The 72,089-nt window shown below is 37.5% G+C and overlaps 1 pseudogene; it reads right to left on the reverse strand.

Moving 5' to 3' along the window:
- Window positions 1-25,028: 25,028 nt before the first annotated feature.
- LOC149158228 (E3 ubiquitin ligase PQT3-like) lies at window positions 25,029-47,348 on the reverse strand (annotated as a pseudogene).
- Between the last annotated feature and the right edge of the window lie 24,741 nt (window positions 47,349-72,089).

The raw sequence follows: 72,089 nt of genomic DNA on the forward strand, positions 1-72,089 counted from the left end.
GATGATTTGGGAAGCACACTACAGTCGGGCTGCTGGGCATTTCGGGGTCGAGAAAATAGTGGCAGTACTGCAAAATTATTTCTATTGGCCGAATCTTCGACAGGATGTTGGGAAGTACATCAGATCATGTACTGCCTGTGCCATTGCCAAACCGACCATTAAGAAGCACGACCTCTATACCCCGTTGCCTACCCCTAGTCGACCTTGGGAATCCATCTCCATGGATTACATGTCAGGCCTTCCTTCCACTAAGCATGGAAATGACTGTGTTTTTGTGGTCGTCGACAGGTTCTCGAAGATGGCCATTATGGTGGCCTGCAAGAAGAATATCACAGCAGAAGCCACTGCTAAACTCTTCTTTGAACGAGTGTGGGTGCACTTTAGGATCCCACAGTCTATCATCTCAGATCGGGACAGTCGGTTTCTCAGCACATTTTGGTCTAGTCTTTGGTCAATGCTGGACACCAAACTCACGAAGTCCACAGCCTTCCATCCTCAAACTAATGGCCAAACAGAGGTTGTCAATAGGATGATTGTGCACATTCTGCGCATGTATAACTCAAAGCATCCACGCACATGGGACGAGAGCCTCCCCTATGTTCAGCACAGCTACAACCGAGCTCCTCACAGCTCCACTGGCCATAGCCCTTTTCAGGTGGGTTTGGGATTCCAGCCACTATGCCCCATTGATGTGGCCATGCCACTTGCAGCTACTCACATGAATTCAGCTCATGTCCAGTCCGAAACAGATAAGGCCACCAGCTTCATTGAGCGCATCCAACATATTCGCCAGCAGGTCCATGACATTCTTGAGAAATCAAATGCCAAGTACAAGCAGCGACATGATCAACATCGGGTGCCACACAAGTTTCAGGTGGGCGACAAAGTCTGGTTGCATTTGCAAAAGGAACGCCTTACTAGAGCCTATCGGAAATTGAGACCACTCCGATATGGTCCTTACACCATTACTAAGGCTATAGGAGACAATGCATTTGAGCTCAGCATTCCCCCATTCCTTGGCCTGCACCCAGTGTTCAATGTGGACCGCCTTCGGCCATACTTTCCACCATTGCTAGACACATCCGACATTGCAGAATAGCTCAAACCCACAGAATTAAATCCAGATTGCATGGAACAAGCTGCAACTGATCGGATCATGGACACACAGATCAAGAACACTCGCCAACAGAATATCCAACTGTATCGAGTTGTCAAAGCAGGCCAACTCCTTTAGCAGGGCAAGTGGCTCACCAGGGAACAAGTTCAGCAAAAGTTTCCTCATCTCATGGAGGAGCTCAACGCAATGGGGACCATTGCTTCCTGAGGGGGGAGGAATGATCCAGGTGGATATTGGTGGCCACTTGCCAAGTCCACCTGGACCCCCACCATTGTCTTTCTTAGCATTTTCAGTTTCCTTAATTGTAGCACAACTTACTATTTTTAGCAGTTTTTCGGGTCCCGAACTTCCGGAGCCGTTTTGAGGCCTTAAACGACGTTTTTTGGGGAATCCGGGGGCAACATGGGTCCATGGACCGATGTTGCCCGTTCCAACAGTGGTAGTACTCGGATAGATCTTTCTAACGAGCTATTGTATGCGTCAAACGGAGATCATATGCCAAAGTTATGACCCTGGGAAGTTGATGTACCAATTTACCCCAAACGGGGCCCACAGTTTGGCGTTTCATCTCCTAGGGTTAGGTTTTGGAATGTTAAGGGTTTTCCATTGTTTCTCAACAATAAATAGGCCTTCGAGCCTCATTGTAACACAGTTCAAAGGCATGTAGCCATCACATCTCTTCTCAGAGATAAGCTACCATCGCCCTAGCTGGTTTATTTCCATTTCTGGTTGTAAGCATATTTCAGTATTTTCCATTAATGAAATGAAGTATTATTTCCGCTGCATCTTTGTGTATATGGTTATCTCTGTAATTTGTTGCGTTCCTGTTTAAATCCGGATCACACTTGATCTAAAAATCACTCGCATGTGACCTCAGTTAAATAATTATTATATGAAGGTATTACAGACTCATGTGTTGGTGTGTGTCTATGTCATTTTAGGCAACGGATTGATCAGATTGCAAAATACATAGACACTGAAAAATGGAAAACAGTAAGGAAAACATAGTAAGAAAATGCAAGAATGCAACAATTAATAAGGAGTTCACCCTATTCTCCAAGGCTACATCTCCGGTCCAGCTTTCAGTGGTAGCCTTCGTTTATTATGTCTTTAAAGCAGAGAATTACAATGAGGAGCTCAATTTGAGTCTCTTGAAGCAAAGATTGTTTCGTAGGGTGGTTGTTGGATCCCCCAAGCCACTAGAGTGCACAAACTCTTTTCCTTGCCAAATCTTGACCTCTTTTGTCTTTAATGGGAGGAGCCCAATGTGGTACTCAATTCCCGATAGATCCTCACAGGGATTACATGTCTGCTCGATGCTGCCTTACACTGCAGGTCAGCTTGGCTCTCTGTTTTTCTGCTTCTTGCTTTACTATTCTTTTGCCTCCTCTCTCTGTCCTCATTCTCTTCTTTTTTTCTCCTTTTCTCTTTGCTCTCTGGTTGTTCATGGCTAAAATCCAATCTGTCTCATGACTGCTCGCTTCCTCTTCCACCCCTTCAATCCGCCTGTTGTTGTTCTCTTGGAATTCCCTGCCTCTGCATCTTCACTAACATCTCACAGGGAGTGGCAACTTTTCCTCTCACCAACTGTGCCAGCTCCTCCTCAACGGTTTGGTTCTTTAGCTACACTATGGAATGACTCATCTGCCAACTTAGCAGTCAAATCAAACTTCAAGCATCTCTACGTCGTAGCTTAATCCCCTGTCAAATCCAGTTCCTTCATCGGGCGAATCTCCACCGTCAGATCTGGAGCCCCCAGATCCTACGACATTTTCTCATTTCACGCAGTTGACTTTCTCGACAGTTAGCGTGCGATGAGCGGTGGTTTTCTCTCTCCTCCACCAGACACGGGTTGGGCGCTGAATGGAATCGCTCATTTTTCTCCAAATCTGCTTACCGCCCAAGGATTCCCCCGATATATTTCCAATTTTTGAGCATGGGTCCTGCCTTTCGCCTTAGTGCTTCCCCACGGTTTCCCAGTTTCCATGCGATCGAGTGCTTTGGGGCTTTTTCCTTCTCGAGGGGTTTTTCCCACAAAAATACCCTCCATTTCTTGATACGGGCCTCCCAAGTGCTAGTTTTTCCTCCTACGCAGTCTCCATCTACCTCGATAAGTGTTCTTTGACTGAGATCCTCGTCGTTCCTTGCTGGTTGCAAACTGCCACCGTCTAGAGGTTTTTCCTGATTGCTCTTTATCCATAAATTCGAAGTCTGTCCTGACTTGATATAGTCATGGAACTTTGATTATTTTTCATGGATCCAATTCGGATCATCAACCTGCCTATTTTCCATGGCTGTATAGATACAAGGAATACTCTCACCTACATCTCCAACAATATGTGCCACTTTTGCACTATATATCTGAGGTCTACCACTCTGATGCTATGGACAATCTCTCCTAAGGTAGTATTTGCCACAAGTCCAACAATGTACAGGCTCCTTACTTGGATCTTGAGGCTGATGTCCCTATCCTCTATCTAATGCATTGAACTTCTTAGGCAGTGCAACATTCTCCTTGTTATATGTATTTTGTGGCCTTGCTCACTTTTTATCCCATTTGGCTTTGTTCTTTACATCACCTCTAAGTTTTTTGTTTCAATTTTTCATAGCAATGTCTTAGCTTTCAAATGGTCTCCTCCAATGATCTAGGCCCATCGAACTCGATCCTATCTTTGAATGGAACCAGTAGTCCACTAATGAACCTCTAAATCTTGGCCTTTTCCACAGTAAGATAAGGCACATACCTCAACAACTCCAACAGTCTACTAGTGTACTCATCATTGGTTATGAAACCCGTCTTTAGTTCATAAAATTCTCTTCCCCTGTCATCAAAATACCTTTTTTACAAGTACTTATTGTTAAATAGCTACTCAAACTCACTCCAAGACAAATATTACTCATTAGTACACCTAACATGCTTCACATCTTCCCACCAAATGTCCACTTTACCTTTGAGACTAAAGGTAGCTACTCTAGCTTTCATGTTCTCTAACTATTCATGCAACCTGAAGAACTTCCTCATGCCAAGAAACCATGACCTTTCATCCTGTGGTTTCTTCATTTCACCATCAAAAGTAGGTTCCTTTGCTTTCTTAAATTCATCCCACAAATATCCCCTATCACTCCTCCTATGAGGATGATATCGATGACAATCATAATGGCTATTTGAATCAAAACTAGAACCATACGTATATCTATCCCTTCTCCTCTCTGCGGTGTCTAACAATCTACTATCTCATATGGTGTCAGATATATCTAACCGATGTCTACTACGAGACCTACTTCCATATGCCCCATTAGTTTTATCTTCCTGCTCATGATAGATCTGTAGTGGTCCTTGTCACTGCAAGTCCAAAAAGCTCTAAAGTATGACTAGATTTACCTCTACTATATTTTCTTGTGACTGTATGATTCTGTCAGTATCTACCTTACAGCTCCTTATCTCTTCCTTTAGGCTTCTCAATGTCACTTCCAAGTCAGAAGAGTTCCCAACACCATACTGCTCTTCGGATTCATATGGAGAATTTATGTAGTCAACCATCGTGCTAGCCATTTTATATTTCTTCTTAAAAGGGATAGTATGTTAGATAAACCAATCACAATAAATCATGTACCTTAGCATAAGTTGGTGTTGTTGGGAAAAGTATCCAATTCGGAATGCCCCTATCCCACTCTAAGAGGTGATAGTGCCTTAGCAACAAACAGGTAAACTTATTTGAGTGTTCTTCTTTATGAAATGTAAGTGAGGAAGAAGGATCTAACTAACCTGTATCTTCCACTAGTTTGTCGATCCAAATCACTCCTCTCTTCAGTAGCTCCCAACTTCTTGCTCCTTCACCGGCCCAGCTTCACCGAATTCCTGCAAGATCACAAGAGAGAGAAACTACACAAAGATACAGATATACATTCATAAAAAGCTCTAGATCAGATTAAGCTAAACATGTAAGCATAACAAAACATCATTGGTACACAGCATGTACGAGAAACTCAAATAGTTTATTGATGAAATAAGAAAGTCCAAGAGGAGATAAAACCAAGTGAGTTACGATCCAGCATCTACCTCCCAGCAAAGGAATCCCTTCCTCTCCTCCAACAAAGCATAAATCACCCAATGTGCTAATCTGAATCTCAAACCAACAGCAATTCTTTGCAAAGTACAAAATTCCAGCCTCCTGAACCTCTGGGTGAGAGATCCATATATAGATGTAAGCAGAGAGGATGAGTTAGCTTATGTTTTGACTTGTGGCTTCTCTCTGTCAGTTCTTGCTTCCACTTGGAGGTTGAGAACCTCTTACTCATCACTAGTCGAATTCATTGAGGCAAGTGTCATTGGAGAAGATTCTGGAAGCTTCCAGGGTCTTTCCACCTTGTTGAATGAACTTTCCATTTGTCATTTCCTGCTCAGCGCACCCTGGTAGTGCTTCTACCTGTGTTGCAGTGCACCTAGCCAGTGTAATCTCTGCATTTCAGCGCAGACAGCTAGTGGAGCCTCTGAATTGATCCTAAATTGACTGTTTCTGAGTGGTTTTTGGTGGAGAACTTCTGGGAGAAGCTATCTTTGGTTGACCTTGTTCCTTTAGGAGTTGTAACAACATCATTAGGGACTTTGGATCCCTTGAATTATGGACATTTCATGCTTATAGTTGTAAGGCACAAAAATGCCTATAACAGTTGCCCCCTAAAGTATGAGGCCATTTATCGGGTGAAATGCTTTATTAGGAGGATCCGAAGTTCTTCCAATGCTGGGAGGAGACCTGTAATAAGATACAATACAATACATTATTTTTTATACTGCTTTCATGATCTAGCTGAGGCGGGCATTCCCATGCTCAGCTTTATAAATTCATTTCTCTGTACATAGAACAGACAATCATCTGATGGTAGACTGATAATTTTGATGAAATTATCATCCTTTGGTAGGATGATTATATGCTGCAATGATGTTCATGTCAATGTCTTTATCCTTCCTGAATATATATCGCAGCCCAGATGGATGAAACTAGATCCGGGGTCTTCAATCTCGTTCGATCTTCACTCTAGGTACAAGTCGATCCATGTGAGAGATGTTCTGAAGTCGACCATGGAAAGACATCGCTTGATTACTGGTCAATGAGGTAAACTGTTAACAAGCGCGAGAGGAATCACCAATAATGATAATGACCCTCAAGGTACTGCAGTAAAATTCACGTGGTGTGAATAAAGGACTTGGCGTCGAACACCACGCAAAATCTTTCGGTCAAAGGTCATTGATGTATACCTGTCGCCGGAAGTGAGAAACTTGCCATTGAGGCATGCAAGCTTCAAAGTACTGAAGGGGTTGTTCCTAGATCAACTTCTTGGATAATGAGCTGATGTCGACAAGAAGCGATCCGTCAAAGGAGGGCCTTAATGTATCCCACATCAGTGACACGGAACGGAGCAAATGATTTTGATGGAGGTGAAAACGATCTGATGACATATGGTTCAGGGTGGCGGTCATGAAAGGATGAAGGATAATGTATGGTAGTGGATGGGACACGGTTGACTTCTCTGGATGACTTCTCTTGAACATATCGGCGACACTTGTGTGATGGATTGGTAGCATTTACCCCAAAGATGGATGGTATGGGGAGACCATGGTGATGTGACCGGTGATGAAACAACCCAACCTGACTCAGGCACGGAGTGGAAGTGTCATGTTTAAGAGCGACTTACTACCAATAAAAGTTCTTTGAGTTTCTTCCCAATTTTCCCCAGTCATTTCTGACCAGTACCTCTTTATTTTTGTCAAGCTTGAGGAGGATAACATATGCTTGTTCTATAATTTTCCCTTCGGGCAAACCCATCGCTATGTCTTAACGAGCCTAGCGATAGTGAAATTCGTTCTCGTCTAAAGACAAGTTTCTCGCTATTAATGCTTTTTAACGAGTTTAACGACAAAGATAACTCGGTCCCTTTTCATTTTTAGAGAGTCTAAAAAGGTACGTAAAGATAACTCTAAAGGTCCTTTTTCGTCATCTAATCCCTTAAGTCCGAAAAAGTATAAAACAATACAGAAGGGATGAGTTTTCGATAGTTTTAACGAGCCGAACAAAACAAGAACTCGATCTTTTTGTGCAATAATCCCTCAGGTCCAAAAAGATTAAAATCTAGAGGAGGGATAGCACTTCTGGTCGCTTTAACGAGCTGGAAGGCCAAAACTCGGCAATATTTTCATATTTTACGAGTCAGATGAAAAGAGCTTAAAGAAGACTCATCTTTTGAGGAACGAGTGATAAAACGGGTTAGCAGCTGATTCTAGGTAAGGGTTGGAATTTTCCAATCACGACAGTGTCACAAGGATGGCTAGTGAAATCACTCTTCGCAGCTGTTCCTCAAAATGGGTAAACAATCAAATGGAGGTGAATGATCGGCCAATGGAAAAGTGGAGGTGATGGTGCAAACACGACCAAGGCTTTAATGGCTGATAAAATTTACATTCGCAGTGGTTATTTACCGGGTAGTTCATTTTTTAATGAGCTTAAACGTGGATTGAAACATTTGCTCGATCTTATGTTTATTTTTTAACGAGCATGAACTATGCGCTAAAACTACTCGATAACATGGTCTAATTTTGATTTTTTACCATAACTAGCTTTGCCCTTTTCAAAGATAGTACTGTACCCTAAATCGCTGCATCAAACTAGTTAGAAATGAATAACATTTGCTTGAAAATGAGATTAAAACCCTGATATTTTGCTTTGAACTATGTAAAAATCAATTAGAAAGTGTTTTTACCTCTCATTTTACCATTTCATTTGAACTTGGTTTGTTGGAGCTTTGGAGGTGCCTCTTCCCCCTTGATTTTCATCAGCTGATTCCGGGAGATTCTGTGGACGATTCTCGGCGCCGTCTGGACCAGGTAGGAGCTAAACTTGAGCTCTTTCATTTCATGGTTTCCTTTCTGCATTCTGTGCTTGATTTCTTGTTTTCCTGAGCCCCTGGGGTTTGATGGGGTCACTCTGCCATCAGCGCACCCAGTTCACTCGAAACCTGCGCTAAATGTCAAGCTGTATGAAGGCAGTTTGACCTTCAACGCAGGTGGAACACTGGGTAGGTGCACTGGGCGCAGAAAAAGAGTTTTGTTGCACAGTTTTTGATGAAAATTTTGCTAGTTTCTCATCAAATCCAGGATCTAACTCCTCTCATGTTTGTTCTTCAGATATATTGGAGCAAAATGACCCTTACATGGCGAGAACGAGAACATGAAGAAGAGGACATGATTGCCCTACACGATCTTGTCACGATGAACGCGCTGCCGAACTGTGGCCTGCTGAAGTTCTTTCGTATCTCTAGCATGAGACAGCAGATCTCCCTACTGCAGTATTTGCTCGACGCTTGGGATCCTATCAACCAAGTATTCCAGATTAGGGGTAAATCTATCCCCTTGACCGCAGTAGACATTTACTTCGTGACTGGCTTGTCGAGGCGGGGTGCCCCCATTTCTTTGTCAGGTTCGGCCCGAGGGAGCGACTCTATGAGAGATTATGTCCGCCAGTATTGCAAGGAAGGATCTCAGCTGAGTAAGGACGGCAAGATCGTTATCTGTGAGGTTGCTGACAGGTCCCTCAGGTCCATTCTGTATACTATTGGTAAGATGGCCGGTAGTGCGTCTCTTCATGTAGCCAACAGATCCTATGTGCAACATGCCTTGGAGTGCCTCCAACCGAAAATATTCAACTGGTGTGATGCAGTACTTCTTCAGATGAAAAGTCAGTTGACCAAGGTAAAGGACGGGAAGTTGAAGAACTTTGGGTTTGGTTCTATTTTGACCGCCTTCGCTTTGGAGAAGATACCACTGATGCAGCCACAGTACATTGCACTCAACTTGCCTTCTCCTACTGAACCACGCATGCAGAGATGGGTTGATCACATGTCTAGGCATGCCGGTCAATCTCAGATTTCTTTCTCTGATACCTTCTTCAGGTGGTTCGAGCGTCAGGAGATGGTTTATTCCGAGTATTCATATGTTGGCATGGACTTCCGGGGTGATCCGGATTTGGTACTGCCGGATGGCGAGCAGTGGGGCGCTATTGGTAAAATCTTCGACCATATCACTGTTTACTGTTTTTATTCATAATGTTCTTGTGATTTATTCTATCAAGACTTTAATCAAACTCATGTGTGTATGAAGATGTTGGTCCTGTTCATCCAGCAGTTCGCCCGAGAGCGCCAGCCGCTGCCCCAGCAGGAGAGGCTGCCAGGAGGGTTATTCTTCGTGACCCTTATGTAGCCGAGACCCTTACAGCTGTACAGGAGCAGGTTGAGAGTCTTACTCTTGGCATTCCAGACGTGAGGATCGACGAGTTACCTTTACAGTTGCAGCGGCATACTACTGGTGTGCCTAGACGATGGACTCGTCTCTTACGCATGATCGCACAGGCCGTGACATGCTATCATGAGCATCACTAGACTAGGGTGCCCCCTAGCATTTTGAGTTTTTGGGTCATGTGACCGATTTTGCCTTGGTTACAGAACATTATATGTAAACCATAAACAGCTTATATATATATATATATATATTTTGATTTTCGGGGTTTTATTCTGGTTGAGTTATATTATCCATAACATTGATGATGTGTTTCTTTTTATAAATGTCGCAAATGTCTATCTAAAACATAGTTTGCTAATGAGTCAGTTAATGTGTTTAAGTTTCTGGGAATATGCTGGTATTGAATTAAATCAAACTATCTTTCCAAAACCTTAACCCTTAGAAACATGCGATAAATAGTTGGGTTACGGACGGAATATATACCATTGAGTTGTAGTATTACGAGTTGTGAGTCTAGCCTGACGATTAGTCAGCGTATACCATGGGTGATGGCATCAGAGAGCAGTTCTATCAACGCGCTATACTCAGCGATGTTATTCGTTGATTGCCCAATACATACACCTCTGAAACTTACTAACTCGCCGCTTGGATCAAAAATGGCCCAGGCTGCGGAGGACAGGTTCCGCGAACTACGACTCGCTCCGTCGGCATATCCAACACATGTCTCCAAAAGGTTTGACATCTGCAATAAATGTAAAAAGGTGGATTACTCGACCAAAACAAACACTTCAGCGAAAACAAAATACAACAAAAGCATGTTGGTTACTATTTAAGCATAGTAACGCTTGAGGTACAACCCATTACGGGGTTGCGCCAGTGGAATTCCATCATAATCCATTAACTCGTAGGCTCCTTTTGCTAACACTCGTTTAACAATATAGGGGCCCATCCATAAAGAATTAAATTTACCTGCTCCCAATTTATCGGATTCTTGGTCGTAAAGCAAGACCAAGTCACCTTCTGAGAAGACACGGGGTTTGACATTTTTGTCGAACTGCGCCTTGACTCATTTCTTATGGGATTCGTTAGCCAAAGTGGCATCACGACGGGTTTCATCCAATTGGATTAATTCCAAGAAACGGGCCTCTTCTTCTGAAGTTCCGGGAGGAGATCAATTGCGAGTTTAAGAGACGAGATTTCACACTGGACTGGTAAGACTGCTTCCAGGCCATATTCCAGTTGGAAAGGCGTGAACCTGGTCGCATTCCTTACCAATGTTCGGTAAGCCCACAAGGTTGAGTACAGGATTAGGTGCCACCTTTTTTTGTGAACTCCGATCATCCTTTGCAACATACGCTTCAGGACCTTGTTGATTGCTTCAACTTGTCCGTTGGCTTGCGGATAATACAGGGTAGAGCTGTCGTGATATAGCCCTAGCTTGGTAGCTAATTCAACCATCATGTGATTGCGAAAATGCGATCCATGATCAGTAACCATAGCCTATGGTACGCCGAATCTGGTGACTACATGATTGAAAAAGAAAAGGGCAGTTGTTTCACCAGTGTTATCTAATGTAGGCATTGCCTCGGTCAATTTGGTAAAATAGTCAATGGCGACTATAATATACCCATGCCCCCCGGTTGAGGTGGGGTTACATGTCATGAAATCGATGCCCCATTTGGCAAAAGACCCAACAACAACTATTGGCTGTAAAGGTGCGGGTGGTCTTCTGGTTTTGCTATCAAAAATTTGACAAGCATGGCAACTTCTGACTGCGGTTATGCAATCTTTGAACATGGTTGGCCAGAAGTATCCTGCTCGTAAGATTTTTTGTGCTGTAGCATATCCAGATTGATGCCCCCCACACGCGCCTGAATGACACTCATTCAGGGCTTTTTCGGCCTCCTCATGGGTGAGGCACCTTCTCAGAATTGTATCGATACCACGACGGTAAAGCGTATCACCGACGATCATGTAGTCTTTTGCTTGGTATCGTATACGTTTCTGTTCTGAGTGACAGGTGTCAGGCATAAACCTTTGGGTTTGGAGATAAATTATTATATCTCCATACCACTCATTGCTTGTAGATATCAGAAACAAATTCTCGTCCACGATTGATTCTTCGGATGTTTCATCGTTGGACGACGATGGGAGATCGCACAGTAATTCTGCGAAAACTAGAGCTTTCTTGGATTTGGATTTTACAAATTCCAGATCAAACTCTTGAAGAATTGCTATCCATTTTGAATATTTTCCCCCCAGCAACTGTTGCGACAATATATAAGTCATGGGGTTGCAATCAGACAAAATGGTAGTTTTCCGAAAGAGGACATAGTGTCGAAACCTTTGTATTGCTTGAACAGCTGCAAGCGCTAGTTTTTCAACATAAGAATATTTACTTTCTGTATCATTTAAGTTTCTACTTAAATAATATATAGGGTGTTCAATTCCATCGACTTCTTGAACTAAAACCATTGCGATGGTCGTATCAGCTGCAGCCAGATACAGGTTAAAGTCTCTTTGATAATCGGTGTGTACATTAATGATGCTTTTATTAAGGAATCCTTTAAAGCATCAAAGGAAGCTTGCGCAACCTGATCCCAAAGGAAGGGTACCTCCTTTTTCAAAAGACGTGTATAACCTTTAGCAAGTTCTGCGTAATTCGGAATGAACCTCGTCAGAAAGTTTGATTTCCCTTGGAGTTTCTGAATCTGAAGCAAATTAGAAGGTGGAGGCAAATTGATGATTTCCTGGACCTTGCAAGGGTCGAGACGAATCCCATTCTTTGAGACTACAAAGCCAAGTAAATGACCAGAACTGACGCAAAATACACATTTGTGTGGATTGAGCCGTATCTTGTAGTGTCGGCAACGTAGAAATATCGCTCTTAAATGCTGCGGATGATCAGTCCGCTTTCGCGAATGAGCCGGAAGGTCGTTGAGGTATGGTTGAACGATGTTCTTGATGTCATGGAAGGCATAATTCATTGCCCTCTGAAACGTCGCCCCTGCGTTCTTTAAACCAAAGGGTAATTTTCGATATGCGAATGTGCCCCACGGACAAATGAATGCAGTCTTTGACTGGTCCTGTGGGTGGATATTTATTTGATTATACCCGGAAAATCCATCCATGAATGAAAAGATTTCACATCCGGCGCATTCATCAATTATCTGGTCGATGAAGGGTGTAGGGTAGTTGTCTTTTGGACAAGCTTGGTTTACATCCCTATAATCGACACACACTCTAATTGTCCCTTGTTTCTTCATAACAGGGACAATATTTGATACCCAATCAGTTAGAGGAACCGGGTAGATAAAACCAACATGGAGAAGTTTTTCAACTTTTGCCTTAATGGCAGCGGCTTTCTTGGGGTGCACCTGCCTGAGCCGTTGTCTTACCGGTTTGACATCTGGATACATCTTAATTTCATGTTCAACGATACTCGAGTCGATGCCTGGCATTTCATCATATGACCAAGCAAAGACATCTCTAAACTCGCGAAAAAGAGCGTTATATATTTCCAGTTCTGAAGGAGAACAACCTTTGCCGACATAAATATTCTCTACAAAATTTGTTTTAGTCGAGATATTTATGGCTATTGTCTCTTCAATATTGGATAAGTTTCGCTCGGAATCCACCGTATTTACAGTATTTGATAGAAATTCAAAAACTGAAGGGTGATAAAGGTCATCTTGAGTATCTTCTTCATAGTCAGGAACAAGGGAACGATGGTGGCAATCATTCCATGGTGCCCCCTCAATCAACATTGATTGTAGAATTCCTTCGTCAGTTCCATGCACTCGCGACCAAGGATCTAAAGGGGTACCATATTCTCTAGACCTATCTACCCAAACGCTTGATGAGCGTTGACTTGGGTTCGCCTCCCATGCCAGAAACATTGATTGCTACAATATTTCTATTGGGCTTGGGGGAAAAACCATTGCATGATCCATGTCGACATCGTCTTCTGAGATCTTCGTAGAAGATATCATATTGCCGGTACCTATCGATGCTACTTCCGCCAAGTCGATCGGAGGTGGAAGAGCGAAAGTTCCCATTAGTATAGGATCTTTTAGTAGGCCTACTCCGATATTCTGAAGCGAATGGGGGCATCCACGGATCATGGGAATGCTTCCTGTAACTTGTGAACCATTAGGGAGGAAGTTTTGTTGGTCGACGATCGTAATCCCCCCTTGAAAAGGGAATGCAATCTTTCTAAAATAGGTCGACACAACAGCTGCCATGGCATAGATCCATGGTCTTCCTAGTAGGATGTTGTAATCAAGATTCCCATCGATGACTTCAACATCTATTTCTACTAATTTTTCCCCATAGTTCAACCTTCAAGTTATTTAGGATACCATACGGGGTATATGTCCTTCCATCGAATGCTTTTAATGTTGTCGAGGATCGCGACAAGGTTGGAGATCCTAAAGTTTTCCAGAAACTCATCGACATAATACATGTAGATGCTGCCTCATCAATAATTGTTCGGTGAACAGTTTTGTTGAGGGCTTTCACTTGGATAAGGAAAGCTAGTTGAGCTGGTAACTGAGGGTCGTATCCTTTGTGGTCAAAGGATACAAGATTGGAATCCTTAGGATCAACCCCACCAATGGCTGATAACAAAGCCTGCCATTGGGATGGGCAATTTTGTAGTACTTCAAGAGTCGACATAGCGGATGGCGATCGGGCCAAATCTTCCACTATGTTATAATGCTGCGCTGCTCTGGCGCGAGGATTAAATGTCGACTTGTGTACTACCCCCTTTGGCGGTTTTATTGTTAATTCAGGAATGATGGGTGGTACAACTTCTGTCGAAGTTGTTGTCGAACTGCTTGGTTGATCTTTTTCCTTGCCGTTCGACAGCTGCAGATTCCCGTAATCTTTGTTCCTTGTTGAAATCAAAGCATCATTTTGCTGCTTTGAAATCGACAACATTAGCACTTGTGATGGGGAAGCGTTTACACTATCAACCAGATTTTGTCCTGGATTTGGGAACGGATCAGTTAACACGGCTGAGGTTTTCGAACTCTTAAAGAATCTTTTAAGTTCAGCCCTGTACGAACATTCTGCAGTCCAATGATCCTCATCGCATATATAACATGGATTTTTTGGTTTCCTATTTCCAGGAGGGTTCGAAGAAGTTTTTTCAGGAGATGATTCATCCTGTTTCTTCTTCTTCCCTTTGCTTTGCTTTTTCTTGCTTCCTAGTTGTTTGGTTTCTTTGCCCTTATCTGCTGATACGGCATTTACTTCCGAAGCAAGAATTTCGTCTTTTTCATTTTGATCCGAAATCTTACGGGCCTTCACGCCATCACGCCATCACGCCATCACCAGCATGAGAGTCATTGTTTGATTTAGGAGGAGGAGGAATTGAGAATTCCGGTATAGGGGCGTCAGGTATTTTGTTGTAGAGCGTGCCAGACTGAGTATAGACCAAGTCTAGATATTGCGCACGAGCGATCACTTGCTCTTCCATTACGACTCCTCCCTTTGCCACATCTTCCGTTATAGCAGGAAGTAACGACTTGATAAACCATTCAGCTAATAGCTAATCGGGAACGTACGTTTTTACCATTCTACGACGACGTCGCCACTCATGTATATGATCAGATATGTGAGTGGCCGTTGTCTGTTTGAAGTTGGTTAAGATTTCAGTTCCCGTTTCATACCTTATCGGTAATTGAAAATGGGTTAAGAAGGTCGTGGCTAAGGTGCTGAAATTGTCGAACGAAGCTCTAGGCAATTCAATATACCATTTTGCCGCTGGACGCGTTAACGTCCTCTGAAAAAGGCGAAGCCTTATCGAATCATCGTTTAGGGTGTTTGATGAACACCATAGATGAAATGTCATCACGTGATTCGATGGGTCCTCACCTGGATTTCCATTAAATTTAGGAATATCTGAAGGAAGTTTGTGAGGAATCGCTGGCCACCAAGGGGCGTAAGCAATTGGATCGTTTGTTAACCGGTGTAAATCGGGTAACTCTAAAGTTGCCACGAATGGTAACTGTTGATTCAGGTTAGGTGAAGCATACTCAGGATACGATGGAATTGCCTGAGCAGTCGGCCTTTGCATATTAGCATAATGTAATTGATGCTGGTATGACCGATACGGTTGGTGGACATGACCACCGTAAAGTGGTTGATTTTGACCGTTTTTAATGTATGGTTGTCCACTGTTCGCAAAGATCTGCTGCTCAGAACCTTGGTATACTTGGTGGAATTGTGGTTGTTGATATTGCACCAGCCACGGTTGTGAAGCCATGTTCTGTTGCGCCATACTAACCATTGGACCAAGGTGAGGGGTAATTGTACCCGTTTGGACCTGTGTCGCCCCACCAGTTGGCGATTATGGTTGAGTCACAAGGTCAAGGGGCTGTTGCATTACAACCTGAGAAATCTGAGGTTGACATACAACAGGCAACATTTGAACTTGCGACACTGTCACAATAGCCGGTGTAGTCGGGATGTTCGACATAGGTACACATTGTTGCATAGAATACACAACCCTTGGTTGTTGGGGTAGTATAGGTACCCAACCACTTGATGTAACTCCAGTATAACCTGAATACTGTTGTGAACTCCCATATGGATATCCTCCCGTAGGGGATAATGAAAGGGCATATTGCCCCCCATACGGTGGCAATCCGGAACTCAAAGGGATTGTGTGCCCTTGGGGACTGGATTGCCCAAATTGACCTCCAAATGGATCAATTTGGCGAGTCTCAACATAAGAGTTGCCGGATATTATTCCGGAGGAACAAACAGGAACGGACCACACTGTCGAAATAGTCCCTGGGTGGACTCTTTCTAGCGGTTGTGAGCTAGTCGGGACAGATGGTATGCCAGCAAACATTGTCGGAGTGACGGCAGGGAGTTCTGCTGTCGCTGTGTCATTCGACACAGTCCTAGATGTTGATGGTTGTTCAGACATTTTTGAGTCTATCCAAAATATTACCTAGCGATTCTACAGGAACTTCCACTGGTGGTAGACTAACTTCTGATGTTGAAGGAAATAGAGTGACCCCGACTCCAAAATGTGTTGGAGTACTTGCTTGCGGATCTTCTACAATTTCCTTTATCGCAATCAAACCAGGTGGAAGGGGAAGACCGTCAAGTCCGTAAAATATTTCTGGTGCCGAAGAAGGGGTTGAATCAACAGCAATAGATGTTTGAGGAACAAGACTCTCTGAACCGGTTACCAATGGAACTGGTTCAGTAACACAAGTGTTTGTTCTCAGACTAGGATCAATATCACTGTCCCTCTGTGGCTGTCGAACTTCTTCTGTAGAGGTAGGGTTTCCAGAAATGTTTGGAGTAACCGAAATCTCGGATGTTGTTGGAACACTTGTTCTAACTTTGATAGGAGATTTCGAACCGGTTAAACGAGTTTGCTTTGTCCGTACTGTTTTCGATTCCGGAGACAAAGACGGTTGACTCGTAAGCCTCCGCGAACGACGGGGTTTCAATTGACTTTCTTCCACAATTGCGGATTACTCGATCAACCAAAATACAAAAGGGGAAAGTGCGTTTCCGAATTAAATGAATTTTTAGACAATTTAGACACAACTTGCTTTTTCACTTTTAAAGAGTCGAGAAAAAGCTAAAGATGACTCTAGTCTCCTTCGATGTTTTAACGAGCGCGAAGTGACAAATGCTCGGATGGACTTTTTCCGTTATAGAGTCTGAAAAAGGCCAAAAGGAACTGTTCTGGAGTTCTAGGTAGAGGGTGTGCCAAACTTTTCGCAAAACCGCAAAATACTTTTTAGGGTACGGGCGGTCAATCTTCCTGAATGCTGTGTTCAGTGCATTGCGATCAGTAGGGTGGCCGACACGGCTTCCTAAGGATAAAGGCTTTATTCCTATAGGGGTCTCCCAATATTTACTTGACGGTACGTGGGAGCACAATCCGTACTGGCGCTATCGTCTCTCAGGAGGAATCACCCAACCATCAGCGAGATCGACAATCACCAGGTTTTACGACGCCGGAACACGTCTCTAGCCTAGACCTCTATGTTGTGCGTTAAGTTACAAAGTGTTGTTAAGTTCATTCAATTTATTTTAGGTTGATATTTCTTAGAAGTTTGCCTTTTTGAATCACCACGAGATGTATAATACAATTCCTAAATGCAGTCTAAAGATGATAAGCAAGCTTTTATATCTTTTCAACAATGAAAATCCTAGCTACGAGGGGAAAAGGAAGATACAACTTTTGTCGAAGAGCATAGAGCACACTGTAATGCACTTTTCCCTAAATCAAAGCATGCAAACTATCAAAATGCAAATGCACAAATGCATGTATTTGTTTTCGCTTTCTTAATATTGATGCCTAAAGAGAAAGCTGTTGTACAAATTTGAATTCGATTTCAAGTGAAAACATAAACAAGTTCCTTTTTAAAAATTAAAAAGACGATTACGACACTTTATGATTTTACTTGTTTCGACACTAGAAATGCATAAATTCAAACCAAACGACAAAATTAAAAGCTCAATCAAATGTGAACAACAAACAAACTCACTCCTAAGATCAAAACGACACTTGTGACAGGTCTAGATCTAAGGGCGCCAGTATGACTAGTTTACTTTTGTAATGGGAAACTGAAAATGATGTAACAAATACACAAAGAACAAATACAGTTTCTTTATACAACTGAGGTGAAATTGAGGCAAAGAAAAGGGGTTTCAGATAGGTACACTGACTGATAATAGGCTGCAAAAAATAGAGATAAAACTGAGCAAAAGGAAGCAGGGAACCACAGTTGCACAAGGCAAAGACTGATCAGCGCACTCCCAACACAGAGGATTTGACATTCAGCGCAGGTAGCCTTCACAGGACCTGCGTTGAAATGCAGAACCTCTTCATAGAGTCTGTGCTGAAGCAGAAACGAGTGTTGTTTTTGGGTTCTGGGTTACGGTTTGCAGTTTGATCTACAGTTTTTGGCCGGATAAAAGCTATCAATTAGGTACAATTAGGAGGATGATTTATAAGAGGACTAAGATCTATCACAAAGGGCTATTAGAGCACTTGTGGATCAGTTTGTTCACATCATAAAAACAGGCCCAGTGAGTGGACTAAAGTGGCAGATCTCTAGTTTGCATTTGAAAATGGCAAATGCATTTCGATTCAACACTCCTGAGTTTATGAGAAGAACAACACCAGAAACACAAATAAACTAACAAGGTACTGTCCCCAGCAGAGTCACCAATTTTTTGTTGGGGAAAGTATCCAATTCGGAATGCCCCTATCCCACTCTAAGAGGTGATAGTGCCTTAGCAACAAACAGGTAAACTTATTTGAGTGTTCTTCTTTATGAAATGTAAGTGAGGAAGAAGGATGTAACTAACCTGTATCTTCCGCTAGTTTGTCGATCCAAATCACTCCTCTCTTCAGTAGCTCCCAGCTTCTTTCTCCTTCACCGGCCCAGCTTCACGGAATTCCTGCAAGATCACAAGAGAGAGAAACTACACAAAGATACAGATATACATTCATAAAAAGCTCAAGATCAGATTAAGCTAAACATGTAAGCATAACAAAACATCATTGGTACACAACATGTACGAGAAACTCAAATAGTTTATTGATGAAATAAGAAAGTCCAAGAGGAGATACAACCAAGTGAGTTCTGATCCAGCATCTACCTCCCAGCAAAGGAATCCCTTCCTCTCCTCCAACAAAGCATAAATCACCCAATGTGCTAATCTCAATCTCAAACCAACAGCAATTCTTTGCAAAGTACAAAATTCCAGCCTCCTGAACCTCTGGGTGAGAGATCCATATATAGATGTAAGCAGAGAGGATGAGTCAGCTTATGTTTTGACTTGTGGCTTCTCTCTGTCAGTTCTTGCTTCCACTTGGAGGTTGAAAACCTCTTACTCATCACTAGTCGAATTCATTGAGGCAAGTGTCATTGGAGAAGATTCTGGAAGCTTCCAGGGTCTTTCCACCTCGTTGAATGAACTTGCCATTTGTCATTTCCTGCTCAGCGCACCCTCATAGTGCTTCTACCTGGGTTTCAGTGCACCTAGCCAGTGTAATCTCTGCATTTCAGCGCAGACAACTAGTGGAGCCTCTGAATTGATCCTGAATTGACTGTTTCTGAGTGGTTTTTGGTGGAGAACTTCTGGGAGAAGCTGTCTTTGGTTGACCTTGTTCCTTTAGGAGTTGTAACAACATCATTAGGGACTTTGGATCCCTTGAATTATGGACATTTCATGCTTATAGTTGTAAGGCACAAAAATGTCTATAACAGTTGGGGAGGATACCTTTTCAGCAATATTACCAAATCAATGTGATACATGTATAACATAATCATAACAACATATGGACATACACAAGTAAATGTATCAACTCATCAGCATTACTCTAACTAGGGTCTAGTAATCAATGCAAGGACATATCAATAATGCATTCTATGACCTCATGCACGATGACAAACATTATTCCAATGTACACATTGCCACATGCAACCAATAGTATGCATAAGTAATTCCAAACCAACTACAAATATGCATAACCACATGTGTCGAACATAATCGATTAGTTCTTGTAACCAACCTACAAGACTGATGCATGTAATACAAATATTCAAAAAATGTAGCCTAACATACAAGGATGTAAGTAGGTACCATGAAATCAACATGTAAGTGACATACAATCTATACACATTTAGTCACATACTCATTTCAAATACATTTCATGAAAACAATAACCAATTCTCCATGATAACCATACTACAACCCTATTCTGACATTAAGGAATTGCAATAAGTATATAAGTGTAAGATACACACATGCAATTGACAAGCATTCATGACCAACACATAGCCCATCTAGTCTGAGGGGTGAACCATGCTCTAATACCACTTTGTAACACCCCACATCTACCCAAGCAATTGGCTATTCGGGGTAAACGTCTGAGGAGAGGCCACTATGATATGATTTGGCCTCCTAAGTCACCTTAAGGAAGTGGAACTAATGGTAACACACCTTACAGACATCCAAGATTATCAACAGAACCCACATAGGACAAGTCAGCCACTCAGACAACCTGTCCCTGGGTCCCACTGTTGTTTTAGGTCTCTTGGGCCATAGTCACTCTCATGCTATGGGCATGGGAGCAACCAACAACCTAAAGTTGCTCTCACACGCCTGCATGCTAGTGACTGTGGACCAAAATTGTCAGTGTTGTGCCAGTGACCCTAGGATCTAAGCCACTTTCTCATGCTCAGAGCCGAGGACACTATGCCAAAATTTATCCATCTCTTCAAATCAATAAAGTAAAATGGAAATGAAATTAGTAAAGCAAATAGGTATTTAAGACCTTGACTGGATCCCTGCTAGCCATGATAGACATTTTGTCAAACATATCATCGACATGTAATATATAGGTGTAAATAATAAAGTGTAGGGATCTCATACTTATTTGAGAATCGTTATGAGCCATTATTCCCTTGTGCCATTTGTTGCATTATCTTCTATTAAGTCATAGACACATTATCAATTCACATACAAGTAAAAACATGTTGAGAGACATACATAACTGATGTTATAAATGTGAATATAATTAACATAATAGGAACATAATTACAATAAGCATATCACCCATCAAATCCATAAAATACATCAGTACCTTTATTCATGAAAATAAAGGGAATGGATTTCTCTGAACCAACTGGAGATGGGACTACCACATTCTGCCCAACCGTAGAATGGCTAAGCCAATTCTCTCTTCAGCCATTCATCCCCGTGCCATATTCTAACCGTGAATGTGGGATATCATATAACACATAAATCAAAACTCATCGAGGGCTTCCAAAGGCCATCCACGTCAACCCATAAAACAATGATTCAACCTCAAGATCGGACATCACAAAGCCATCATCAGTTCACTCTATATCCAAGCCTTCCATGGTTCCAGAGCGTTTGTTCCAACCAAGGCTCCAAGAATAGTAGCTCAAACCACACCCCTGTCGGCAGGCTCCAGAGCATTTGTACAACCAAGGCTCTAGTACTAGTAGTTGAACCCACTAAAGGCTCGAGAGCGTTTGTCCAACCAAGGCTCCAAGACTAGTAACTTAACCCGATCTGTTACAGGGCTCTAAATTGTTTGTCTAACCAAGGTTCCAAGAACTAAGAAATCAACCTAAGTTAAGGAAACATGAGAAGAAACCAAAACAAAATAATGAAAATAAACCCAAAATCACCATGGATATCTAGGAAATGGTAAGGCTAGGCAATCGACTATCAATCCAGGAAAACCTCCATGCCAATGATAGATCGTGACCAAGAATCTTCATGCATATGCCATGCATGTCCAAACTAGTGAAGAAATCATACATGAAGCTCAGTACATGCAAGAAAATCTAATGTAGCTATTGATGTCGATGCCTTAGTGCACTTTTTTTCTCTTCCTTTGCCTTCTCTCTCCAAGAATCCAATTATGCAACACCCTCCAAGAGTGCTCCAAGAATACTATAAGTATCCAAGAGTATGAGAGAGAGAATAATGAGAGAGATATCCAACACTGAATTGACAAAGGTTACCAAGGGATCCTCAAAATCGTTTTTATGAATGAGGCCTCTATTTTCTTTATTTTCCAGTATTTTCCTTCATTTTCCTCCTCATATGCAATCTGTGACCTTTCACGTCTTTTTTCTCCTAATTTCCATTATTTTCATAAATAAATGTGCCAAAATGCCTTTTAATGCCTTATCCATGTCCTTTGCCAAATTCCTTAACCATAAACAAACAAATGAACACCCCACAGGATGTCTTTCCCAACATTCAGCTTGGAATAAGTGTCCCAGTTATTTGTGGTTATTGTTTTTAACATTTATTACATGGAATTTTCACTAGGGATGTTGAGGAAGTTGGTATTGTTGATGGTCACATTGGGCAGAGAAGTGTTCATATGGATCATGACATGGAAGATTTCAAATGTGGTCCTTGGTGACAATTTTTCATGGTCCCGAATTCAGTCCATGTAAAATGGATATCAATTTGTTTTTTGTATTGTACCCTTAAAGATGATAACACACTACAAGAAAAAAAATTCATAGGTGACAGTCAAAATTTTTTACCATAAGCTCATTGGTGATGCTCAACAGAGCCTCCATCACCAAAAAATAAATGTCACCAAAGGTGGCATAACCAAAAATATAGGTGTTCTGGTGACATTCAAATTCCGTTACCGCTAATGATTTATAATGATGGATAGTGTCTGTCACCAATTCATATGACTAATGGTGACAGACTTTAGCCTCTATCACCAAAAAACTGAACATCACCAAACGTGACATCACGAAAAGTATAGGTGTTCTAGTGACATTTAATGTCTATCAAGGATAATGATTATAATGATGGATAGTTACCGTCACCATTTCATATGAACAACAACCATTTATTGTGATGGACCTTTCATGCTCGTCACTGTTGATGCATATATATGATGACATTCGTTGACCATCACCATTTCATATGAATAATGACAATTTATGGTGATGGACCTTTCATGGCTGTCACTATTTATTCATATATATGGTGGCGTTCATTGAGCATCACCATTTCATATTTTGGTGAGGATCGAAAAATGTCACCATAAGCTTATTGATGCTAGTCAAAAGAGCCTTTGTCACCAAAAACTAATCATCGCCTTTCCATATGAATATCATGACATGATCGAATTGAACCACAAACCTCCTACTTATAATGCAGGTGCTCTTCCATTGAGCTATCATCCTTCAAAGAATTATACTTTCAAATATTAAACCTTGGAACTTTAGAAATTGTAAATTCTACAACTTTCAAAAAGTTATAAAACTTTGTAAAGTCTTGGAAAATATTTTACTAAATAAGAAAAGTAACATCGAAGTTGCAGGTCCCTACCTAATGGTTATGGGGGTTATGAAAAGTGGGTGAATGGAAAAATAGTTATGTATAAGATACTCAGTATGTTCAGTTGAATACTCAATTAGAAGTGAAAATTTAAGACATTTATAACCTATAAATGACTTATAATTATCAAACCTAAAATCTGCAATTACACCAATGATTGATTTCTCACCTTTTGAATCATGTAAATCCGTTGTGACAACATAATAATATCTCTAAAAGACTAATTTGCATGCCAAAATGTAAACAAAAGTGAGTATATAAGAGCAATTATGAATAATGTGCTACACCCTTGAATCCTACTAGTTACGAGGTCTAGAAAACTAATTGGGAGTGCTTATCATTATTAATTGATTTAAGATATCAAAATACAACAATCAATTACAATGATCGTGAAATGTAACCACTAAATAGTTATTAATAATGTAAGCACAAATATTGGCTAATATTTGTTACACAAAAAAGGTAATTCAAACAATTCCAAATCCACAACAAGCACGGGTATCCAAATATGCAATTGCATGAATACAGGGAAAAAACTCTCTACCTCTAAATAATAACTATCTCCGCCTACAAGTACTTCAAATCGAAAAAGGGTGTGAAGACACGAACCTCAAAGAAAAAAGAGCTACACAATACAGCTAGCATTTACCCCAAAAGGTGCAAGGGCATGCTAATAGAGGTGTAGATGGAGAGGTAGCATGGCAGGAAACGAGGATGTCATGAATGTGGAGATGCAAACCTCTAAGTAATTTTTCATATTATATAATATCTTCATTCCTAAAAGACCTGCAAGATTGAACCTAAACTTCACTTCATTTCAGCACGTACACAAAATTAAATTGAACATTAATGAAGAGAAAGAGTTATGTTATTCATAATACAAACTTCACAGAAGAGTAAAACACAATCAAGGAAAACCAGCTGTAAAGGAACGTTCACATGATAAAACACCTACAATTTTCATTCCCTAACAAAATTGATAGAGTTGACGTTCATAGCATATTCCTTAGTGCAAGTGATAACATACAAGCACTCCATCATGGAAGGGAATTACATTCTAACATAATCAGAAGTGGATTTTTGTTACATATCATGGTGGAAAATGTGTTTATAAAAGAAATTTTTTCCATAATATGCAGGGTTTGTTAACTCTCATGTTGAAGAACTTGAACAATAGGAAAAATTTCATCGGTGGCAGGAAAAAGTTCTAGTAATTAAATAAATAGAAAACATTCATTGCCTAGAACCTGCCACAATATGAAATGTAATTTCATTCTCCTCAACAGCAAACAAAAATGTTGTTTGTTTGAGGTCTTTGAAATTCTGACAATGGTTTAATTTTATATTACCATATGCATCATTTGGCTTTTATACCCTTGGGAAGATAGGATTTTAAATCAATCTTCGAACACATTTAAGAAAAAGGTTGCAGAAGGTGCCTTCAATACTTTTCATTGCATCTTTGAAGGAAAGCTCTCTATGTACATGAAATAAGTTAAAGAAAGGTTCTAGAATCTGTAAGGTTAAGGTTGAGGAGATAAATTCATATCCAATCTGCACAATTATGCTGCTTGGATGGAAAAGTTTGGGAACAAAATTCTCAACCACTATCAACCCTAAAACTATTTCCTTTAATCTGATAAAGGAAAAATATGAAATGCATAACTTAGGTTCCTCAAAAGACCTAAAATATGCATTTATTTTCTAAAAGTTAAAGGTTTCTTACTTGCTACTGTTCCATTGTTCATATTCTAGTTTTTTTCTCCTCTACTCTGCTTGCATAGCTTCAAACTCCTCTCGACTCAAAATTGGAGAAGAGTTGTAATTACCCATACCATAATCCATATATTCTCTGAAATTTGCAAATTTTCTCAGTTAGTACAAAATTGAAATGACTCCACAAAGTTAAGAGTAATACTTTGACTCAGAATCATAGATATTCAACAAACAAACTAAGTGTAAAATTTGGCTTCAAAAATCAATTTAGGAATGTGCTTTTTATTCTTGGTTTGGGCATGTATAGGTTTTTATTTTATAGGTCAAACTTGACTAAATATTGCACAACTCAAAGTATGGCCAAGTCTTCCAAGACTGCCTAATACTAGTAAAACTCGTTGATTTAAGATGAGAGTGACTAATTCGACAATGTCTTCAAACTGACCAAGTTATAGTGAGTTTGACTAGGTCTCCTGATCATTACACTTGACTCAACCAGTCAAACTCAGGGATACTCAGAAGACTCGACCAAGTCTCTTAATTATGATCCTACATTGAAAAATCTCATTTGATACATGGTTAAATATATCAATAAACAAAACACCTTACCTTTGAATAGGAGGGACAAAACCTGGCATATATCCCTGTGTTCCCTACATATCCATTGGCATAATTTGTCCATTAAATGGCATGTCAAAAGGACTTGGTCCATAACCCATGTATGGGATACCACCATTACAAGCCATGTAAGCATCTGATCCCCACTGTGCACTAGGCCAACAAGCATTATATGCAGTAGGTGCAACATACAACATCACACTTTAGCTCCAAAATCCTGTGATGCTCTCCACTGCATCTCATTGGTTGTAACAATGATAAAGCACCCAACATGCATCATTTCCAAATATATTCATTTTCTTGTAATTAAGAAAGGAAATTATAGTGAGAATGGAGAATACAAAGGTAAGAAAAATCCAATTACACTTTCCAAAACATCAGTTTCCCAAGCGAAAAGTAATATAAAGATGACTTACTAGTAGAAACTTGTCGAGCTCACTTCTTATACTTCTTTCTTGATGAAAAAAAGCAAAGATTGAAGTGCATGAGCAACACTACTATAGATAAATACCTACTTATTGTGGGTACAATAAATCTAGAAAGAAACAACTCTAAAAGAACCACCCCAATAAACCTAATAAGTAATGATTAGCTAGCTCACCAACAAGAAACTTCTGTTGAACTTCTTCCTCAACCATTGGGGTAGTCTCTTGTGACAGAGGCCCTTTTGTGCTCATAGATTCATGTGTCACCTCAGGTGGAGAAGTTGTCTTTGTAGAGAGGTTTTTCTCTGATGATTGTTGTGGCTGGTTAACAGGTGGCTTCATTTCAGTGATAATTTCCTTCACATTTGGCATGTCAGATCTTGGAGCTGTGTGTGCCTCCTTTGCACATCCTGAAAGAGAAGGAGATGGGACTTTGGACCTGGGACACCTGGCTGACTCCATATATGCAACAAAAAACACTTGGCCCATCAGATACCCATAAGTAGATAACTAATATCAACTTGTTCTCATGCATACTTTTTTGGCTAATTAATATACCTTGAACTTGTAGCAAGTTGCCAGCATTTTTTGCACTGCTGGTGTTGGTCTCCAAAATTCGATTTATGGTATCACGAAGAGTCTTATTTGGCAAGAGATCATCTGCAAGAATGTTTGTTTCTCCACATACACATCTGGACTTTGATATGATATGGTCCCTAATGCCTAAAAAAATGGAAAGGATTTCAGAAGTTTAAACACTCATCTATCAACATGTTCTAAGAAAAAACATAATGCCATTAATCACACAAGCTAGACAAGGAAGTAAGATCTCAATGTATCTGTAATTTATTCTCTGGTCTATCTTACATTTGTCACAGTAGCTATTGAAACAGCATTTGTTGGTCAATACAACATCTTTCATTACTTCCTTGCATAAAGGGAAATGCAATTCAGGTGGCAGTTCACCAACGAAACAGTTAGATGGGAACCCCTCAACTTCCTTGTCAAAAGTAGCTCTACATGAGAAATAATTTTTATCAGCAGCTAATAACTAAGAAACAATGCATAGCCAATTGCACCTGGCACTTTACATTTTCCTTTATGGAGTTTCCAATTAATAGAGGTTTGGTTTAAAGGACTTACTCGTTAGGCCTCAAAATTGCAACTGCCCCGCTTGGCAATGCATAAGAGCCATCAAGAGTAGAAACATGCATTGATTTGGGAATGCTAGTTGGTGGCTTCACCCTTTTGAGGTCAAAATTGGGATCCTTGTTTGTTGGAAAATGTTGGATGAAGTGTCCTAGAGAAAATAAAGAACACAGTGAGAATCCATGTCAAACCAATTAGCCATGCTCTCAATGAACAGTTTGATTGCTAAGCTACGAGACATAAGCAAGATGAACATACATAAACATTACATCTATGACATACATGCCTTGTCATTTTGTTTTCCCCATTCCATGCAATGTATTAGGGTCCTATAACCTATAGGATCATAAGTTGATTACCTGTGAATTTTCATGTATATGATTATTGTAAACAATCTTCCTTTCTACAAGTTATTTCCAAAACAAAATAAAAAGAAAAAATAGAATAAAAGAAACGAAAGGGGACACAAAAAAAGAAATATATATATATATATATATATATATATATATATATATATATATATATATATATATATATATATATATATATATATATATATATATATATATATATATCTGTATGTGAAGAAATGCAAAAAATAAAAAATATGAGAAAATCGAAAAAGAATCAAAATACCCTAAAAATAAGCGAGCAAGTCTAAATGCCACTAAAAAAATGAAAAAATGCATCAGTAATACCTTAAAGTGTTTCAATAATGTGTTTCCAATTAAAATTCCACATTGAAGTTAGATAAATAGGGTTAGTTAGCTTAATCACACCATTTAAGTGTGATTAGGCTTGATTAAGTATAATTAGTTTAGATAAGTGAATGTTTTAACAACACAGTGTAACCATGCTCAAATTACAATAGTTAGAATAAAATTGGTTAACCACACCGTTTAATTGTGGTTTAACTTAGAGTTGATTAGATTAGTTAAAGTTGATTAATTAAACTACACCATTTAATCGTGGTTTAATTGACAATGAAATAAAGTTAATGTAATAAGCCCTCTTTACATGGTTGAAGCACAAATGTATATGGTTTTGAATAAAGTTTAACTTGACGTGACATTTTGTCATTTTGTAAATAAATTTTGCGCAACATTGGATGCTCAAGATCTCACCTGCCCGGATCAATGGCGGGGGATGAGCTTCAGTCCCCCCCACCCCTGTCCCTCCGATGGTTAACTAGGGAGGGGGGTTCAAAAATAGGTTCACTCCTATATTTTCCTCACGACATGTCTGCTCCACATCCATTTCACACCCCCCCCCACCACACCGCCTAATACCATAAACTACCTCTTCTCCCCTCTGAAATCCATCATTACACTCCTACTATTATGACCATTGACTCCACTCTGCTTCCACTCCGTTCACCATCCTCTAGGTAGACATCTCGTCCCCACCTCTGACCTATACCACGTCGCTACGTGTTATCCCCCATATTCAACCATTACGCTTCCGCAAAATCAACCTCCTATCCTCACTTCTCCCCAATACAATGCTGCCACCTAGAACTTCTACCACCTCATTATGAAAATTGTTGAGAAATTAATATCTATCTATTCTCGCGACAATGGACCCGCTCATTCAACAACTAAATTGCAACGATACACAATTTTCCTATATTATTAAATAAACTCGTTTTATCCACCCTCCTTTTATTGTTGTAAGGTAATCATTGTATTATAGTTGTTACCTGCCCAACCTGCAAACCAGAGCTTGTTGCATCACCCTGTTTGTAGAACTTGTCAGTGCAACAGTGATCCAGACCACCACTGTAAGTCGTGCATCCGACCAATTACCAGTCTGCACCTCAGATACCAATTTTCGACCAATTTTCCTAGGTAATTCGAACATCTTGTTTATTTCTCTTCTATCATGGCTCATAAAGGAAAATCTAAATTCACAGAGGACAACCCCCTGCTACCCCCTGTTTTATATTTAGACCACCAACCCCTGGTAGACCAAGAATACAAAATTGTTGAAACCATATGTGAGTTTGACCTGGATGAACTCCACAACTGGTTAAAACATAAATTCATTGACCTAAGTGATGAATTGGGATTGTGGGAATCCTCCCTACCCCAATTAATCTTTCCCCAGAATTACATTCCTTAGTTTGTGTCACGGTGTCAATTCTGATATATTCCCAGTCAGAGGGTAATTGTGGCTCAAAATAACAATATCCTTTTCACCATTACAACTGAATCCATCTATGAAATGCTCCAATTGAAAAATTATGACCCTCTGAAACCATTTTCAGTAGATTTCCTCATGGAATTCTACAAAAACCTAACCTTCCCATAGAGAGCTAAGAAATTTGATACTTTTCTCCTTAAGGATTCCCAATTACCAAAGAAAAAATCCCCTTATTCATCCTCTATGTTCCCTGAGATAACTAAAAAAATTGTTTCTATTGTTTCATGTTTACTGGGCTACCAATTTGACGAGTGGGTTGACGAGGTCACTATTGTTTTTTAATCAGTCTTCCGAGTAGGTGAAAAACCCTCCATCATCAATTACCTTCAATTTATATCAAATGCAATCCATGAAAAATTCATAAAATTCTCCACAAACGAAACCTTCAAATATGCTTCAGTACTTGTTTATTTGTTTCTTTACCATCAGACAGATATGTTTTAGTTTCCTCTAAAAAAATTGGATGAGTAGGGTAAATCCGCAATCATTAATTCACTGGACTTCATTGGTAAGGAAGCACTCCAATGAATTTACTTTCACAAAGTATGTTGATAATTTTTTATACATAGTCTCCTATTTGTCAAACAATGATATTGAACCAAGAATAGGTCCATAAATTAGAAGATTTCTTCATCTAAGTGAACAGACTAAAATAGGAGACTAGTACTTGTACCATAACTACATAGAGATCAAGGTTTATGGCTGTGAATTTCCACCTTACAGATTTCCAAAGTCCATCCCAATGAGTATTTTCTCATTTGAGTACATAACATAAATGATTAATATGGATGAGCTACATTTTGTGCCAGCAAAAAATAAATCATGGTTTAAAAGAAAAACACAGGTGGGCTCATTCATTTACAACAGTATAGCAACAGCCAAATATTCAACAGATGTCCTCTTGAAACAATTGAATTTCATGCTTAGTTTCACCCGATCCTATGATCCCATGGGAATTATTTCAAGGTTAAGAGTATAACAGAAGACTACTCCATACTCATACACCCCGAGGCCGAAGATCGAGAAGTATGTGAACCAAGATCAATGACAGTAAAACACTTTGCAGGAGGCAGAAGAATAGGTACTCTCCACTAGAAAAACATAGACTCCTGCACTACATGAGAAGCATGAAAAGAGACCAAGGGAAGAGGCTTCCCCTACAGCCATAAAAATTCTTGAAAATGAGTTTCAAATCTACAAGAAATGGAAAAATACTACTCCAACAACAAAAGGATACTTTGAAGAGGAAAATGTATAGACAATAGTTTTGACAGGTCTTCATGCTACAAGGATTACTAAGGATATTTTTATGGTATCTCCATCCTCTTCCGGCTCCCAAGATCTAGTAGACACTTCTCAGATAGGAGAATTGGTTCATGACCAAGCTGAATCAAACATATTTGATAAATATAAAGAAATCAAGGATAAAAATTAGCAACTAAAAGCTACAACATATACACATTTTTGGAACCAGACAACCTCCTCACAACATAGGTTACTATCTGCCTTTGACACAAAAAAAGGGGGAAATGAAGATATAATTTCTATAGGCTAAAGTTCCTTTCCCAAAGACCCCTCAAGACTATAATAAAACTAATTTTTCCTTCAACACTGATCAAACTCATCCAATTTATCAAATAGACCTACACAAGCAAACATGAGATATGTTGTACTCTACAATAACTGCATTAGCAATCACAACTTCTAAGCTACAAGCCTCTTTGAATAATATCAAATCTTATCTTAAGTTAGAAAAATTCTCCTCTCTGGCCAAAGATACAAAGGTCAAATCATTAGACAACCTAGTAATCAAACTGGGATATGATCCCAGTGATGTGAAAGTAATAGAAGTGATTGTCAAAAGGAGGAATGTTGATATTGTAGCACTTAAGAAGCAGCTCAAGCTTCCATGCACATAAGAACCACAGACTATGGAAGTTGGGGATATTGAAAAGGAAAAGGAAGATATGTTCATGATCCTAATTGAACAGAGTGGATAGAACAAGGAAATGGAGGTTGAAATGGACAAGTTGCTAAAAGAGAGAAAAAAAACAATAGAATTAGCAACAATTCCATTGAAAATAGTGCCTATTGCATCTACATCAGCAGTAGGGGTATCCACTTTAGCAATGATTACAATTGATGGGTAGTCAATAGATTCTTCAGAGGAAGCTATCAAGGCAATGGATGACCTATCAATTAGGGGACAAGAAATTAAGAAGCTGAAAACTCAGTTGAAGAACCTTCAGGAGTAGAAACTAAAGGTTGACAATGTATACTTGACAAAATTACAGAAAACACACAATTTAACACAACATATTGAGAAATTTCAAAGTGAATCACCAATGGCACAAACATTGACAAAGGCTAAAGAGAGAATATGGGTAGAAGTAAATGAGGTCGTGATAGAAATATGGCCCTCAATTTAGATTATCTTTGAGCAACGAGAGTTAATACAGAGCTCCAAAGAGGTAATTGAAGAGTTGAAAATAGATTTAGGGAAGAATCCTAGTGAAGCCACTACTCTCATTTGGCTTCTGAATTATAAAACAAGGGAAGAATTAGAATAATTAGAAATTATAGATAGGATAGCTACAATTTTGGAAGTGAGGAAGGTCCTTACAAAAAGGAACCTTAGGCTGAAATTGGAGAATAAATGTCACAATATGGAGTCCAGCATTCAAAGATTTCACAAGAAATTTAATGTTATTAATTAGAAGGGACTTCCTGGATTAATAGGAATTGGAGACAAGCTAATCAGTTTAAAAGAGTATCACCAAGAATTGCATCGCAATAAGGGATAAATCAAATTTTTTTAGCATCAAAGGAAGCATCACAGGAAAATATTTCATGGAAGCTTTGGATTTTGATCTGTCTATCAAACATAAGATCAAACACTTATTTTTCATCAAGACTACTTTTAAAAAGTATATTAATGTGGATAAAACTTTCAAAATGTTAGTAAAATTCTCCACTCAAAGTGAAAAAAGATGGGAATAATTGTGTGAATTTCTTGAGTAAGACAATTTTTACCCCAACAATGATGCATCACATTTTCAAGCCGAATCATCAACAAAAACCCCTGAAGATAGTGCCAGAGCATCATAACTACTTCATTTATCTATATTTTTGTTCTATTTTTACAAAAGATTTAGGATATTTTGTAAAGATCTTGAAGTTTTCGCTCAAGATATTTTTTGATATTTTTGTAGAAGTACTTCATAAATCGAAGTACAAATGTTGAAACTTGGATGAAGAAAACACGATATTGATGTAAATTTGTTGACTGAGCTGAAAGTGATCATTTCTTTAATACATAAATCTGGTCCAGGATTCTTGTGTCAGGCGAACCGGTTCTGTTTTTGTTTTTGTAAACTTGTTGTATCTCTGTTTTCCAAATGTTACTCTGATCTATATTGTTTAAAGAAAATGAAAGGCTGGGTTTGTTTAATTACACTCTGCGTTGGATTATAAGCAATATCTATGTTTTCAAACTGAAATTAAATATAGATTTTTTAACTGCTCTATGTTTAATCGAACCTTAAGTTTTTCATCTCTATCACTCCATCAAGCTATGAAGATCCAATAGCCCACCTACCTTGCCCTGTTACATCTGTTTTGATATTTTTGCATATGATCACTCTATGGCCTTTGACTCCATTTGCCCAATGGCCTTTGTTTGCAATTTCAACCAGAAAAATCAAAAAACCAAACTTTGAACCTTACATCTACCCTAAAATCCTAAAGAAACAGAGATAAATATGACAAATATATCCCTCTCTGAGTTTAGAAGGGCTAGCTTCTAAACTTAAAGGTGGTTTTGTGGTTACCTCTGTGATTCTTTTACAATATGGGAAATTACAGAGTGATAACACCCTGCATTATCAATCCATCATAAAATTCCTTTAGACATAAACTATCCATCCAAATCTGAGCTAGCTCCACCAACTTAAAATTAACATTTCTATCTTCATCATCTCTACCAATTATAATACAAAATGAAAACTGGCTGAAGAGTCATCATTCATGGGTTTCTATAGTGTTGGTCAACTATGACCATAACTACAATGAAACAAGTTTTGGCCATCTTTCTATTTGAAAATTTTGATGAAATTTAGATGTGGACAAACCATTTATTTGGATTGGATTCTCTAATTTCTCTATTATTATAAGAATTAACCAGACATAACATGCACTTCAAAGTTCAAACCTTTCAAGTTTCTACCAATATTATGAACTTGTACTTGTACTTTCAACTCGCGAGTAGTTGAAATTACTCTACAAGATTCCAGAATTGGCTTCTTAAAATGTTCAAGCCTTGTACAGATAACACACCCATGCTTCAGAAGTTCACACTGCTTCCCCTTGGTAAGTTGCGAAGGACTGAAACTGAGCAGCTTTAGTGACAAGTGTACAAATTAAAAACGAAATAAATGATGGAAAAGAGATCCAATCACCTATGATATTTTACCATTTTTCCTTGGATATTGACGATATGGTGAAGCATGAGAAATATTAGTGACAACTCGTGGGCATCCATTCTTTGAAGATAATTTCCCATTTAGATATGCACCATTTTTCAACTGTTCATTTCCATTTGCCAATTGTTGTTGATGACTTGAATGTTATACTTGCAATTCTTGATAGTGAAAGGATGAGCTTTCCATGTCTTTCAAATTCAACAAAGGTCTGAGTGCCTCAACAACCTCACTCATCAAAGGCCTAGCTTTTGGATCTCGATTGAGGCAATGGCAAGCCAATTCGGTAGCCTTTTGTGCTCCTTTAATGGAAAATTTACCCTCCAAACAATGTCTATAAGATCATATAACCTTCTTTTCTCACCAAGGTAAGGGCTAGCCCACTCCACCAGATTGTGCTCCCCACCAGGCCTGTTTTTGTCCATGGACCTTCGACTAGTTAACATTTCAAGTAGAACAACACCAAAGCTATAGACATCACTCCTCAATGTCAAATGTCCTAAAAAAAGAGGAATATCAATGGTTTTACATATTTGGATTTCTATAATCAAAGTAATATTTATACTAATTAGCTATTTTATAGGCATAGTTGACTATCTTCAATCTATGCATTGCTTGGAAAGATTCACTACTATGAGAGAATCTCAAACATAAAAAATTAATCAATGTGAAAAAAAAGGACTCCAACATATGCTTCCAGTTTCATGCATTTGGTGAACTGAAGCTTACCATGAGAAAAAGAAAAACCCTTAACAGGGGCATATTAAAAGCAGTCAACGTAAATGAAAATGAATTTTGGCAAGATTATTTAATATTAACCATCCTCTAAACTAATCTTTGCATGGATGCCTACAGAGGTCTTGGATAAAGAGATAATTGAATTTCAGAACCATATGATATGAAAACATGCATTCTTCTCATATAGCACAGTCCAGTAAGAATCATTTATTTTAACTGCCTTTATTCTTAGCTTGTAACTATATGTAATCTACAACATACATTTAACATACAAAATTATACATACTTTTACATGTTCTAATTGAAAATTAACATTCAACAAATTCTCAAATCTAGACTTCATATTTCCTCTTGCAAGTTGCACCTGTCATCCATACTATTTCAAGGTCAACAATCACAATTAGACAAAAAAAAAAACCTTCAGGTTTCCACTGGAAGACAATATTTTATAAACTATTGGGAATGCTCAGAAAAGGGTTATAATTGCTTAAGGTTTTCTTCACACAAAACCTAGTTAAGTTATTTTCCTCCCATGCTAAAAATTTTATTGAGAACCACAACTCTCAAGGCATGGTATATTACAACATATGATGGATGATGGCCTTATAGGGAAGAATCAGTGCTAAAATCACTAACTCTAAAAGACTGCAGATCATCTAATGAACATCTAAGAGTTTAGTTCCACAATGACAACTAAGAGTTGAGTTCCTCAATGACAGCAGATCAATTGACAATAAGACCACAATGTAATTTTTCACTTCTTCTTTTGGGCAAATCATAACAAAAGCAATCCTAGCTTAAGGACCATGTCTATTTCACGAAACTGATAGTTTTTCCTTAGGGGTATCCTTTTTTTACATGATGCTACATACAACCATTTTCTCATATGGGGAAACTTCCTGCCCCATACATGCATATTTCTCTGAAAATATTATTTGCAATAAGAAAAACTTACTCTTTGTTCCTAGTCTCTAAAAGTGCATTTCTTCAATAGTTATATATTTTGAAGTTTCTAAAAAGGAAGATAGAAATAGTGAGTTGGACTCTTGACAATTTGACCACTAGAAAACTCTCAAGTACCATTCAGACACCCATATCTCTATAAAGTACACCAATTTATTAAGAACTAAACCACTTGCTTCCTCCTTTTGAACATAAAACTGTAAACATCACATAGAATATTCTCAGACTATTCTCCAAAATTTTCCCCTTCCTAGACAAGCTATAGGCAAAGGATATAAATCAGTTTAGAAGACTTTTTGGGTGGTGAACGTGGTCCACACTTGAGAAAGGGAGGGTTACCTTGTTTCCTATGTTGGGAGGCCATGGTTTGTACCTTGATAAATGTCATCAACCTCTGCCAAGGAATCTTGAGAATTACCACTAATAAAACAAGGACTAGATTTAGGTTTGTGGATTTTTTTCCTACCTTTTTAATTGACCACACCAAAACATCTAAAAAGGGTTGGTTTTTACCAAAAATCAATGTGTATTGACTAGAATTGAAATTTTATTAAAAGGTTCAAGATTTTCTAGAAAATTTAGCTTAAGTCTTTGCAGTAAAAAATTCATATGTTTTTCACTATTCTCAATCTTTTTCTAGGCAACATGTCTATAGAGTTTTTAATCCAAAGTGCATTTGGACTATTGACTCCTCAACACTCTAATTATCTTATATAATTGTGCTTATTATGGCAATGAAGACTAGTGTGCCATGTACCATGAGTAAAATTCCTCTTGAAGGGTACTCACCTACTCACTTTGCACAATCTAGAGCTTCAAGTGATTGTTGACCTTAATAGGGGATAGGCTGAGAAATGAAATAGTACCAGGAAAAGTGTAGGAATTGGCTCTCCACTAGGGTCCCAAAGATCACCTTAGTTCAACATTTTTCTAGATGTCCCACTAGACATCTCTGAACCAATGTCCTGGAGAACCCATACAGGGAAATGATGGATGGGAGCCACTGTGACTGTCAAGGGAATAGGGAATATAATTGCAAATTTTCTGCTATGAAATGCATCCTAGGGAACCCAAAAAATGATTTGGCTTGAATTTCTTCTCAAAGGAACATGCAGATTATGGAGAAAACTTTAAAGAATAACTCCATGTTTGGAGAATTCATAGGGGAGAGTCTACAACCAGTTTAATTTAGTTTTTCTCAGTTACTCGTTGCATCATATAAGACCCACTTACCCATTATCAATAACTGCAGCTAGAAACCTATGAAAATATCTCAGGTCTCTGTCATAGATCTAAAATTGAATTATAATCTTCTCCTACTATTGCATCTAGTGACCCACACAATATGCCCATGGTTCCATAACTGTGACATGTTCAACATCCTAGTATCTTCTTGCATCAAGTTTCCATATCTTTCTTATTCCTATTATTGCAGAATCCACTACTAAATTCACAGGTTTACACAACACATTGATTAAACATATAAGATGTTCCCATTACTTTCAACCACATACTTCAAAACTGTTGTAAATAAAACCCCTCTAAATTCATGGCTAGGAACCCTGTACTGGCATCATTACATGATAAAATTAGCAATAAGTAGGGTGAGTATTAATTGATTTTTAATATCTCTGTCAAATGAACCCCAAAGAATCAGTAGTGTCCATACTGTGACCCAACAAACCAGATCCTTTCAAGTTGAACCTATAAATACATTATTAATTTATTTATTTATGAACAAATACTATTAGTTGCTATACTCAATGTACCAGCTTCACCAAAAGCATCAAATATATTTTAACTATAATCTTAATACAATCATCATGAAGCTAAAATTTTATATTCAAGGTTGTTTTTAAACAATTTGGTTTTTTCACCCTAGTTTGTCTAGGCCTTGGAGAAATACACATCACTTTCCACCCTCAATAGGATGCATACTCAGGATAACCTATCATGAGAATAAATCAAGTGAAATTATGCAGACAATTTCTAATAGTTTTTAGAGCTAATGAGATTGAACACAAGTTAACTTGGAACTTATAAGTTATAAGCTATCAAGAATGCTCACCAGTCATTACATACTCAAGAGCTGCATAGTCATAAGTTCCCATGACTTGAGTAGAAAAATGAGTTTTGTCTCCTTCAGGTCCATATTTTTCTAGACCAAAGTCAGAAAGTTTGGCATTGTATTCCTGCATGAGGTACACAAACCTTTAGTCATACAAAGAACTCATTACAGTTCATAGTCTCTTAGTAACCAAAGACTTATAATTCATATTGTGGTAATGCTTAGTAATTTAAGTTATTTGTCCGCCTGACACTTTCTCAAGATATTTATAGTGAGGATCTGGGTAGTGAAATGGACTACCTGGTCTTGTAGGGATAGAATTGAGTATCCTCGTGACTTCTTCATGAGACCATACTCCTTTTTCATTTTATCAGCTAGCTCCTTTTCCCCTTATTTCCCTACAAATTCCTTGGCAGGGTCCTCTCCCTTGTGGGGCGACCTCGTTACCCTGTGGATCGACATATATGTTATTGGAATAGGCTACCCTAGCCATATAAACCCATCGTGCATCAGTGCAAGGAGCTAGCACACAATCACCATATTGATAGGATATTAGTGGCAGTGTGGTACTAATAGAATATTCAATAGCCCTAATAGCTCAACATCGTAGACCCGCATCATAGTTTCTAACTAGGTAACTCTTGTGTCCTCATAGTATATCTTCGTCATATAATTATGGGTCACCATATGCAGAAATTTGTCCTAATCTGTGATGTCCCAATCCTCCAATTTCAACAATGGGATACACACAAGCTTAGGGTCTTCAAATGTGACCTACTCAAGCAGCAGGGGAGTGGATACCCCGAATTTTCCCGAATCAGGGTCCTTGGTAACTTTGGTTTCTCCCTTTCACGGAAGGATGTATTTAGGTAGCATAGAGATAAGATCGATACCCTCGGCATTGACCTCTTTGATTCATTGGCACTCTTCTCCCTATAAATCCACTTCTTTCTCTGGTTGCTTTTCCTTTTTCTGCTCGGGTTGTGGCTCTGTATACTTCCTTGGTGAGATTCACACTAGTACGAGCTTCTTTTTCTTTTCTTTCATGGTTGGTTACTTTTCTTTCATAGAGCACTACTTATCTTTTGTCATTGTTTGTTTCAATCTATGCAACCACGACACTATAGGAACAACAGGCGTAGTCTCCATACTAGGTTCTTTGGGACATGAAACGTCAAATATAGTGGCTTCTGAACTGAGGGCTTTGATGGGGTTAGTGCAATCATCCTTTCAATAAATAGCTCTCGGGTTGCTGGAGAACAGTTTGTAAATGAGGGGTGCGCCAAAAATTCTTCCTTGAACGCTCTACTCATATCTGTCAGACAAAAAAATGCTCAAGAAATTCCTAGAATGCAAAGTGTTCTCAGTTGGAATGGTATGCACAATTTATAGGGGGATTTGAATTCAAATCCAACCATTCCCCCCAAAATTTGATAATAAATGTGGCTTTGGGAGTAGATCCTCAAATATTTTTGCCTTAATTTGTGCCTCCCCTTTTCTCTTAACCGCTTTTTGGCTGTCAAATCATGAATAGTAACTCTAGTAGTCAATTTCCTATTGGGTTTCCCAATACCCTCCTTCATAACACAACGTCTTGAGCACAACTTTAACTAGTGCACCCTAATCAGTTTTCGCATAGCATGTTCGTTGCCTTGTCATCCAAACTGGGTAGTGTAGTTTATAGTCCCGCACTCCCTTGAAACTACCTGGAGCACTAAGACTATCCAACTACCATATAACCATTGCGTAGGATCCCCCGTATACAACTTCAATCTACTTCCATTCACTTTTCTTGGGAAGGGATCCCCATTCAGCTTCGCGAGCTGAACTGCACCACCAACGATAATTTCCTTGACAATATATGGTCGTAACCAATGCATCTGGAATTCACCCAGAAATTTAGTGAACTTATTATCATATAACAACACAAGATCATTTATCTTAAATGTGTGAAGCTTGATATGGTGATCATGCCATGTTTTTTTGCCTTCCTTCTGTACTTGTTGGTGGAATCTTGCAACAAATTGACCCTCCTCTAACTCCATGAGCTATGCAAGCCGCTCTTCAAAGACATCGTGATCCGCCATATTTGTCGAAGCTATTATGCGTAGACTAGGCATAATGTATTCCATAGACATTACGGCTTCGAACCCATAGACTAATATGAATGATGTTTTCCCTGTCATCTTCTTAGATATTATCATATAAGCCTATAGCACCGTAAGTACATGCACATCCTAATCATTCCACTGTGTGCTACAGATCTTTATCAGGGCATTCTCCAAAATTTTGTTAAAAGCTTTGATAATTCCATTTGCCTATGGGTGGTATGGCGTACTCTTCTGATGATAGACCGGAATTCCTCTGTGAGCGCGCTAATTGTTTCATCAAAAAATTTCATACCCCTATCACTCCTCAAAACCTTCAGGAAACCAAACCTCGTTAATAAATCTTCAAACAAGAATTTTACTGTCGTAGCCCCTGTCTAGTCCTTTACTCGTTGTGCTTCAACCCATCTGGTCAACAAGCAACCCTAGATCAGAGTTCACGTAGATCTACTTAATTTGTTAGAAAACATAAGAGAAATGGCCTAAATCTTCGCGGAAGTGGCTAAGCATTCATTTCATAAAATATTAAGATAGATTCAAGACATTCACGTAGCATTTCATCATTATTCCATAAAACATGTCAATCATCAGTAGAATATAACGTAAACAGATACAAACGGAAAAACTCAGTAATTCTTCGAAAGACTGTGTTTATTGATCTTCAATTTACTAATTACAGACTCTTCTTACCCTGTGCACATAGCTGTAGGGGTCCATGCACTTATCTGAGGACTCTACCCAAGCCTCCTGCAAACTCAGTTGCAGGATCATTCCCTTTTCTACCTAAGCGCAGGAAGCAAAGCCTTCCTACCTTATCTCTTCCCCAAGGCAAAGAAAACTCATCAATGTACCCAATTCTCTATCTTGACTTTTTCTCTAAGACTTGCTAGGACTCAACTATTTATAGATTTCCTAATACAATACCATGGCCTTAGCTCATGGGTGATTCTTCAAAACCGACCAAAAAAAAGGGGCTAAGGCCACTTTGACTCTATCTATCTTCACGCTTTGTATCCACATTTTGCTGAGACTTTACATCTTTTACAAAATTATTTAAAAAAATGACTAAGTTTAATTCAATTCTACCCCTGGGGACCTCGCCCCGATAGGCCCTCAACACAAAGATCGTGACTCTCCCTCGAGTCACTGCGCTGGTTGTTCCACTTTCTGGCAAAGTTTGCTAAATGCCTTGGTCAATGCCAAAAGCTCTAGGGTACTATTTTCTGCTACTTTTTGTACTTCCTAGACCAGCTTCTCTTTGGTTGGCCCCTCTACTGCTAGTTGCATAGTCCTCTATGTCTATTGATAGCCGTTAGCTTCTCATGAATGTTCTGTGAAAACTGACATGCTTCCTCTATCCAAGGCTCAAGCCGAGCTCTGAGCAAGGACTACTTTTTATAAAACTCCTAGATCTGTATCAATTTTTCCTTGCCCTCTTGCAAGCATGCGAAGTGCTAGACTGGTGCCAATGTTGGCGCTGTCATGCTAATATCATCATATTGTTGTTGCGCTTCCCTAATTTCTCTGTTCAACTCTTATAGCGTAGCATCCTCCTATAGTGTATCCTATTGGCCCATTTCCTAACTGAAAAATTGGTCGCAACCTTGAATTAGGACATCTAGTTGAGCCGTGAATTCTTTTATCACTGTATCTCTTTATTTCCGAACCTCTGATAGTGTGGTCAGCTGCAACTTCAACTACAACTCATCTATTTGCATCTGAATATCAAAAGTCACCTCATTAACCTTTTCCTTTAATACACACACTACAGAAGCCAATTTCCTTACTTTAGCTAAAGCCTTTGCATCATCGTATATATTCATCTCAGGTACAGACTTGCAGGCCTGCTCAATAGCTGTGACTAGGTTCTAGTGCTGAGTCCACAATTTCTCTTGTTCCTTCAATGCTTAATTTTTTTCTACGAATAGTTGCTCGTATTTTACTTTAAAGTCATTGACGAAAGTGAGCACACGCTGTTCTCTGATCTTCAACTCATCTGATACCCCTTTATGTAGCGTGTGAAAAGACTCAACTGGCATTGCAGCAAGGTTTAGTCCCATATCTTTCACTATGTGGAGCAACAAATGATCCTTGTATGGTTCCATGCAGACTAACCCCTCTAGTAAGGGAAAAACTCTAAGATCCAGAGCCCATTCAATCTCTGTGACTGCACTACTTCCTGGTGTTAGGGTCTCTTGCGCGCCACTCGCCTTGTCGACATCCACCTCAATTTTATTTGCCTAGATTTGCAGCTCATGCATATCCTTCTGGACACTTCCTAGCATCTACATGTATTGCTTCTCAAATTGTTACAAAACTTCTGTTTTTGTGTCCTGGTCTTGTCGCGGATCTCATTGAGATCGCCTTCTGTCAGTACCATGGGATCTATATGTGTCTGCTTGTCAGACTTATGATTCTTCCTCTGGCTAGATGTTTATTACTCTCTGCATTTCTTCAGAATGAAAAGATTAGTCTTCTCCTCAACGCCTCCTCCTCCATGCTCTGAAAGGTTCTTTTTCGTCAATGCGGTGTGTAGCAGACTTCTCACTCTCCTCAACATCCTTCCATTCCTTCTCTTCTCTCTCTATAGCAGCATGCTCTTCCTCTATTTGGGCCTTTTTAGCAGCTGCCTTAGTAGCCTCCTTTTTCTTTTGCTCAACCAATGTGTGCGCAACTTTTTTAGCGGCTTCCTTCCGCTTCTATGTTGTATATTTCTATGTGCCTTTACTGATTGCTACCTCCAGCATTATAGGATTACGCCACTCTAGTGGCCAATATCTGACAACTTCCTGCACATCTGTCTCAAACACTAAATAAGGAAGTACATGCCACGTTCCTTCGGGGTCCTTTCGTGCACAGATTGAGACATTGTGAAAATCAGCCTTGAACTCTGTGTAGACTATTAATTGCCCAAACAACGTCAGGGATAACCTCGGCCATTGATTGATAACTCACCTACTTGAACACCTACGCGTATTAATCCAACAACAACTTTTTATGAAGAATAAGGCCCATGATCTCAATACAGAGGGAGGGCGAGACATTGCAACAATGGGAAGGTGAGGAATTCATGCAGCAACGGAAGGTGGGCGAGGGACCCTAATGCCACAGCCTAAGATTAGAGGATGGGCGGCTTTTCAATGAAAGCCTCCGCCCACCGGAAAGAACCATCCGAAGGACCATTAACATGAGGACCTAGAAAATCTTTATTTCCTTTATGTGGGTTGCATCCTATGTGGCTCAGACCGAGGCAAACCTCGCGGCCTCAGTCAATTCTTCATTGTGCGGAGGAAATTGGTTATTCTCCGGTTACCTCCATGTAACTAATACAATAGATAATAGCATCCAAGCATAATGAAATGGCTTGCTATCTTCTTGAGCTTCTTTGTAGTTCATGAGGAACTCCTGGCAGAGATACCGCGACCAATTAAATTGCAAGCCCTTCGCGCACTCTGCAGCAAGTGATACAACTGGTGCCAGAACTTTGTCCGCATGGAACTTTCTCATGACCTTTCCTACGAGGATCTAGGTAGTGAACTGGACTACCTAGTCTTTTATGGATAGATTTGATTATCATCATGACTTCTTCACGACACCATACTCCTTTTTCATTTTATCAGCTAGCTCCTTTTCCCCTGTTTTTCCTGCAAATTCCTTGGCAGGGTCTGCTCCTTTGTTGGGCAACCTCATTACCCTGTGGATCAAAATATATGTTATTGGAATAGGCTGCCCTAGCCATAGAATCCCATCGTGCACCAGCAAGATGAGCTGGTGCACACAAACCATATTGATAGGAGAGTGGTGGTAGTGCGGTACTAATAGCACATTTAGCAGCTCAAATTGCTCAACACCGCAAACCCACTTCATAGGTTCTAACGCGTTAACTCCTGTGTCATCATAGTATATCTTTGCCATACACTTATGGGTCGCCATATGCAGAAATTGGTCTTGATCTACGATGTCCCAATCCTCCAATTTCAATAGCAGGATACGCACAAGCTTAGGGCTTTCAAATGTGACCTCCTCCGGTAGCAGGGGAGTGGATAACCCGAATTTTCCTGAATCAGGGTCCTTGGTCACTTTAGTTTTTCCCTTTCTGAGAGGGATGTATTTAGGTAGTGTAGAGATAGGCTCGATTCCCTCGGCATCGACCTCTTCAATGCCTTAGTACTCCTCTTCCTTTGGTTGTTTGTCCTTTTTCTTCTTGGGTTGTGGCTCTATATGCTTCCTTGGTGAGATTCAGGCTGCTACCGCCTTCTTTTGTTTTTCTTTCGTCGTTGGTTTCCTTTTTTTCATAGTGGGCTGCTTATCTTTTGTTACCATTTGTTTTGGCCTAGGCGACCTCAGGACTGTGGGCACAATAGGCATAATCTCCATAGTAGGTTCTTCAGGACCTAGCGTGTCAGATATAGTGGTTTCTAAACTAAGGGATTTGTCAGGGTTAGTGGCAATCATCCTTCCAATAAATAGCTCTCTGGCTTCTAGAGAACAATTCACAAATGAGGAGCGTGTCATAAATTCTTCCCAGGCCACTTTACTCATATGCATTAGACAACAAAATGCTCCAACAATTCTTAGAATGCAAAGTGTTCTCTGTTGGACTAGTATGCGCAATTTATAGGGGGATTTGAATTCAAATACCACCGCCCCCCCCCCCCCCCCCCCCCCCCCCCCCCCCCCCCCCAAAATCTGATAATAAATGTGGCTTTGGCTGTAGATCTTCAAATATTTCTACCTTAATTTTTGTCTCCCTGCTCCTCTTAACAATCTTCTGGCCATCAAATCATGAATAGTAACTCCAACGTTCATTTTTCTACTGGGCTATGTGGCACCATCCTTCATAGCACAACATCCTAAGCACAACTTCAATTGGTGCACCCTAATTAGTTTTTGCACAACCTGCTCGCTGGCTTGTCCTCCAAACTTGGAAGTGTAGTTTATAGACCAATGCTCCCTCGCAATTGCCTCGAACACTAAGACTATCCTGCTGCCATATAGTCATTGCACAGGATCCCCCTTATACAACTTCAATTTGGTCCCATTCACTTTCCCAGGAAGGGCTCTCAATTCAAATTCATGAGCTGAGCTGCACCACCATTTGTAATTTCCTTGACAATATATGGTCCTAACCAATGCATCTGGAGTTTACCTGGAAATTTAGTGAACATACTATCACATAACAACACAAGATCATTTATCTGAAATGCGTGAAGCTTGATATGGTGATCATGCCATGCTTTTTCACATTACTTCTATACTTGTTGGTGGAATCTTGCCAAAAATCGATCCTTCCCTAGCTCCATGAGATGCGTGAGTTACTCTTCCAAGGCCTCGCAATCTTCCATTTTCGTCAAAGCTACTATGTGTAGACTAGGAACAATGTATTCCATAGGAATTATCGCTTCGACCCCATTAACTAATATAAACGGTGTTTTTCCCTGTAAGCTTCTTACATGTTGTCCTATAGGCCCATAGCATCGCAGGTACATGCACATCCCAATTATTCCGCTGCACATTACAAATCTTTTTCAGCGTGTTCTCTAAAATTTTGTTAAAAGCTTTAACAGTTTCGTTTTCCTGTGGGTGGTATGATGTACTCTTCTCATGGTAGACCTAAAATTCCTCTGTCAGTGTGATAATTATTTCATTCAAAAAGTGCATACCCTTGTCACTCCTCAAAACCTTCAAGAATCCAAACCTCATTAAGACATGTTCAAACAAGAATTTTGTTGTCATAACCCTTGTGCAGTCCTTTACTGGCTGTACTTCTGCCCATCTGGTCAAATATTTCGTCACAGTGATAATGTAGCGCGCGCTTGTTTTCTTTCGAAGGGGCTGAATTGGCCCAAAAAAATTGATCACCCACTTCTCAAATGCCTTTAGAGATACCTCAGGATGTAGCGATAAATCATCGCTTTGTGATGGTCTTCCATTCCTTTGAAATGTATTGCACACCTTACAATACACTTTGGATTCCTTGTGCAATGATGGCATCCATAATCTTGCATGCAAAATTTTATGCACGGTTACTTTTTTGGCATAATGGCCTCCCATAGCTCCCCCATGAGCTTTGGAGAGAATACTATCACGCTTAAAGTCTACCACATATCTCCATAATATCTCACCTACACCCATTTTGTATAGATGTCCCACAATTACTGAAAAATCGACTTGTATATCCTTCATGTGCCATCCCTATAGTTAAGAAGTGAATAATAGAAGAAAAATGGTTATCAGCTACACGTACCACAAAGTGCTACGCATTGGGAAACCCTTCCTCCAAATTACTGCGTTCTTTGCCTGTTTTAATTCACAACAGATGGTTAGGTCCAGCATTCAACCTCCCCAGCGTGACAATGACTTCAAAGTCATACTCCTAAAATCATAACAACCATATGCAAATATTTCCACCTGACATAGGCGTGTTGACCACCTATTTTAAGGCAGAATGATCTGTATACATCTTGAAATGTCATCCCAATAGATAATACCCAAATTTTTGCAGTGCATAGGCCATGGCCAACCCTTCGTGTTCAGTGGTTGAATAATTTTTCTCGGCCTTTGATAACTTCCTACTAGCGAAAGCTATGGGGTGGTCTATTTCTCCCTCGCCTACCTGTGTGAGAATGACACCCAACACAATGCAAAGCATCCACATGTACATGAAACTCCTTTTTCTAATCGAGAAATACCAAGATTGGCACAGTTAGCATTTTTTCCTTCTACACATTTAAGTTATGCTAACATTCTTCATCCCAACAAAATGTCGCATCCTTCTTTAGCAGTTTCTCCATGGGTGTGTAATTTGAGCATAATCTTTGATCAATTTTCTATAGTATCCCATGTGTCCCAGCATCATGCGTAGCTACTTGATGTTCCTAGGGGCTTCCAAGTTCACAATCACCACAATATTTTCAAGTTCCACAATCAATCCTTGTGTGCACACAACATGACCCAGCAAGATCCCAAAAGGAACACAAAATATACATTATTTCAAATTCAACGATATCTTGTATCTTCCACATGTACCCAACATAAGGTAGAGGCTTGCTACATGGCGCTTCACCAAGACAAACATCGTCCAGTCATCAAAGTACACTTCCAAGAACTTATGAATTCTTTGAATGCTGCTATGAAAACACGAGAAAATATTGTAGGTGCATTCTTGAAGCCAAATGGCATAACAGTGTATTGAAAGCAACCCCACTCTATCATGATTTTCTTCTATCCTCTGGGGCTAACTTCATTTGATGATACTCGGAAAATTTGTCAATAAAGGAATAAGACTCCTGTCCTCTGACATTCTCTAACACCTCATTTGCAAATGGTGTTGAAAATGGATCATGAAAACATCAATCATTGAGCTTTTGCAAATCTACGCAAATCCTTATTTCACCCTCTTGTTTGTTCTCTCGGAACACCATCGGGCTCACCCAATTATACTCTTTAGTAGGTTCGATAATGCCTACCTCCAGGATTTTATCCAGATCTTGGCAAACCTCTTCCTTATACTTAGATTTAAGGCGATAAGGCCTCTGTTTAGCAGGCTTCACGTCCGACTTCAATGTGATCTTCATAATGACCAAATCACCAATTGTACCCTTTAAATCCCAAAGCATAGTGGGTAAGAGATCCTGGTATTTGTGCAGTAATTCAACAACTTATTCTACTGTAGTGTCATCCCAATAGTCTCCAATCTTGGCAAACTTCAGTTCTTCTTCAGTGCCAATGTTTACTTGCTTCATTTTCAAAGGTGCGAAGATGTTTGGGTTCTCTACTTGTGGGCCTTCGACTTCGCGACGCCCTTCTGTCTCCAGAATATTGATATTCCTTGGGTCTTCCTCCTCCTCTTCACCAGTCACATTATAACATTCCATGAAATGGCACAACTGGGTGCTCCAATCTGGTTGGTTCCATTCCATAGGTTCCTTTGATGTTCTAAAGATAACCACTTTAATCTCTTGAAGTGATTTTTCAATGCTTGCAAATTCATTGTCGAAGTTGAAATTCAATAAGAAACTTTCCTTCAATACATCCCATTTCGTAGTGATGAGGTAGAGCTCTGCATTGAGGTACCAGTTAATGGGGATCGTATCCAAGGTATGAAAAAATATGTGTACCCACTCTTCGTGTGGTTTTGTCCCTAATGCCTTAGTCCACTTCGCCAGTTGGTCACACGGATCATCCTTCCCATTATACTTTTCAGTTATTCTAGTATTAGCATGTCCAAATCATAGCTTCATCTTTATTTTGTAATCCTGCTATCCAGTAAAACTATCCTCATGCATACCCCACCATCATGGTGGCATAGCACGCAACACCAACTCCAACGCTTGGAAGTGGTGGTCCTCAGGGACCTAACTTTAAAATTCATCTAAAAACATATCTATGTCAGTGAACCCATCATAATATGGTAACTTTCTTACCTCCGACGAACCACAGTGCAGTGACTTTGTCATCATACTGCATCGCAATGTAGAAACTTCATGTAAGCGATTCTGGCAATCCTCTAATTCCCTGTCTAAATCAGAAGTGTAGGAACTTTCCCAGTCCCATGCAATCCACCCGTCTATTGTTGAATTGATCCAATCCTGATCTGGCGCTATTATCTTGTATATTTAATCCATCTCATCGTCACTTTCCACATAATTCCGGACTGGTTAAGTATAGCACTCCCCTTCTACAGGATCTTCTGGTGCTATAACCCTAAGCGACTTTCTTTCAAACGACATTGTACTCTTATTTAGATTAATGACCCCAGTCATATTAATAGCCCAATCGATTCCTAGGAGCACGAGGTAGGTATTACTATCATCGACAATTTCTATAAGTTAAAAGTGCACTATTGAACTCGCACCATCAATATCAACCATTAATCCATATAAGCGTCCCATGGGGATGATTTTCTACTGATTCACCTTCCTAAGCCGATTCAAAGACCACTGCAGTGTAGGCCTCCCCATCATTTTCCATGTATGTTTTGGTAGGACATTCGCATCATACCCCAAAGCCAAAATGACCTGGTCCATTTCATAGTCACCTATCTGGGTTGTTAGCTGTATCTCTCGCCCTGTGTGTGCCTTATGCTTACCAATTTTTATGACCATGCACTGTGCCTAAGGAGTCTTTTCCTTATGGGCACACTTGTCTATTAGGTCTTGAAATCCTTCCACATCCTTCCTCTCACACAATAACTTTATGCAGGATTCCAAAAAGGTAGTTAGTATGGAAGGATCAACCTCTTTTGTCACACTAGTATCTCATGTCTTGTCCTAGCTTCTTGAGCTGGAAGCCTTAGGAAAGCTCTTCTTGGCCTCCATGAATGTTTCCTTAGCGCGATTAAGATCAAAGCCAGATTCTTTCTCTGGAGCTTTGTGGAACCATCCATCTTCTTCAGCCTACTTACCCTTATCGGCACCAGTTGTCACACGGTTTCTTAGTTCAATAATGATCTGATCTTCCTTGCAGGGCTCAACCCTCATCATTTGTAAATTCTATGCAGGCGTCCGGGGCTGTGATTTCTTCTCTTGCATCTTAGCTATCAACACTAGACATTCTTCTATGCCATGGTGAAAATTTCTGCAACATTGACATGAAGGGTGTGTAGGATTAGCAGAATCTTGCGCGAAGTACCCTAACACTTTTCATTTGTAGCCAATAATTTGACCACAACCTCTACCAAGTCCTCCTCCCCATGCTCGCCGTCAACCTTGAAAACTTCCATTTTCCCCTCCTACACCTTGATCTGGAGGCCGAGTTTCTGCTTGCATACCGTAAGTAGGGGTTCTTTCCATCATCAACTCATAGCTTTGATAGTGGTGCTCATCGTGGCCCATAGATTTACAGAAATCATAGAATAGTTGTTGAGGTGTATGAATGAAATTTTGAAGCAAGTGGAAGTTATCTATCGCATTTTTCCCAGTGACTTGACAAATGGTGCACCATAACGTAACTCCCGTTATTGGCCCGGCCAAGGTTTCTGGCTTCAGGGGGGCTGGATCCCCCCTATAATATAATTTTCATATATTGGACAATGATCTTTATCGTGTCTGTGGCCCTTGTACTTTAAACACTAAACCTCTGTGCACACTTCTTGATTAGTCTCCTTTTCTTTCTTCAACCTTTGTAACTCTAGGTGTAGGCTTGCTAACTACAAGTGGATCTGTTGTACCCCTAAGTTTGTATCCTAGATATGTGATGCATGCAGCCTCATCGCGATCTCCAAGGCTTCTACATGCATTGTTATCTTCTGTTGTGATTGAGCAATTCTTAAATGGGGCAAAAGCATTATAATAAACTACTCGCGATGCTGGCTATCTGAGATTTGCATGTTAGCCTGTCTGATTTGGCACGTCAACCTTTGGTCAAAGTCCCAAGGTGTCTCCTCAACCTTCATCGTGATCTCTTTAAATTCAATCACCAATTGCACCTTGGATTTAGGCTTACTAAACTCTTTGTTCAAAACTATCTAAGTTTCTGCTAGCGATGCATGAGGATTGTCAGCACAATACTTAATGCACTAGGTTAGCACGTAATCCTGCAAGGCGGTTACCTACTACGCCTTCTTTATGTTATCAGCAGTGATTTGCTGCACTATCTGTATGACGTTCGCAACAAACCAAAACTTCTTTGGATCTTCACTTCCTACACCCTTGAATATTTGCATCTTCATTGTGTTCGCCATGTTGAATGGTGGTGGTGGACATGGAGGTGTGGGTGAAGGTGTATGTGGTGGCAGTGGAGGTGGAGGTGGATTGGATGGAGGATGTGTTCTAGGAATACCCTGAGTTATTAGCCGAACAACGCTTCACGGTGTAGTCTGCACCACCCCTTCATCATCACTTGAAGGAGTTCCAATCAATGAGCTATACTCTGGTCCTGATTCTTCACGATTTGAAAAGAATCTTCCACCTTGTGTGGCTTCAAACATCAAGGTAATGGAATTACCCGCTTTTCACATAATAACATTTTAATCCAAGTATTCAATGACCTTAAATACTTACCTCGCGGTCCCTTGAAGTATCTTTGCTCTACTTCACTATAGCTAACTGAAGTGTCAACTCCAAATTTTATAACAAATCCTCCCAAAATCCAATCAAGCCAATGATCGACAACCCACACAATATTTTTTTTAGAGGCTTTTAGTCATCGCACCAATTTTGGGGTCCACACTATAGGACTATCGAGCTTCCACCTTCCTTGACTGTCTGTTAGCTTAGCTAACCACTCGTATAGTTCAATTTGGAAAGTGCAGAAGAAGATTTCGTGTACCTTTGTATACAGATATCTATTCAACTAATCCTCCTTCAATAGGCACAAATTCTTATTTTCTTGATCCGTGGACTCGTGAATCTTCCGATCTAACCAGTTTTCTATGTCTTTCTTAGTCATATTCCAATGATGTGACATCACACATCTCTTTAAGCAGATCCTGGTCCTAGCAATGGAACGAGTTGTTGGCTTATGGGGTCCTGACCCAGGATTAGAGTTAGTTGCGCCAACCAACAAAACGCTACACCGTTGGCCTTTTCGGAAACAACCCACGTAGTGCAGGCTATAGTCTCACTCGAAGCAGTATTGGAGGATGCAAGAACCTAGTTTTTGCATCGAGAGACTAATGTGATGCCTTCTAGCACCTTAGAACTGCCTCTGCGCAAATCGATAGACTTCTAGGGCTCGTTACTTGTTGTGGTAAAAACACAACCCCCCATTTTTGACTTGCTCAACTCAAATAATGGGGACCCTTTCTATTAAAAATTTGGCTAAGCACCTTTTTTGAATTTTTATTTTAGTTGATCGCCCTACGTGCTTTTGTTAATTTTTCTTTGGATTCTTGTTTTGATTATTTTCTTAGAATCGATTTTTTACAAGCTTCCCATTGACGCTTGTTTCGCCTCATTTGGTCAACTGGTTTGAAAATGGCACTCCTTTGAAGTCTCAACATTTATCTAGCGTGGGTTAAAAATGCATAAAATGTACAATATTGCATTTTGTAAATAAATTAGTTCAATAAGGCATTCATTTTAAATATTAACCTGTAGCGAGTTTTTACTAACATTTTTCATTTTTAGTTATGCGGCCAAATCATTAATTATCGAGATTTAAGAAATTTACTCCAATTTCCAAATCAAATCCTAATCTCAAAAATGTAAACATTCAAGTGGCTGCAGTTTATTTTTCATTTATTTTTCAAGTGGCTGTAGTTTAGAAACTTATGTTCATAAAAATAAAACAAAAATAAAAATTTAAGTTTAAAATTAAATTTTAAATTAATTAATATATTATATAATTAATTTAATTAAATTAAAATTTAAAACAAAAAAAAATATATAATAAAAATTGTTCCGATCGTATCGGGGCTTTTAATCGCATCAGAAGTTTTGGTTCGCAACATATTTTAAAAACCCCATAAGCCACCCCCGATGCGATATCGAGTCGCAAGTTTGGTTCGCAACATATTTTAAAATCCCATAAGCCACCCCCGGGATTTCGCATTGTAATAAAAGTCCAACGCCATATTCTCCGATGCCGATGCGATTCCCCGATCACTAACGAACATTAATTAAGTTTTATTACACATGGGTTTTTTGTTTTAGATTTTTTAGATTTTAAAACTCACTCATACGTGAGTGGAATGAATAATAAGTAGTGTAGGTTATTATATTATTTTAATATTAGTTTGTATATTAATATGTTATATGTAATATATTATATTAATTAAATTAATTAATAATATGTAATATATTATATTATTTAAATTAATATGTAATATTTAATTAATTTAATTAAAATTTAATATCATTTAGATTAATATTGATTAGTTTTTAATTAGATTAAATTTGCTTATAAATCGCTAATTAGATATCGGTTAGTTAGATTAATAAATAGGTTATTAATAATTAGTCTAGTTTATAATCAACAATTAATTTAGAATTAATTAGAATTCTAATTTAGGATTTAATTTTTAATGAGAATTTTGATTTTTTTTAGCCCAGCAACAAAATTTCCAGATTCATGCCAGATTTGACTCATCAACTTTGGAAGCTCATAGAATCAGTTTTACTTGGCCAAATGAGGCCCAGGATGGCTCATTGGAAAGAGAAAATCAAGGAGAATATTTCTGAGGAGATTTCATTGACACATTTGGTCATTTATTAGGTAAAAGATCAGGCAGAAGATCAAGCTCCGAATTTTGAAAACAAAATCATTTTTCTGAGTTTTATTTTCATTGGTCCAGGCCTCTTCTAATTGCAGATTCACTCGTCAATGATATTCTTGGCCAATTAAACCATCCTAGGCATCAAGAGAAAGTTTATAGTTTATTTTCAATTATTTATTTAAATAGAATTTGATTGGATTTGATTTAAATGCCAGCAATTCCATGTTGATTTTATGGTTGCATTTTAATTTATTTTGATTTCTTTTTGCAGGAAAACAGTGGAAGAAATATGGAAATAAAAATCTCAATCAATGAGAATGCTCCAGCAATTGAAGATCAAAATTTTGAGCAAGTAAAATTGGATTTAGCAGATTTCTCTTCAACAAACTCTTCTCTCAAGAATTCCTTCACAAATGGTATAAGTAATAGATTGCAAAAGGGAATAAGGGCTGCTCTCCTCTGCAATGATAGACTTCTAAAAGCACTACTGTAATAGGAATTTAGAGTTGTAGGAGAGAGGAGAGAAAATCCCAGATCTGGGGATTATTGAGGATTTTTCCTTGGTATCTTGAATTATGTATGAGGGGCAGAGTTTTCATTATTGTGGCTTTAGCTTTGAAGGCAGAAGTTCAAGCAATGTAAAGGACTGTTGGAGACCAAGATCAGAGAGATGGATGCAATAAATTGGTATTTTTAATACTACTGTTTCAAATATCAGTTTCATTTTTATAGTAACAGGAATGTCTCATTTTATTCATGTTTGTGCACTATTGTCAATATGGGTAATTTGTCTCAATCTTGTTATTAGGTATCTCTGTTCTTATGAACTAAAATCTGATTTCTGAGTAACTATTTACTCAGAAATCTGTCTTATAAAACTGATTTATTGAATGATAATGTGTTGTGAACTATTTCCACATATCATTATTCAATTATTGGATTTACTGATCTGATAATTAATATCATTTTTATGAACTACTTCTTGAATGTTGTTGGTTTATTATTTCAGTTAAGAGGTCTCAATGGGATGTGTTTTGGTAACTATAATATCAGTTAATTGAACTACTTCATTAACTTGATATTCATTATAAACAAGACATATTTAAATCCCAATACTTTAATTATCTTGCTCTTAATTGGGTTAGATCTATATCTGCCTAATTAAGATAGGATTTAGATTAGTTTCTTTTGCTTACATCATAGAATAAGCTTGCATTTAGAGTAAATTCTACATTTTTTAAGTCCTCTCCTCAAAGAGGCAAAACTTTAGTTGTGGCTTGGCTGAACCCAAATCAGCTTAAGGGTCATTCTCTTGCCGATTAGCAAGAAGAAGTGATCTGATATCCCTTTCTATTGGTATGTAAAGATACATCATAAACCAATAGCAATAGGGAAAAGGTAACTGAACCTAGTTGAACGAGTCGGAGCCACCACACCAAACGGAAAAGGAGCTGCTTTTAAGGTCCGGACCAGGTGGTTATCCCCCAATGTTGTTGCAGCGATTTTCGAGGCATCAACATTTTTGGCGCTAGAAGGAGGGCCTGAGAAATTTTTCTATTGGAGTCTTTTCAATTTTAATATTTTATTTATTGCGATGACTCCTCTCAAACTTCCAATTTGGAGTTGTATCCATGGACGTGCATCCTCCAATACTCCACCCGAAGTGGTAAGACTCTTGTCTCAGCTGAAGTTTAATGGTAAGAGAAATTCTTCTGCTTTTAACCATGTCTTTCAATATATTCAAAATATTTTAAATTACGATCTTCAAGGAATTGATGAAGGCATCTTATGCATAATTTTTATTCTTACATTTGCGGCAAAGCCAGAAGCTAGTGTAGAACTCTTCCAGTTGCTTCAATCCATAGCTGGGATCAATTTGTTACAATTTTCATGTGTAAATTCGATAGCTATGATTATGAACAGGTATGTGAAGAAATTGAATATCTACGTAGGTTTGAAAATGAGTCTGTTAATGATTTTAATATTCGATTTCACTTGAATTGTTTAAGATTTATAGACGAAGATAAACCTACGAAAAAAGAATCATTAGATTGGTTTGAATATATTTGTTCTCTTCCAACCATTCCCAATCCATATGAAATAAATTCGAGCTTTGTTCCACCCCCTTCCAATATAAATGAGAATTCCAATATGGATGTGCAAATAAATGGTGATGAAGTGGTTTCACAAAGCTTGGAAAGTATTTCCATTCAAATGCAAGAAGACAACAATAGCAATTTTGGGGAAAAATCCGCCTTGAAATCTGAAAGCTACTTTGAAGTAAATTCGGAAAATCAAATCACAAATCAGCAAGTACAAGCAGCAATCAAAGTAAATAAAATGCAAACTGCTGTGCAAATTTCTGAATTTATCCATGATGAGCAAATGACAAAATCAGAGAAGCAAAGCAGCGTTCTTCAAGAAAGCATATGCACGCAAAGGAATGATCTGCAATCTGAAATTTACAATGAGCATAATGCACAAGAGCTCTCAAACAGAGACAGTTTTAAATGCATTGTTTCAGGTTCACATTTTTCCCTTTATCCTGATATTTTCAATGATGGTAATATTTTCCCTCTTGGTATTAATGATATTTCAGAAAATACAGAGGCTGATATAAATGAATTACCATTAAGTTTTTATCAAGATAGAGAAGCAATTATTGATCATTCTTTTGTCACTAATGAACATGAAATTCTTGTTCTGCCTTGTTTGGATATATTGGATGAGATCAAAGGGAATTCCAGACAATCTTGTGAGGTCATTTATGATGATTACTCTGACATTGAGGATGTTGATTTCTATTATTCTCAAGAGAATCCTCATGATAAAATCCAAATAACATCGGAGGATGAGGAACGCTTCAATTTAGGAATTATCCCAACTAATCCTCATTTTAGAGCAGCAAATTATCTTCATGATTTCACCATTCAAGAAATCATTCCAATTTATGATTCATATGAGGATCAAACTCCCATTCCTATTCATGATCATAATTCATTTTCTAATTCACAAGTTGGAACTCAAAATTATTCAAATTCCATAATTCTGGCCATTCCTTGTGAAAATGAAATCATTTCAAAACGATTCCAAATGTGCTGTAACATTAGTTGTAAAAATAGTGATTTCATTTTATTTTTATTTTCCTCACTTATTTTGTATAAAATCAGATTTAATTTTTCAATTTTTCCACACTTTTCGCTGGCATATTGAATACCTAACTATCAAACACTCCATTGATGCATTGCCCCTTTGGGAAATTCAAGTTTCATATTATAATCATGAGCATCAAAAGATATCAATATTTCAATTTCAATCAATGCTAATGTTTCATCAAAAGCTTCTATCTTTTCAAAGGCAATGTCAACAAGAGAATGTATTTTTGCAATCTGGCCAGCAATTCAATTCAATTAATAAATTACCATTTTATTTGAAAGGCTTCCATCCATTTTTCATTAACTCATTTGAAAATTGTTTGGAAATTTTTCCTTCAAGGAAAATTGTCAATGATTTAACATTTGTACATAACACTAACAAATTTTTTCAGGTCAAAGAATCTAAAAGCTCATCTTCACAATCTGGCCTGTTATCTCTTCTTTTGAACATTTCTCAATCCTTAATGGAAACCCATCCAGATTTTTATGATCCAATTGGTAGTCAATTGGAAAGGAAATTTCAAGAGAAAGATATTTTAATTAAGTTCCTAACAATAACTGTACATTCTGATTTCATATTCATTTTCCTTAGTTTATTTAGATTTGTATTTTTATTACTAACATTTGAACTGTACATAAACGCGGGAATAAAAATGAGAGAATGGTTACACTGGAAATATGACTATACCAAGTCATTTTCATGTATATGGTTAGAATACAAGTAGAATTAATTTAGTTTGTTTGTTTTATGTAGTTAATTTCTTTTCAACAATTCTGTAGATTAAAAATAAAACAAAGCAATCAGCCATTCTCATACATGTTCAGTGGAAACATTTTTCCTTATCAAAAAATTTTAATTCTTGCTTTCTTTTAAATTTCTTACGGCAATACCTCTACTCTACCTATTTTGAATAATGTCTTGATTAAATTCAATTAAAGTTGCGCTTGGTATCGATTGCCTCAAAGCCACTTTTCTTCATTTTGGAATTTCCTTCTAAGATTTTCTTTTGAAATTTATACGGTAAGGATTTAAGGATATAAAAGCTTCATGATCTCATTATCCCATGAAATGTATGACTGTCTATGATAAGATTAATTCTAATTCAATCATTATTAGTCAGTCAAACCCTTCACGGTAATCATATGAAGTTCATATTATCTTCCTCGGAATTTGTTAAGGATGTTCATTCTGCTGTGTGCACACATTCAAATCTGTTCTGACATTTTTCCTCAATTAGTGGCTTTATCCCATTCTGATCTTTAGTTTATTACTTGATGCTACAATTCACATCATATTTATTTACTAAAGGCATTATTAAACAGTCACTATAGCAATACAGATTTTTTTTTTTTTTCAAGCTAATTCGGAATGAGCAGAGGTAATAAATTGTTGTTTCAATTTGAAAGGGAAGACTATTTTCATATTTATTTCTGGTAAATTCTATATTTCCTGAACATGAATAAACAAATCTTATTTAGGCTGATTGCACACTTAGATTTAGAATAAATAATGAGATGATTTTAAACAAAGGGAAAATTTGATAAATCAAAGGAAGAATTTGAAGATTCATAAGGTAAAATTTGCAGACAATTTCCTTTCAGGTACGCATTTGCAAGTTCATTCTCATCTCTTATTAGTTTCTCTTTTCTTTAGTTTATTTTTTTATTTGTTTTATGTTTTATTTGCAGGTTTTCATTCGTTTTCGAAACTTGAAGTAAGCAACAAACCCATTTCAAATTGCAACAGATTCAGGGAAATTTTATTTTTGATTCATCGGAATTTGAACATTCTTTAACTTTGCTTTTATTCACTTAGAAAAAACACAATTGAAATTTCAAGGAATATCATAAGACCATTCGCATCATAATATTTCATCGGAAGTAGTTCTTAGCATTTCTTTTGATAACAAATCGTTCATAAAATACCTCCGATGTATTATCTTACTCATATGCCATATCTCATTTCGCATATCGGAGCTTTGCAGTTGAAGTATACTTCCATTATCATGAATCGCCGATCTCCGATAATCGACTTTACCGATATTGCGATGAACACATAATTCCGGACCCGATATGAAATTCAAATCAAATTCATATAAATATCGCGTCCGTTCAATCGCAATAAAAGTAAGGGCATAATTTTAAAAAGGCCGATGTCTCGGATCCAATATGTTATTGAAATCCCATCATAAAGTTATCGGGTCCACTCTTCATCACATATCAGCGTATCGAGAATGGTTGCATCATGTGCTCAAGATTGCTGATTGCGCCGATTGCCGATTGCCAATTAGTTATGTCATCCATCGCATCGCCGATATCGTAATCGCTTCCTTGCATTTTTATTTATGGCCATATCATTATTCTGAATCTGCGATGCGCGATGTCCAAAGTACAAATCGCAAGATACCGTGTGCGATGTGAAATTTGTGACATAACTGTCTCCGATCCCTGATTTAATATTTCTTTAATGATGCGATTGCTCTATCTCATAGCACAACTTCTCATCGCATATTTTCATATCGGCGATTCGCCATTGCAACCTTTGATGCAAGAACTTCCAATGCATGCCTCTAAGCCGTTAACTTTTAATCAATATATGGCATAGCAATAAAATTGAAGTCTTGCAAATTAAACTTAAAGCATGATGAAGAAACATGTTGTGTGGATCATCTGATGAGGCGATGTGTTAAAGCGAGCTTGGGAAACCACTATGTTAAAAAGGCAATTGATGACAAATTTGCAGCATACAAAAATCATTTCAATTTCTCATACATTTTAGTTTTAAATATATAATTCCATAATTAAAAATGGAATTCAAGACCTCTATCTTTATATTTAAATTTTATTATCTTGGATTTGGTCTTGATTCTGGACAATTTATCAAATCATGGAGTTTATATTAAACTTATAATATTTTGAGGAATAGTCATTACTGCAAATTCTCATTCTCATCTCTGATGCATTTCTTTAAATTTCAATTCCCTTGAGCATTAAGCATTCCATTTTTACATTTTACCGCTTACTTTAGTTTAAATAAAATAAATAATGATTTTGGGTTATAGGATTTTGGTTAGTTTGACTTCTTCATGTTTTTAATGTTAATTAAAATAAGAAGTCAGCTAGCTTGGAGAAACTGATACCTTTCAGGTAAGATCAAAAGCAATTATCCAATGGTAAGATTCATGTGCCCACTTTCATTAATTTCCATTTCATCACTCTAGTTTCATTTTTGTTTTTAAATTATGCTGATATAAAACTCTGTTTTGCAGCTCTTCATAAAATCTTTCAATCTTCTGCCGGATCAGATTTTCAAAGTCATATACTTTTCTATTGGCTTTATTTCAAGAAGGCAGCGATAATCCTCATTGAAACAGCCACACCAGGAAGTTTTTGAACCTTTAGTTTGTTTCTTTAAGCATTCCTTTTTAGAAAATGATTAAGATGATGCTTGGAAAACAAGAAGATTCATATCAGACAGAAGGTATTCATTGTGGCTGAATTTTACAATCACTGTTATCTAAAAGCCTAAAGCATTCACAACTCTGCAAGGTATGTTTTTCTAAATCTCGACATCAGAAGGAATGATTACACGGTTATTTTCTTTTTTTTCATATTGTTGAGACATTGGTATAAACATTCTTGTTTGAGTTTATCTTTTGAAACTTGGATTTTCCTTTCCACATTTAAAAATAAATAAATAAATAAATAAATTCTTCATTTTTGTTTTGATTGCTGATTTCTTTTCTCACTTTAGCATAAGACTTCTTTTCTTTTGGTTTTCAGTTTTGATTTTGGTGACTTTGCCGTGATTTATATGGAAGGTCTTCTTGTTACCTAACAATGGTCAGCATACATGGAAAAAATTGTTAATAGTCACCTATTAGCTTTTTCTTAAATCTCTTAGTGAAGTTTGATTTTCTTATTATAAAGGTAGACATACTTAAGGAAGAGATTACCAATCAAGAGAAGTTGGCAAAGTATCATAAAATCTGAAAATTTCTTTTTCATCAAATTGTAATCATTTTGAGATTTCAAAATTTTATTAAGATCTTTCAAAGTTTTATTATCAGTCAAGAAAAGTTATTTTTAACCAAGTAAAGACACTTTACAGCAAAGCACCTTTAACTCTGAAATTGTCATTCTTAACTCTTAAGGAGTCAATGATTCTCCCTGTCCCAAAGAGTCTTATTTTTCTAGAGTATAATCCTGAAATATATTTAAACTTAGAAGATAAGAGGTCTCATCGTGAGCCTGCTTACCATGATCATAGGGGAAAAATAGGCTGACATTACCAACACTGCTAAACAAACCAGGGTAATGACTTATGATTGCAAACAATTATAAGACAAGGGGTCTCATCACGAGCCAGCTTGTTCAGTCCGATTATAGCCAGTGAATGGCATTGTCAACTATCTAGCCACCAAACCAGGACAATGGCTTTTAAGATTTATAACAAAAACAAAATTCAAAAAAATAAACATATATAAATGGATTTATCTCTGGATCAATAATTCTTAAGCAGATGGGATTCTAAATCATTTATGATTGAAAGGTAACCTTGTCGAAACTATAGATGTTTGCTGGCAGCAGTGGCTCTACCTATGACAAAGGAGTATATTTTAAAAGCTAAGCTGTAAAGTGACCCCTGCTTTATCTCTACAACTAATTAAGGACTGATATAGAGTTTTGAAATATTTTAATTTATGAGAAATTTTGAGGAAAATTACAGTTAGATGATTCTTGTTTTTATTAAGATTAATGAACCTAGTCAAGCATTCCAAAAAATAATTCTCTCTTCTTTAATTATTTTTACTTTAAATCTAATTCATATCAAAGAGAGATAATTGGTTCTTCTCCCGCGTCTCACCATTGTTGTGGTAAAAACACAACCCCCCATTTTTGACTTGCTCAACTCAAATAATGGGGACCCTTTCTATTAAAAATTTGGCTAAGCACCTTTTTTGAATTTTTATTTTAGTTGATCGCCCTACGCTTTTGTTAATTTTTCTTTGGATTCTTGTTTTGATTATTTTCTTAGAATCGATTTTTTACAAGCTTCCCATTGACACTTGTTTCACCTCATTTGGTCAACTGGTTTGAAAATGGCACTCCTTTGAAGTCTCATCATTTATCTAGCCTGGGTTAAAAATGCATAAAATGTACAATATTGCATTTTGTAAATAAATTAGTTCAATAAGGCATTCATTTTAAATATTAACCTGTAGCAAGTTTTTACTAACATTTTTCATTTTTAGTTATGCGGCCAAATCATTAATTATCGAGATTTAAGAAATTTACTCCAATTTCCAAATCAAATCCCAATCTCAAAAATCTAAACATTCAAGTGGCTGCAGTTTATTTTTCATTTATTTTCCAAGTGGCTGTAGTTTAGAAACTTATGTTCATAAAAATAAAACAAAAATAAAAATTTAAGTTTAAAATTAAATTTTAAATTAATTAATATATTATATAATTAATTTAATTAAATTAAAATTTAAAACAAAAAAATATATATAATAAAAATTGTTACGATCGTATCGGGGCTTTTAATCGCTTCAGAAGTTTTGGTTCACAACATATTTTAAAAACCCCATAAGCCACCCCCGATGCGATATCGGGTCGCAAGTTTGGTTCGCAACATATTTTAAAATCCCATAAGCCACCCCCGATGCGATATCGCATCGGGATTTCGCATTGTAATAAAAGTCCAACGCCATATTCTCCGATGCCGATGCGATTCCCCGATCATTAACGAACATTAGTTAAGTTTTATTACACATGGGTTTTTTGTTTTAGATTTTTTAGATTTTAAAACTCACTCATACGTGAGTGGAATGAATAATAAGTAGTGTAGGTTATTATATTATTTTAATATTAGTTTGTATATTAATATGTTATATGTAATATATTATATTAATTAAATTAATTAATAATATGTAATATATTATATTTTTTAAATTAATATCTAATATTTAATTAATTTAATTAAAATTTAATATCATTTAGATTAATATTGATTAGTTTTTAATTAGATTAAATTTGCTTATAAATCGTTAATTAGATATCAGTTAATTAGATTAATAAATAGGTTATTAATAATTAGTTTAGTTTATGATTAACAATTAATTTAGAATTAATTAGAATTCTAATTTAGGATTTAATTTTTAATGAGAATTTTGAATTTTTTTTAGCCCAGCAATAGAATTTCCAGATTCATGCCAGATTTGACTCGTCAACTTTGGAAGCTCATAGAATGAGTTTTACTTGGCCAAATGAGGCCCAGGACGGCTCATTGGAAAGAGAAAATCAAGGAGAATATTTCTGAGGAGATTTCATTGACACATTTGGTCATTTATTAGGTCAAATATCAGGCAGAAGATCAAGCTCCGAATTTTGAAAACAAAATCATTTTTCTGAGTTTTATTTTCATTGGTCCAGGCCTCTTCTAATTGCAGATTCACTCGTCAATGATATTCTTGGCCAATTAAACCATCCCAGGCATCAAGAGAAAGTTTATAGTTTATTTTCAATTATTTATTTAAATAGAATTTGATTGGATTTGATTTAAATGCCAGCAATGCCATGTTGATTTTATGGTTGCATTTTAATTTATTTTGATTTCTTTTTGCAGGAAAACAGTGGAAGAAATATGGAAATAAAAATCTCAATCAATGAGAATGCTCCAGCAATTGAAGATCAGAATTTTGAGCAAGTAAAATTGGATTTAGTAGATTTCTCTTCAACAAACTCTTCTCTCAAGAATTCCTTCACAAATGGTATAAGTAATAGATTGCAAAAGGGAATAAGGGCTGCTCTCCTCTACAATGCTAGACTTCTAAAAGCACTACTGTAATAGGAATTTAGAGTTGTAGGAGAGAGGAGAGAAAATCTCAGATTTGGGGATTATTGAGGATTTTTCCTTGGTATCTTGAATTATGTATGAAGGGCAGAGTTTTCATTATTGTGGCTTTAGCTTTGAAGGCAGAAGTTCAAGCAATGTAAACGACTGTTGGAGACCAAGATCAGAGAGATGGATGCAATAAATTAGTATTTTTAATACTACTGTTTCAAATATCAGTTTCATTTTTATAGTAACAGGAATGTCTCATTTTATTCATGTTTGTGCACTATTGTCAATATGGGTAATTTGTCTCAATCTTGTTATTAGGTATCTCTGTTCTTATGAACTAAAATCTGATTTCTGAGTAACTATTTACTCAGAAATCTGTCTTATAAAACTGATTTATTGAATGATAATGTGTTGTGAACTATTTCCACATATCATTATTCAATTATTGGATTTACTAATCTGATAATTAATATCATTTTTATGAACTACTTCTTGAATGTTGTTGGTTTATTATTTCAGTTTAGAGGTCTCAATGGGATGTGTTTTGGTAACTATAATATCAGTTAATTGAACTACTTCATTAACTTGATATTCATTATAAACAAGACATATTTAAATCCCAATACTTTAATTATCTTGCTCTTAGATGGGTTAGATCTATATCTGCCTAATTAAGATAGGATTTAGATTAGTTTCTTTTTATTACATCATAGAATAAGCTTGCATTTAGAGTAAATTCTACATTTTTTTAAGTCCTCTCCTCAAAGAGGCAAAACTTTAGTTGTGGCTTGGCTGAACCCAAATCAGCTTAAGGGTCATTCTCTTGCCTGATCAGCAAGAAGAAGTGATCTGATATCCCTGTCTATTGGTATGTAAAGATACATCATAAACCAATAGCAATAGGGAAAAGGTAACTGGACCTAGTTGAACCAGTCGGAGCCACCACACCAAACGGAAAAGGAGCTGCTTTTAAGGTCCGGACCGTGTGGTTATCCCCCAATTTTGTTGCAGCAATTTTCGAGGCATAAACATTACTATAACTAAGTTAAAGTGCCTTTATAACTTCACGGAGGTCCACACTCAGTCCTTGCGCACCTTAAACAATCAATTTACTTGCTTTTGAGCATCAATAAGAAACCCTAGATCAGAGTTCATGTAGATTGACTTAATTCATTAGAAAACATAAAAGGAATGGCCTGAAACTTCACAGAAGTGGCTAAGAATTCAATTCATACATTATTAAGATAGATTCAAGACATTTGCATAGAGTTCAATCATTATTCCATAAAACATATCATTCAATGGTAGCATATAACATAAACAAATACAAACAAAAATACTCCTTAGTTATTCAAAATACTGTCTTTATTGATCTTCAATTTACTGATTATAGACTCTTCTTACCATGCACACATAGTTTTAGGGGTCCACGCACTTAGCTACATATTCTACCCAGGCCTCCTATGCACTTAGCTAGAGGAGCCTTCCCTTCTCTACCTATGTGTAGAAAGTAAAGCCTTCCTACCTTAGCTCTTTTCCAAGACAACAAAAACTCTTCCATGTACCTAATTCTCTATCTTGACTTTTTCTCTAAGACTCACTAGGACTCAACTATTTATAGATTTCCTAATACAATACCATGGCCCCCATCTCATGGGTGAGCCTTCAAAGCCGACCAAAAACAAGGGGCTAAGGCCCCTTTGACTCTATTTATCTGCGCGCTCCATGTCCACATTTTGTGGAGACTTTACATCTTTTACAAAATTCTTTACAATTTTGTGGCCAGCATAACAAAAAATATTGTTGGAGCTTCTAGCCAACTCACTTAAGATTGCAGCTCTCAATATTATGAGTGATGGAAGAACTCAGATCAATATAGAATATTTATTGGTAGTATCCAAATCTTTGTTTCATTTAGGTAAAGTTACATTTTTTCGCAAGGATGTTGAACTTCCCTTGGGAATATCCTTGTTTATATGTTAGAGTGTGTATGACAACACAAGCAAGTACTTATTGTGGCTGACTGATCAGGAAAAAAACAATGAACATCAAGAAGAAGTGGATCAAATGTTGACTAGAAGAAGACTTAGCATCTGTTCCCTCTTGGGAACAACACTTTTTTTGAGTTTTTTTGCTGTTCCCTCTTGGGAACAACACTTTTTTTAGTTTTTTTTGTTGTTCCCTCTTGGGGACAACACTTTTTGAGTTTTTGCTGTTCCCTATTGGGAACAACACTTTTTAAGTTTTTTTTTCTATTCCCTCTAAGGAACAATAACTTTTGAGTGTTTTGCTCTTCCTTTTAGGGGACAACACTCCTTTTGAGTTTTTTTTTTTTTTTTCCTCTCTAGGGAACAACACTTTTTTAGTCTTTTGTTGTTCCCTCTTTGGAACAACACTTTTTGAGTTTTTTCCATTCCCTCTTGGGAACAACACGTTTTTCAGTTTTTTTTGTTCCCTCTTGGGAACAACACTTTTTGAGTTTTGCTGTTCCCTCTTGGGAACAACATATTTTTTGAGTTTTTGCTATTCCCACTTGGGAAGAACACTTTTTTGCATTTTTGTTGTTCCCACTTTGGAATAGCACTTTTTTGCATTTTTGTTGTTCCCACTTTGGAACAACACTTTTTGTGTGTTTTTGTTGTTTCCTCTTTGGAACAAAACTGTTTTTCAATTTTTATTTTCCCTCTTGGGGACAACACTTTTTGAGTGTTTTTGTTGCTTCCTCTTGAGGACAACACTTTTTGAGTTTTTTTGCTGTTCCCTCTAAGGAAAAACACTTTTTGAGTGTTTTTGTTCCTTCTAGGGGACATCATACTTTTTGAGTGTTTTGCTCTTCCATCTAGGGAACAACACTTTTTGATTATTTTGTTGTTCCTTTTAGGGGACAACACTTTTTTTGAGTTTTTTTTTTTGTTACCTCTTGGGAACAACACTTTTTCTGAGTTTTTTTTTTGTTGTTCCTTCTAGGGGAGAAGACGTTTTTTGAGTTTTTTTGTTGTTCCCTCTTGGGAAGAACACTTTTTTTTTATTTCTTTCTTGTTCCCTCTTGGGAACAACACTTTTTTGAGTTTTTTTTTGTTGTTCCTTCTCGCGAACAACACTTTTTAAGTTTTTGTTGTTCCCTCTTGGGAACATCACTTTTTGAGTTTTTTGTTGTTCCCTCTAAGGAACAACACTTTTTGAGTGTTTTTCTGTTCCTTCTCAGGGACAACACTCTTTTTTATTCTTTTTTGTTGTTCTCTCCAGGAAACAACACTTTTTGAGTGTTTTGTTAATCCCTCTTGGGAACAATGCTTTTTGAGTTTTTGTTGTTCCCTCTTTGGAACAACACTTTTTGTGTTTTTGCTGTTACCTCTTGGGAACATCACTTTTTTGTGTTTTCACTATTCCCTTTTGGGAACAACACTTTTGTCTATTTTTTCTGTTCCATTTTGGGAACAACACTTTTCTGCGTTTTTGTTGTTCCCTTTTGGGAACAACACTTTTTTGTGTTTTTGCTGTTCCCTTTTGGGAACAACACTTTTGTGTTTTTTTGCTGTTCCCAACACTTTTTCTGCATTTTTGCTATTCCAACTTTGGAACAACACTTTCTGTGTGTTTACTATTCCAACTATGGAACAACACTTTTTGTTGTTTACTGTTCAAACTTTTGAACAACACCTTTTTCTCTTAGCGTGTCTTGTTGTTCCCACTTTTGAATAGTTGTTGTTCCATCTTTAAAACAACATTTTTGTTTCTTCTAAAGTTTTGTGTCTTATGAATAGCACTTACTTCCTCTTGTGGGATTATTCCTAGCTCATCTCAGCCCCATTTTTCTGATTCCATTTCATGGCATGAAGTACAATACTGTTATGAGGACAAGAATTGTGGAGTCTATAGAGGAAGGTGAATACCCTTAACGTTATGATCTTTAACAGGACAACTTCTGGATGAGAGATTCTTTTTAAGAAAAGGGACACAATTATGTATATACAACTTTACTGCATCATTTTCTGTTGTACATGATACTAATTGATCATCTTAATACCATGTTGGTTCCACCCTTCCTGGTCATAATCTTCTCTGTCTGTAATAAATGAGATTATAGGTATATTTTTTTCTATTGACATGTTCAACTTCTTCCACCATCCCTACTCTTAACGAGTACTGAGCCTCCCTGTATTTATCATAAAAATGTGTAATAAAAACAAAATTTTGCCTACAGATAGAGGATAGGGGGTCTCATTAAGAGCCAGCCTACCATGGTCATAAGGATGTAGCGAAGTGACATTCCCACTATGGTCACCACACTAGGGTTATGATCCATTGGATAACTACAATATCCTTGGAAAAGGAGATCTCATCATGAGCTGACCTTATCACTTTTGCTACATCCTAGTGAATGGTAGTGTGGTTATCTGGTTACCATACCAACACACTAATCTCTTCTGTAGAACAACACTGGAACTCTCGATTTATAAATTGAGGATCCTAGCTCATATGGGTTAAAAAGCATCTCCACTGAGGCTATGGACGTCTGTTGGTAGTAGAGGCTCTACTTATGGTATTGAAGTTATATCTTATCGTCGATTATTACTATAATACTCTCTTCTTATTCTCTCTTTTTATCAGAGAAGTTATTTCCTTAATTTTTCCCTATTTTGAACCTTTACGCATGAGAAATTGTTTTCCGATCAATCACATCATTCTCGGCTAGAATATCACCAGCAAAGCATCTTTTTGGCATATTGCTGTCCTTTTTCTTTTTCGCATAACTTATCATCAATCCAAAGAATCTTATCTCTTATTCATAACTATCTCTACACACTCTGGTCTCATTATAACCATACCTCTTGCCATCCTATCATTGGTATGTGTACTCTGCTTCATTTACTGTTGTACTGTCCATTCCCTTGCCTTGCCATCAGAAAAACACTTTTCCTATGCTTTATGGTCATGAATTCCCTTTTCCAATTGGAAGGGGAAGGTATGCATTAGGGGATAGCATGCAATATAATTACTACACTCTGCCATAACTTGCTAATTTGACAAAATATTGTTATTGCATTTATACAAAAGTTTTTTCTCATTGAAATTTTTGCATGTGGCTTATTTGTTGCTGTTCAAAACTAAAACTGTAGATTCAAGAAAATTGCATACAGAGTAGTGAATTTTTTACAGGAGAACAACAAGTATGGGGGGTAACTCTATTTGCAGTGAGTCTAGACTATTGCGACTAAACAGAAGAGGCTCGAGCAACTCACAAACATGATGTGCTTGCATGGCTTTCACCTTTTGCATCAGTTTCAGCATCATCTCAGCCAACATCAGCTTCAACAAATACCAGTCCATACATGTCATTCCACATTTTCCCGAGGTAGAACTTGAGGTAAAATAACATAAGTTTTTGTTTTATTAAAAGCTTAGAAGAATTTCATGAAAATCCATTAAGCATTATTTATCATCATTCATTCCACATCTTTACCACTTTCCATTTTTTGGAGACATAGAAGCTTGCAGTTTGGGGGAGTGTTCCTCTCATTTATTTAATTATTATGACCATGCCATTAATATTCTTATTCATTCCCAACACCTCCCTTATTCCATGTTGTTTTACACCAAGCATAGATTTCAACAAATTGTAGCAACCACCTAATTTTTTTTTTATCATTGCATGAGGGCATGCTAACTCTCGAGTTTGGGGGAGGAATTGCTACACATGATGAATTTTTTCTATTTTCTTTCTCATTTAAGGCATACAATTTCATTTTTATACAGTGCAGAAATTGATTGACGTATATCTTTAAAACTATGAACTAATTCTTGTGATTTTTGGATAAAAAAGAGGTATCATTAAAATATACAAACCCAAAAAATTTCAAGTTAAATTGGTTTGTCAAATTTCAGATATCATGCACTGTCACCTACAACCATTTTGCTTATATCTCATGATCCCTACATCAAAACGATCTAATTTTTGGATTAGAGAAGTATTAATATAGTAGAAATCTACTTGCAAAATTTCAACAAAATCTGGTTTGTAGTTTTTGAGAAAATGGTTAATGGAGTTTGTTGTTACTTATATCATATTTTGCTACAACTTCATATACATATAGTTGAATGACAATGTAAAAATTGTTACACCTTCATCAACATTGCTAAGATTGAATATTCATTATTTGAGGAAGAAGTCATTTGTTCCATCTATTTCATGAGTTGGGATGAGCAATTTTTGTATTATTGCTCTGTTAATACAGAAGTTTTGGGTTTCATGAGGAAATGCAATATATTCAGTTTGGGGGCATATTGGGCCGCTAGTTTGTCATTATTATTATCACTCTTTAACGCCTATTTATTTATCACATCATTTATCATACTTTACCATATAATTCCATTTTATAATTATTTATGCTCTTATGGATAAATATTATTTCTTCTCTTTTATTTTTAATAAATTAATTATTATTATGCATGATTTTACCAATGATGGTTTAATGAATTTGTTGAAACGTCACTCACCATTTTAGCCTCCAATATCTTTTCCAGGTTGCAAATTTGATCTCCAACTCATTATTAAATATTCCAACTCAGAAGTTCGTTGGAATAAGAAGTGACAGTATTTCATTGAACGTTTTGGGCACATGAAGAAGAATCTGGAAAATACGAAACATGGGATTTTCCATAATAGACCGAGTTAGTTAATAATGAGTTGTTTTCCCAAATTTGGTCTATATTAAGAGAAACGAAAGGTTCTCAGAAGACGATTTTCCCAGAGTTGCTGTTGCGGCCATTTTCGAAATTATTTCAGTTGCAATAACAAATTCGACCTGTCCCTATTGAATGTTGATCGAGATATATTTCATATATGATCTTCTTGACCAATTTGTTTGGAACAATCCAATTTTGTAATAGGAATCATTTTTTAATCATCTCTGTTGTAACTTCTCTTTTCTGTCTATGTATTTAAATCAAAACATAGATCAAAGAGAGAGGAGGATAATATGGGGTAAGATAGATAGAATAGAGAGGAGGAGACTTCCCGCCTTTTACTTCAATTGTAATTTTAATTTACAAAAGCATGATTCTGAAGGAGGAGATCATATTTTAATGACAAGTGACTTTGATGATTAATACATAACTTGCGTTGTTGTTCATTCGATATTCTGAAGTAGCTAAGCAGTATTCGCTGGTGGCTAGGGTCCAACCTCGGGTGGATCTTACTGATGTTCCTTGTTTTATAATTTTCCGTTTCCTGCAAGTTTATTTTGATTTATAGCTTTGAAATTGAATTACTTTTGTTAATTTGAATTTTTGGTATTCATTTCATTAATGCACAATTCTAATTGGTTTTATTTTTTCATGTCATGGATTGAATTAGTCATCAGTTAAAGAATCATTTCTGTTTAATTAAAGTATATAGTGTTATTAATTAGATTAAATGCTTTCCTTCTATCCAATAGTTTAAGTCTAGCTGAAAGAGATCAGTTAATGCTACGGTGCTCTCAGTTGATTATCATTCGAATTGTTTGATTAATGTAGATCCAGGTGAGAGAGCTCAGTTACTGCTATAGTGCTCTCGGTTGATGTTATTCCCATTTTAATTGCTTTCTTAAGATTGGATTATGGTTTTTCTTGAGATTAAGTCCTGATGCTTAGATGTATTATTTCCTTTAAAAGTTACAACTTGAGATTTATGATTGCATCAGTTTACTCTTATATTGAATTTAATAGATTATCTTAAATCATTACTCTCTAGATTTATAGCTCGCACATATTGTGTACACTCTTGAAACAAAAATACTTACCCGGGTTGATAATTAATGTGAGGCAATTAGGAGTTTTAAAAGACACCTTTTAGCACTTAACAGTGTTTTGAAAACAACCCATATGGGTGGGTAGTCGCTTAGAACCTTGAACGTGCATGGTCTATCCCAATAGTTGAAATTCAGTTCATAACAAAATCGTAATGGTTCATTTCTTTGTCAAGAGGAGAAAGAAAAAAGCGTGTAGTGATCAGCTTACCATTCCTACTAAGATGGAATTCTCTTCGAAGGGAGATGATAGTTGTGATGGACATTTTAAACAGGGGCATGCTATAAGGCCAGTTGAAATTGCTAACATTACTGACAGTTACAGAGGTATGGATAACTCAACAAGAGTCAAGCATCTTATTCATCTAACGCAGGAACATGTAGATGACAGTGCAAAGAAAGGAACTGAATTACTTTCATGGCATATCTTGTAGAAGTAATTGCAAACACAAACATAGATGACTGTCTTAATCAATCCATCCAACTCAGTGTACTTCTCATTATGGATGAGTGGCTTCAAGCCACACGTAAAGGAAAGATGGTGAAGGTGATAGTCCAAAGGGAGGTGATGTCATTGATGATGAACTTCTTTTAATGCTGCTAGATGCTTTCAACATATTACCTATAGATCTTATGCTGTTAAAATTCGAGTGTTGGAAGATCAGTGAATTTATTGTACAACCACATAAATTTTGAGAATAGGAGGAGAGCTAAATATTTAGTTGACATATGGAAAAAAAACATGTGGCTACAAAACTGAGGGATAATGATGCAATATCTGGATGGATTGAAGATGAATCTTGTCCTTCTAAAGAGGCATTGGATGAAGAAGTTCATTTCCAATGTAAGGGTGGAGGACCTGCCAAACTAGTTTCCTGAAGCATAAAAAAACATTAAATGGCAGAGGTAAATGAAATTACAAGAAAATTATCTAAAGTTGTGTAATGGAAGGTTCAACTTCTGTCACTCCAAGGTTAATTGAAGAATTCTTGTTGCACTCTTCAATCCTAGTTACAAATAATGTTATTGTAAGGAGAGATGTATTAGTGGCACTACTAATATGTTAGTCCCATCAGCAAAGGAAGAGAAATGAAGTAGTCCAATCAAATCACAGAGTAATAGTCCATCAAGTTCCACCCTTAGAAAGGCTTCAGGGTCATCTTGTAGAGATTGTGATTTTTTATTGGAATAGTTCTGAGATTTTCAATATGTCCTACTTGGGGGAAGATTTCCAGCTAGAGAGGAAGGATGGAAACAAGTTGTTCATGAATGAAAAAATGTCCTACTACATTACTCATGGAATGTGGAAAAATCTATTGTTCATCAAAGAATGCCAACGAGAATCAATGTTTTTGAAAGGCTAT

This window comes from Pinus tabuliformis, chromosome 5_2, assembly GCF_031772625.1.
Source record: "Pinus tabuliformis cultivar Carrire ecotype Pingquan chromosome 5_2, CPIR1, whole genome shotgun sequence".
Lineage (NCBI taxonomy): Eukaryota > Viridiplantae > Streptophyta > Pinopsida > Pinales > Pinaceae > Pinus > Pinus tabuliformis.